General features: G+C 43.7%; 1 protein-coding gene and 1 pseudogene across 5 annotated transcripts; one reads left to right on the top strand and one right to left on the bottom strand.

Moving 5' to 3' along the window:
* Nucleotides 1-20555: 20555 nt before the first annotated feature.
* On the bottom strand, nt 20556-61052 carry HEATR3 (HEAT repeat containing 3). Of its 5 annotated transcripts, none has more exons than XR_008672688.2 (16): nt 60740-61052; nt 60470-60642; nt 58126-58213; nt 56703-56815; nt 54278-54387; nt 51278-51418; nt 47976-48253; nt 42980-43070; nt 42716-42873; nt 42353-42435; nt 40654-40790; nt 32170-32258; nt 26578-26721; nt 24518-24694; nt 21776-22011; nt 20556-21092 (listed from the first exon to the last, which is right to left on the bottom strand). XR_008672688.2 is itself a non-coding variant. In XM_019012840.4 (15 exons), exons 1-15 carry the CDS (start codon nt 60875-60877, stop codon nt 21889-21891), a joined length of 2043 nt encoding a protein of 680 aa, XP_018868385.3. In that variant the 5' UTR covers nt 60878-61043; the 3' UTR covers nt 20556-21888. The 5 variants fall into 5 exon arrangements, 3 of the variants coding, with proteins under 3 accessions (XP_018868385.3, XP_055221980.1, XP_063556259.1); XR_008672687.1 differs by having other exon boundaries at nt 21738-22011; nt 60740-61043; XM_019012840.4 differs by having other exon boundaries at nt 20556-22011; nt 60740-61043.
* A 6699-nt stretch (nt 61053-67751) lies between these two features.
* On the top strand, nt 67752-68828 carry LOC101124937 (actin, cytoplasmic 2-like; annotated as a pseudogene).
* The last annotated feature ends 3094 nt before the right edge of the window (nt 68829-71922 follow it).

Below are 71922 nucleotides of genomic sequence, written 5' to 3'. Positions count from 1 at the left end.
TGATAGCTTTGCCTTTTCTGGATAACTCTATGTTGAGTGGTGTTTCTATAGAACATGACTATGGCAGGCACTAAGGCCCCCAAAAAGAATTGGTAGCTCAGCCTAATGAGAGTGGAAAAAACCCACTCCCAGAATGAGTTCATTTTCTCAAATTTTTGGACTGGTCTTTAACAAATTCAGACATTTTTCAGATTCAGGTTTTCACAAGGCCATGGAGGCAGCTCCTCCCATCCTCCCATCATCTTTCTTGTTACTAGAGGAAGTAGCGCCCTTGGCCAGAGGCACGCAAAGCAAGTGTTGGTCTCTGGGCAGCCACTCTAGTGGAGAGAAAGCCCAGAAACTCAAACAAGATGCAACACCCTAGCAGTGCTGTGCATTTTACCTTTTTTTTTTGAGATGGAGTCTTGCTCTGTCACTCAGGCTGGAGTGCAGTGGAATGATCTCGGCTCACTGCAACCTCTGCCTCCTGGGTTCAAGCGATTCTACTGCCTCAGCCTCCCATATAGCTGGGGTTACAGGTGCCCTCAACCACGCCCAGCTAATTTTTTGTATTTTTAGTAGAGATGGAGTTTCACCATGTTGGTCAGGCTGGTCTTGAACTCTGACCTCAGCCTCCCAAAGTGCTGGGATTACAAGTGTGAGCCACCGTGCCTGGCCCCATGTTACCCTTTCTTTTTAACTCACCCCTGCAATGTAGTCTATGGATAAAGGAGAAGGTGCTCACTGACAATTGCTACCTCTTCTGTCATTAAACAATCCAACCATGCAAATTTCTGTTTTGAAAGACTAAGGCTCTTTTTTTTTTTTTTTTCTTTTTTTGAGACAGAGTCTCGCTCTGTTGCCAGGCTGGATTGCAGTGGCACAATCTCAGCTCACTGCAACCTCCGGCTCCCTGGTTCAAGTGATTCTCTTGCCTCAGCCTCCCAAGTAGCTGGGATTACAGGCACACGCCACCACGCCCAGCCAAGTTTTGTATTTTTAGTAGAGATGGGGTTTTACCATGTTAGCCAGCATGGTCTTGATCTCCTGACCTCGTGATCTGCCCACCGCGGCCTCCCAAAGTGCTGGGATTACAGGTGTGAGCCACCGCATCCGGCGGACAAAGGCTCTTCTGTCAGAATAGCATGAAAAAAAGAAAAGAAATAAAAAGACAAAGGCCCTTACTAAATGTCAACACTGCACTCCAGAATGTTCTCTTAGCAGCGCCTACATAGCTTGAAACACAGTCCAGGCCTTCTCAAAAAAGAGTTACTTGGTCACAAAAGAAGTTTCCAAGGCTCTTTTCTAGAACCCAGTTTTACTATTGTTCCTGTTTTGTTTTGACAGTCACCTTCTGCTTTGTGCCTAGGAGACAAGTATGACCTTCCTGATCCTCCTGCATTCAAAAAACCCCAGACCTTCCCTATTATATCTCCAGGACATGCTGGAAGCCTCTACCCCAACCCTACTTGCCTAGTTCTTGTCTAGGCTACTGCATATCTTTCCAACTGTTGGTCTGGAATCATCCACATCAACGCTTGGAACCTCCTCCGCCTGTAATCCCAACATTTTGCGAGGCCAAGGCCGGGGAATCTCTTGAGCCCAGGAAATCGAGGCTTCAGTGAGCTGTGTTCACACCACTGCACTGCAGTGTGGATGACAGAGCAGAGCAAGACCCTGCCTCCAAAAAAAAAAAAAAAAAAGAATGACAATGTCACTTTGCTTACAGCACATAATAAAATCAAACTCTAAGCAGGATGGTAGGCATGGAAGTCAGAATCTGCTAACAAGTGTAAGTAACAATTTGTCTCCCAGAAAAAATACAAAAAGAAACAAATCAAACTCCAGATTTTTTTTCTGTTAGAACCCATTTCTCTCACTGTCTTCTGCATTTCAATAAATGATGACCCCATCCTTCAAGTGACTCAGGCCAAAATCCTTGGCATCACCCTTAACGTTTTCTTCACTCTCACCACACATCCAACCTACCATTGATGCTGCAGGCTCTTCCTTTAGATGACAGCTGCCTACTTTCCAGGAAATGCACCACTTGGGTCCAAACTACTAGTGTTTCTTGCTGAAATGATTAAGACTGGTTTCTCTCCTTCCAGCCATGCCTCTCTTCCATCTGTTCTTATCCCAGGATCAAAGTGATCCTTTGCAATGGAAAGCCAGTGTTTCTCCTCTGCCCCATGTTTCCTAATGTCTTTGTATCACACTCAGATCCTTAACACGGCTGCAAGGCCCTATCTGGTCCAACCCCATCTCCTCTCTAGCCTTGCATCCTGCTACTGGATCACTGTGCTGCAGCCACACGGGTCTCTGCATTGTTACAGAACCCTCCAGCATGCTCACTTGGCAGGGCCTGTGCACATGCTCATTGGAGGCTGGTGCCTCTTCTCCCAGTAATCTCTGTGCCTTCCTCATTTCCTTCAGGTCTCTGCTCAAATGTTGCTGCCCCAGAGGCCTTCCCTGACTGCTGTCTTCTACAGTAACACTCCTTTACATCTGCTCCATTTACCCAAATTTATTGTTTGGCTTTAGCACTTATTTTTAGCACCCAGCATGCACTTATTTGCCTATTCATTGGTTGTCTGTTTCCCCTACTAGAATGTAAGCTCCATGGGAACAGGAGCTTGTTTTGCAAGGCAGACTGACTTTAAGATAGTCTCCTCTCCCATGATCCCCACTTCCTGCTGCTCAAGTCTTTATGTAATTCCCTCTCCTTCAGTGTGGGTGGGACCTGTGATTTGCATCTAACCAATAGCATGTGACAAAGTGATAGGATATTATTCCCATGATTATGTTGCTTTATAAGACTCAGTCTTGACCAGGCACAGCGGCTCCTTCCTGCAATCCCAACCCTTTGGGATACGGAGGTGGGAGGATCACTTGAGGCCAGGAGTACAAGATCAGCCTGGGCAACACAGTGAGACCCTGTTTCTATAAAAAGTTTATTAAAGATTAGCTGGGCAGGCCAGGTGCGGTGGCTCACGCCTGTAATCCCAGCACGTTGGGAGGCCGAGGCGGGCAGATCATGAGGTCAGGAGTTCAAGACCAGCCTGACCAACATGGTGAAACCCCGTCTCTACTAACAATACAAAAATTAGCCAGGCATGGTGGTGGATACCTGTAATCCCAGCTACTCAGGAGGCTGAGGCAGGAGAATCACTTGAAACCGGAAGGCGGAGGTTGCAGTGAGCTGAGATCGCACCACTGCACTTCAGCCTGGGCAACAAGAGCAAAACTCTGTCTAAAAAAAAAAAAAATTAGCTGGGCATGGTGGTGCATGCCTTTAGTCCCAGCTACTCAGGAGGCTGAGGCAGGAGGATTGCTTGAGCCCAAAAATTCGAGGTTACACAGAGCTACACAAAAATAATTCCTTTTTGTGTGTGTGTGTCTTGCTGTGTCACCCAGGCTGTAGTGTGAACTCATTGCAACCTCTGCCTCCAGGGCTTAAGCGATTCTCCTGCCTCAGCCTCTTGAGTAGCTGGGATTATAGGCACCCACTACCACGCCTGGCTAATTTTTCCATTTTTAGTAGAGATGGGGTTTCGGCAGGTTGGCTAGGCTGGTCTTGAACTCCTGACCTCAGGTGATTCACCCGCCTCAGCCCCGCAAAGTGCTGGGATTACAGGCATGAGCCACTGCACCCAGCCAATAAGACTTTCATCTTGCTAGCAAATATGCTTTCTTCTGCTGGCCTGGCCTGAAGCAAGCTGCTGCTTGTCAACTGCACAGGGGCAGCCTCCAGGAACTGAGGACCTCTGGCCAACAGCTGGTAAAAATCCAAAGCTCTCCATCAAGAAAAGCTTTCCTACAAGAAAATGAAGTCCACTAACCACTGGAGTGGGCTTAGAAGCAAGTTCTTCTCCAGTTGAGTCTCCAGATGAGAACACAGCACTGTTGATAGTTTGATTGCAGCCTGGCAAGAACCTGAAACAGGTAACTCAGGGAAACAGTGCATGGACTCTAGACCCACAAAAACTGAGAGAGAGTAAATGTGTTTCTTTAAACTGCTGCATTTGCAACAATTTGTTACACAGCAATAGAAAACTAATATTGATTGGATTGTTCATTGCTCTATCCTGAGTACATAGGACAGGATTCAGGCGTACATTAGGTACTTAATAAATATTTGTTGAATGAGTGTATTGTTACAGAAAAGCAAAATAGCAAACAAAGTGGGCCAATGTTATAATATGTTACCAGTCATAAGAGTGCCCTGTCTATGTGCATACACATAGTTTATCTCTAGAAGGGTATACAAGGAAGTAACAGAAGACTGGGGGAGGAAAACTAGAGCATAAGAAATCCATGAAAAATTGAGACTTTCACTTTATACTCTTCTGAACTGTTATTTATTTATTTATTTGAGACAGGGTCTCGCTCTGTCACCCAGGCTGGATCTGCAATGGTGTGATCATGGCTCACAGCAGCCTCCAATTCCTGGACTCAGGCAATCCTCCCACCTCAGCCTCTTGAGTAGCTGGGACTACAGGCAAGCACCACCACATCCAGCTACTTTTTTTTGTTGTTTTTTTGAGACAGAGTCTCGCTCTTTCGCCCAGGCTGGAGTGCAGTGGCACCATCTCGGCTCACTGCAAGCTCCACCTCCCGGGTTCACGCCATTCTCCTGCCTCAGCCTCCCAAGTAGCTGGGACTACAGGCCCTGCCACCACGCCTGGCTAATTTTTTTTGTATTTTTAGTAGAGATGGGGTTTCACCATGTTAGCCAGGATGGTCTCGATCTCCTGACCTCGTGATCTGCCCACCTCGGCCTCCCAAAGCTGGGATTACAGGCATGAGCCACCGCGCCCAGCCACTTGTTTCTTTTTTTTCATTTTTTTTTCATTTTTTTGTAGGGACGAGGTCTTGCTCTGTTGCCCAGGCTGGTCTCGAACTCCTAGGCAAGGAGGGAAAAATAAGGGAAAAGCTTGGCCCCCTTGTTTTGCATTTTACCTTGGAAAAGGCCCTCATGGCTTGGCTTGACACATGTCTGGAAAAATAATTCCTAAAACAAAGGAAATTTTTTTAAAAGAGGAAAATAAGAATTTACCTTTCTGCTGCTTTTGTTGTTGTCATTTGTTTGTTTTGGGGTTTTTTTCTGAGATGGAGTCTCACTCTGTCACCCAGGCTGGAGTACAGTGGCACAACCTCAACCCACTGCAACCTCTGTCTCTTGGGTTCGAACTATCCTCCTGTCTCAGCATCCTAAGTATCTGGGACTACAGGTGCATGCCACCATGCCCGATTAATTTTTTTGTATTTTCAGTAGAGACGAGGTTTCACCACGTTGGCCAGGCTGGTCTTGAGCTCCTGAACTCAAAAGATCTGCCTGCCTCAGCCTCCTAAAGTGCTGGGACTACAGGCGTGAGACATGGTGCCTGGCCCTTTTCTGCTTCTTTGTGATGTAGTCAAAACATAACGTGCTATTGACTCTGAAATTCTTTGTTATTTTTTGGGGAGGCCAAGGCAGGAGGGGCTCCGCAGGTACTGGATTACAGGTGTGAGCCACTGCACGTGGCCTGAATTTCGTTTTTACTCTATAAATGTATCACTTAAACATCCACCCCCAAAACCAAATAGCTCCTATGACTTCCAATTTCAAGTAAAATCCCTTCTTCAGCACTTACTCCTTTACTTGGCGCTCTGCTTTCCCCATCCAGGAAACACCATTGTCTGTTGCATCTGCCCCGTAATCCCCCTCCAGGATGTTTTGTGGTGAGCGCCTTCAACAAAAGAATAGCTACAGAATTAAATGTGTTTGGAACCACATGCACATCGTGCTTTGACTACCTCACAAAGGAGCAGAAAGGCAAATTCTGTCTCCAGTAATGTGCAAAGTCAAGCCACGAGGACCTTCTCTGAGGTAAACTGCAAAACCAAAGGGCCAAGCTTTTCCCTTATTGTGATTGTGTAACCAGCCTAACAGACATTTAATTTGAGAAAAAATTTGAATAATAATATGGAGTTACCCCGGAGTTTTGGGATGGTCTAAGAGTAAGCTTTGAAAAATGTGGCCAAAATGATTATAATCAGGGTTGGGGGAGCAATTTCTGTATTTATTTGGCTGACATGAAAAAAAAATCCAGCTGAAAATCTGCAGGCTGACAAATGGACAGAACCCATTACAGAGCAAGAAAAACTGAGTCAGAGAGGACAGGCTTGAGCTCTGGGAGGCCACACACCTTGTGCCAGAAATCGAAGCTGCCAAGCTTATCACTTACAAACCTTGTCATATCATGTTAGTGGGACGATTTCAAATGGATAGCCCCTGATCTGTTTTGAAACTAGCCAATATAGCTGGGTGCGATGACTCACACCTGTAACCCCAGCACTTTGGGAGGCCAAGGCGGGTGGATCACTTGAGGTCAGGAGAACGAGACCAGCCTGGACAACATGGTGAAACCCTGTCTCTACTAAAAATACAAAAGTTAGCCAGGTGTGGTGGTGGGCACCTATAATCTCAGCTACTCAGGAGGCTGAGGCTGGAGAATTGCTTGAACCTGGGAGGAGGAGGTTGCAGTGAGCCAAGATCGTGCTACTGCACTCCAGCCTGGGCGACAGAGCAAGACTCCATCTCCAAAAAAACAGAAAAAAGAAAGAAACTAGCCAATATAACCAACTTAAAATATAACGGAAGTCATTTCTCTTAGGGCTATAGAGAATATGTGAGACACAGTGAGTGGACTGTTTCTTGTGATCACATCTTATTTACCTTCAGTAATTAGCAAGGGACTGTGACCACAGCAATACAAGATTATTGACCTGTTCAAAGTTCTAAAACAGGACCTGAAAAACACAACTATAATCAATGTTGAATGATTAATCAACATCTATGTGTTGATGGCTGAAAAACCTTGAGTTATAAGATATTATCTCTGTCTAGCTTTTTAAATCATAATTAGTTTTTTGTGTGTGTGCGTATGTGTCTGTAAGACATTATAATTTTGCCTAGCACAGTGGTGAGCCCCTATAGTTCCAGCCACTCAGGAGGCTGAGGCGAGAGGATTGCTTGAGTCCAGGAAGTTCAAGACCACCCCGGGCAACATAGTGAAACTCCATCTCAAAAAACAAACAAAGCAGCTATAAAATATTGCAATTTCTCACAGGTGACACTATGGCTACATCTGCTTGATTATTCAATCTGTTCAAGCCAGACAAGTTGTCAACGTGGCTACAAGTTCATGACTTTGGATCCTATGAAGATCAAAAGTTATGCTTAGGCCAGGCATGGTGGCTCACACCTGGTAATCCCAGAGCTTTGGGAGGTCAAGCTGGAAGGATCACTTGAGGCCAGGAATTAGAGGCTGCAGTGAGCTATTATTGCACCACTGCATTCCAGTCTGGGTGACATACATAAATAAATAAGGTGGCACACAGCCTCTTGGCCACAATAACATCCTTTTCAAGAAATATCTGGGTACTTGACTAAATAGCTGTCTTTGCCTTTCATTCATTCATTCATTTATTCATTCTACCAATATTTAACACTGGGGTGCAAGGAGGCATAAGTAAGGGCTGTTACTCACAGTCCGGTGGTCCATGGGTTTGTGGGTGTGTCTTCCAGCCAATGTGTCATTGTAGCCAAATCTTTTCTTAATTGGTTGGAGCGCGAGCTCCTGGAGAAGAGACACAAAGGATGGGTAACTCAAGTGGGGAAATTGGTGTTCCTGGAGCAGAGAATCCTGGTGCCACATCCTCAGATTCCCAAGTGATGAGAAAGAGGAAAGAAGAATGATCAGGAAGGATCTATCTCAACATATTTCCTTCCTTCCTTCCTTCTTTCCTTCCTTCCTTCCCTTTCTCTTTTCTTTCTTTCTTTTTTTTCTTTTTCTTTCTTTCTCTTTCTTTCTCAACATATTTCCTTCCTTCCTTCCTTCCTTCCTCTTTCTTTCTGTCTTTCTTTCTTTCTTTTCTTTCTTTCTTTTTCTTTCTTTCCTTTCTTTCTTAGATGGGTCTCTTTCTGTCACCCAGGTTGGAGTGCAGTGGTATGATTTTGGCTCACTGCAGCCTCTGCCTCCTGGCCTAAAGCAATTCTCCCTCCTCAGGCTCCCGGGTAACTGAGAACACAGGCAGACGCCACCACACCTGGTTAATTTCTTTGGTTATTTTTTTCTTTCACCATGTTGCCCAGGTGGGTCTTGTACTCCTGGGCTCAGGTGGTCCACCTACCTTGGCCTCCCAAAGTGGTGGGGTTACAGACGTGAGCCACCACACCCAGCCCCTATCTCAACACATTTCAAAGAACAAAAATCACACATCCCTCCCATCACTCCTTTGTTTGTTTGTTTGTTTTTTTGAGAGAAAGAATTTCGCTCTGTCACCCAGGCTGGAGTGCGGTGGCATGAAATCAGCTCACTGCAGCCTTGACCTCCCAGGCTCAAGCGATTCTTTCACCTCATTCTCCAAGTAGCTGAGACTACAGGTACATGCCACCATGCCTGGCTAATTTTCTTGATTTTGTTATAGAGACGAGGTCTCACTATATTGCCCAGGCTGGTCTCAAAGTCCTGATCTCAAGCAATCATCCCACCTCAGCTTCCCAACATTCTGGGATTACAGGCATGAGCTACAGCGCCTGGCCCCTTCACTATTTCTTTTTCTTTTCTTTTTTTTTTTGAGACAGAGTCTCACTTTGTCACCCAGGCTGGAGTGCAATAGCGCATCTCAGCTCATTGCAACCTCCGCCTCCTGGGTTCAAGCAATTCTCCTGCCTTGGCCTCCCAAAGTGCTTGGGATTACAGGCATGAACCACTGCGCCTGGCCCTCCTTCTAGCTATTTGAAACTATAGAATATATTATTGTTAACTGTAGTCATCCTATACAGGTGTAGAACATGAGAACTTATTCCTCTTATGTAGCTGAAATTTTATATCCTTGACAAATGTCTCCCTATCCCTCCATTCTCCCTACCCTCCCTAGCTCCTAGTATCCTCTGTTTTACTTTTTACTTTTATGAGATCAACTTTTTTTTAGCTTCCACATATGAATATGGAACATGCAGGCCGGGCGCAGCGGCTCACACCTATAACCACAGCACTTTGGGAGGCCAAGGTGGGTGGGTCATTTGAGGTCAGAAGATTGAGACCAGCCTGACAAACATGGTGAAACCCTGTCTATCTAAAAATACAAAAAAAAAAAAAAAAAAAAAAAAAATTAGCCAGGTATGGTGGCACGCACCTGTAGTCCCAGCTACTTGAGAGGCTGAGACACGAGAATCGCTTGAATCTGAGAGGCGGAGATTGCAGTGAGCCGAGATTGCACCACTGCACTCCAGTCTGGGCAACAAAGTGAGACTCTGTCTCAAGAAAAAAAAAAAAAGAATATGAACATGCAGTGTTTATTTAACTTTCTGTTCCCTGCTTATTTCACTTAAAATAATGTCCTCCAGTTTGATCCCTGTTTCCACAAATGACAACATGGCTGAATAGTATTCCATTGTGTAAATATATCACATTCTTTTTATCCATTCATCTATTGTTTCCAGATGACTGGATAAAGTTGATACAATATCTTGGTTGATTCTATATCCTGGCTATTGAGAATAGTGCTGCAATAAACAAGGGGGTGAGATGTCTTTTTTTTTTTTTTTTTGGGATGGAGTTTCACTCTTGTTTCCCAGGCTGGAGTACAATGGCGCGATCTCGGCTCACTGCAACCTCCGCTTCCTGGCTTGAAGTGATTCTCCTGCCTCAGCCTCCTGAGTAGCTGAGAGTACAGGTGCACACCACCACGCCCGGCTTATTTTTGTATTTTTAGTAGAGACGAGATTTCACCATGTTGGCCAGGCTGGTCTCGAACTCCTGACCTCAGGTGATCCGCTGGCCTCGGCCTCCCAAAGTGGTGGGATTACAGGCATGAGCGACAGTGCCCAGCCAAGATATCTTTTTGATATACTGATTTCCTTTCCTTTTAATAAATATCCAGTAGTGGGATGGCTGGATCATATGGTAGTTGTATTTTTAGTTCTTTCAGGAACCTCCCAACTATTCTCCTTAGTGGCAGTACTGGTTTGCATTCCTACTAACGCTGCATGAGTTCGCTTTTCTCCAGATCCTCACCAGCATTTATTATTTTTTTGTCTTTTTGGTAATAGCCATCCTAGCTGGGGTGAAATGATGCCTCATTATGGTTTTGATTTGCATTTCCCTGACGATTAATGATTTTGAATATTTTTCTCCTATATTTGTTGGCCATTTGAATATCTTCTTTTGAGATCATTTGTCCTTTTTTTTTTTTTTTCTTTCGAGATGGAGTTTTGCTCTTGTCACCCGGGCTGGAGTGCAATGGTGCAATCTCAGCTCACTGCAATCTCCATCTCCTGGGGTCAAGCGATTCTTCTGCCTCAGCTTTCCAAGTAGCTGGGACGACAGGCGCCCACCACCACACCAGGCTACTCGTATTTTTTAGTAGAGACAGGGTTTTACCATGTTGGACAGGCTGGTCGTGAACTCCCGACCTCAGGTGATCTGCCTGCCTCAACCTCCCAAAGTGCTGGGATTACAGGTGTGAGCCACCATGCCTGGCCCTCGTTTGTCCATTTTTTAGATTGGAATTTTTTTTTTTTTTTTTTTTTTTTTTTGCTGTTGAGATGTTTGGGTTTCTTGTATATTCTAGATATTCATCCCCTACTCGATGAGTAGTTTGCAAATATTTTCTCCCAATCTGTTGGTTGTCTCTTCACTCTGTTGATGGTTTCCTTTGCTGTTCAGAGGCTTTTGAGTTTGATATAATCCCATTTACTTATTTTTGCTGCCTATGCTTTTTTTTTCTTTTTTTTTGACAGGGTCTTGCTGTGTTGCCCAGGCGGGAGTGCAGTAATATAAAAGGCTCGCTGCAGCCTCAGTCTCCTGCTGCCTGTGCTTTTGAGGTCTTATTCATAAAATCCTTTCACAGACAATGTCCTGAAGCATTTCCTGTCTATATATTTTCTTCTGGTAGTTTTATAGGTTCCAGTCTTACATTTAGTTCTTTGATCCATTTTGAGTTAATTTTTGTATAGAATAAGAGGTGAGGGTCTAGTTTCATTCTTCTGCATGTGGATCTCCAGTTTTCTTAGCATGACTGATTGAAGAGACTGTTCTTTCCCCAGTGAGTATTCTTGGCACCTTTGCCAAAAATCAGTTGGCTGTAGATACGTGGATTAATTTCTGGGTTCTCTAATCTGTTCCATTGGTCTATGTGTCTATTTTTATATGTCAGTACCATGCTGCTTTGGTTACTACAGTTTTTTTTAATATATATATGTATATATATACACACACATATATGTATACATATATACACACACACACATACATATATACATATATATACACATATATATATTTTAGAGTCTAGATTTTTCTTTCTTTAGACAGTCTAGATTTTTTTTTTTTAAGACAGAGTCTTGCTCTCTTGTTGTTGCCCAGGCTAGAGTGCAGTGATGTGATCTTGGCTCACTGCAACCTCCACGACTGGGTTCAAGCGATTCTCATGCCTCAGCCTCCTGAGTAGCTGGGACGGCAGGTACATGCCATCATGCCCGGCTAATTTTTTTTTTTTTTTTTTTTTGAGATGAAGTCTCACTCTGTTACCCAGGCTGGAGTGCAGTGGTGGGATCTCAGCTCACTGCAACCTCCACCTTCCAGGTTCAAGCAATTCTTCTGCCTCAGCCTCCCTAGAAGCTGGGATTACAGGTGCGCACTCCACACCTGGCTAATTTTTGTATTTTTAGTAGAGATGGGGTTTCACCCTGTTGGCCAGGCTGGTCTCGAACTTCTAACCTCAGGTGATCTGCCTGTCTCAGCCTCCCAAAGTGTTGGGATTACAGGTGTGAGCCACCGCACCTGGCCAGGAGAATTATCTTCTATCCTAAGGCAAGAAATCTAATATAATTGCCCTATACATTGACAAGCACTACTCCACAGGTGTGACTAATGAATAGAACTCTTACACACCCAGAATGTAAATTTATGAACTTGCATATCTTAGACACACACAGAAAGACATTTCCCCTACTTCAAAGAACAACTTGAATACAACTTAAAAGCTGGGCATCGTGGCTTATGCCTGTAATTTCAGCACTTTGGGAGGCCAAAGTGGGCGGATCATTTCAGGCTAGGAGTTCAAGACCAGCCTGGCCAACATGGCGAAACCCCATTTCTACTAAAAATACAAAAATTAGCTGGGAATGGTGGCACATGCCTGTAGTCCCAGCTACTCAGGAGGCTGAGGCAGGAGAATCGCTTGGACCCAGAAGGGGAAGGTTGCAGTGAGCCAAGATTGTGCCACTGCACTCCAGCCTGGTGACAGAGCAAGACTCTGTCTCAAAAAAAAAAAAAAAGTAAAATTAAAAAATTTTAAAACATTGCCAGGAGTGTCTGTAGGCACCCATAGTCCCATCTACTTGGAGGCTGAGGCAGGAGGTTCTCTTGAGCCTGGGAGTTTTTGAGGCTGCAGTGAGCTATGATTGCACCACTGCACTCCAGCCTGGGTGAGAGGGAGACTTCAGCACTAAAAAAAAAAAAAAAAACCAGAACAAAACACACACTCTCTCCCTCTATCTGTCTATCTATATAACTCAAATATGTCTTCGTTGCCTTGAGTTCTCCCAAGGTTTCAAGTGCAACCAGTCGTGTGGGAGGTAGGTAATCCCAAGAAACACCAGTGGGCAGAGGGGAATTCCAGTAGGGAAGGGATGGGAGCAACAGTGGGTGTGTTTTCCAGCAGGGTCCCCTGGGAGCCTCTAAAACCTAATCTGCTAGAGAACTCTGGGAGCCAATGTAGAATGCGTATCTGATCCTCCTGCCTAAGGGGCAGGAGCGTGGGGCCTTTGTGCACCTCCACCTGTCAGTCATCCATGGAGGGATTGGGGCAGGTTAGTCCACTCCCTGCACTTCTGACCTGTCATTCTGTGGCAAAGGAGGACCTGGGGGCTCAAGGGAGTCCTCAAGCAGGGAAATACAGTGGGTGGCAGCTGGAAGTCAGGCTGGTGTCACCAGAATGTCAGGATGAGGGCAGGAAGGCAGGACTCCAACTGCACAGGCCACATTCTCTTCCTCAAGCTTCTACGTAGGCTTTAGTGCCTCTTTTCTCCTGTTTCTTTCAGAATTCATTGGGCGGTGTCATCCCACATACCACAGAGATTTCTCAGGCTTCTCATTCTTGTCAGCAAGTCTTGGAAGGCAGGAAGGGACAGGGACTTTCTCATCTTCCAGCACCTGCAGGGAACCAGCATGGTGAGCGCTGAATCACGTGTGGCCTCCAGATACCCAGTGACCCATTCTTTCTAAAGCCCTCTTTAAAGCAAGGAGAAAATCCAGAACGCAAGAGAGATACTCAGGTTTCTGGTTCTTATTTTTCTTTCCAAATGTAAAGAGAAGAAATCTAGGCCGGGTGCAGTGGCTCGCGCCTGTAATCCCAGCACTTTGGGAGGCTGAGGCAGGTGGATTGCTTGAATTCAGGAGTTTGAGACCAGCCTGGGCAATATAGTGAGACCTTGTCTCTACAAAAAAGTACAAAAATTAGCCCGGCATGGTGGCACGTGCCTGTGGTTCCAGCAACTTGGGAGGCTGAGGTGGGAGGTTGGTTTAAGCCAGAGGTTACAGTGAGCCAAGATCACACCACTGCACTCCAGCCTAGGTGACAGAGCCAGACCCCGTCTCAACAAAACAAAACAAAACTTTTCTTTAAAAAAAAAAAAAAAATAGAAATAGGGTCTTGCTGTGTTGGCCAGGTGGCCTCAAACTTCTAGTCTCAAGCTATCCTCCCACCTTGGCCTCCCAAAGTCCTGGGATTACAGATGTAAGCCACCATGCCCAACCCAAAATACTTTTCAAGAATTATCTTCTAGGCCGGGCATGGTGGCTCATGCCTCTAATCCCAGCACTTTGGGAGGCTGAGGCAGGTGGATTGCCTGAGCCCAGGAGTTTGAGACCAGCCTGGACAACAAAGGGAGACCCTGTCTCTATTTCTTTTTTATTTAAAATTCTTTTAAAAAATGAAAAAAAAAAAAAATGAAGGTGATTATTTGAAATAGCTTTGTGAAAATCACTTGAGCTCCATGTTCTGTACCTGTTCCACTATATGTAATTTAAAATCTGATGGGCCTAAAAGCAAATCCATTATTCCTTTATTTATCTATGTATTTTCACCGCAGCCTCAAACTCCCAGTCTCATGCAATCCTCCTGCCATGGCCTCCTGAGCAGCTGGAATCACAGGTGCAAGCCACCATGCCTGGCCATTATTCCTTTAATGCAAGAACATTCATTCAAAAATATCTTCATTTCAGGCCAGGTGCGGTGGCTTACACCTGTAATCTCAGCACTTTGGGAGGCCGAGGTGGGCAGATCACCTGAGGTCAGGAGTTCGAGACCAGCCTGGCCAAGATGGTGAAACCCTGTCTCTAGTAAAAATACAAAAATTAGCCAGGAGTGGTAGTGGGCACCTGTAATCCCAGCTACTTGGGAGTTTGAGGCATGAGAATCACTTGAACCTGGGAAGCAGAGGTTGCAGTGAGCCGAGATTGTGTCATTGCACACCAGCTTGAGCAACGAGAGTGAAATTCCATCTCAAAACAAAATAAAAAACTTCTTCTTATTTTACTTGAATAATTATCTTTATGTTAAATAAACTCTCGATATTGGTTCCCACAAATGAGAGTAGAAAAGTGTTTTTCCTGGTTTCACTCTCTTTTTTTTTTTTTGAAATGAGGACTCGCTATGTTGCCCAGGCTGGTCTCAAACTCCTGAGCTCAAGGAACCCGTCTGCCTCAGCCTCCCAAAGTGCTGGGATTATAGGCGTGACCACTGCACCTGGCCCTGGTTTTGCTCTTACTAAATGGAAGAAATTGAAGATAGTAGATTCTTTATTCAAAAAGAATGTGTTCTTTTCATGGGCAAGCATACATTGCTGAAAATGTAAAAATTTTAGGGCAACTGTGTTCTCATAATTAGGACTCCTATATAAGAGCAGCAGGGATAAAAATACATTTAAGCGAACTCTCGAAACCACTTGTTTATAATTTCTCACTGCATAGAATAAAATGACTCAAGTTAATTCTGTTCACTAAAAGAAGAAAATGCTCAATTAAGTGGACCAAAATAGTCCCAATTAAAGATATACATTTCTCTGATGAGCAAAAATTGAGAATCTTCCATGATATGAAGATGTAACTTTTTTTGTTCTTAGATAAATTAATATGTACTTTTAATTCACAAAAGGGACAAGATAAAAAGAACTTTAGGCCAGGTGTGGTGGCTCACGCCTGTAATCCCAGCACTTTGGGAGGCTGAGGCGGGTGGATCACTTGAGGTCAGGAGTTCGAGACCAGTCTGGCCAACATGGTGAAACCCCGTCTCTACCAAAAAATACAAAAATTAGCCAGGTGCGGTGGTGCGTGCCTGTATTCCCAGCTGCTCTGGAGGCTGAGGCAGGAGACTCACTTGAACCCCAGAGGAGGAGGGTGTAGTGAGCTGAGATCACGCCATGGCACTCCAATCTGGGTGACAGAGTGAGACTCCATCTCAAAAAAAAAAAAAAATAATAAAAATAAAAAGTGCATTAAAACTAAGACCTTGTTAGACACAGTGGCTCATGCCCGTACTCCCAGCACTTTGGGAGATGGAGGTGGGCGGATCACTTGAGCCCCAGAGTTTGAGACCAGCCTGGGCAACATAGCAAGACACCGTCTCTACAAAAATAAAAAAAAAATGATCTGGGCATGGTGGCATGTGCCTGTGGTCCCGGCTACTTGGGAGGCTGATGTTGGAGGATTGCCTGAGTCCAGGAAGTTGAGGCTGCAGTGGTCCGTGTTCATGCCACTGCACTCTAGCCTGGGCAACAGAACAAGACCATGTAAGATTTTGAAGCTCTTGATTGTGTACGTGTGTGTGTAAACCAACAGAAGCAATAGGCAGGCTTTGAGGTTTGGGAGTAAAGAACCCAAAAACTTCCTTAAAAAGGAAATTAAGATTTCGTAGGAAAAGGCTTTCTCACCTCAAACTACAGGTGTGTTCTACCTACCTTAGGCCTTGTTTTCCATCTCAATAGACCACTATTCAGTCCATTCCCTAAGTGGGAAACCCAAGCGTCATCTTAGCATTTTCCTTTGCTCCCTCTTCCAAATCCTCTGCATCACCAGTTCATCCATTTATGCACGAGGAGGACATTAGCAATTGTGACTCCTTCCTTCAGCTGTGGCTGTCTCTTTGTTTTCTCCTTCATACGTTTCTCTGAAGACTGCTTTGACTTCACCGGCTCCATTTCCTCCCATCTCACACTCCCCCAACTCCCTCCAACCTGACTTCTGACCTGCTCACCATGGAAACATTCCCTGCTAAGATCCCCAGTGATATCCATGCCTCGAGACCAAGAGACATCCCTCATCCCTCCTTGCATCTCTCAACTGCATCCATGCTCATGGCCCCTTCTTCCTTCTGAAGCCGCTCCCTTACTTCTTTTTAAATTTTTTTTTCTTAAGACAGAGTCTCACTCTGTTGCCCAGGCTGGAGTGCAATGGCACAATCTCAGCTCACTGCAACCTCTGCCTCCCATGTTCAAGCAATTTTCGTGCCTCAGCCTCCCAAGTAGCTGGGACTGCAGACATGCGCCACCACACCAGGCTAATTTTTTGTATTTTTGGTAAAGACGGGGTTTCGCCATGTTGGCCAGGCTGGTCTTGAACTTCTAGCCTCAAGTGATCCACCGGCCCTGGCCTCCCAAAGTGCTGGAATTATAGGCATGAGCCACTGTGCCTGGCCACTCCCTTACTTCTTGACTGCACTCTTCTGTTTTTTTTTTTTTTTTCTTTAAGAATGTATAAAATGAGGCCAGGATCTGTGGCTGTGGGACACCTGTAATCCCAGCACCTTGGGAAGCAGAGGCAGGTGGATCACTTGAGGTCGGGAGTTCGAGACCAGCCTGGCAAACATGGTGAAACCCCATCTCCACTAAAAATACAAAAATGAGCCAGGCATGGTGGCACATGCCTATAGTACCAGCTACTCAGGTGGCTGAGGCAGGAGAATCGCTTGAACCTGGGAGGCGGAGTTTGCAGTGAGCCAAGATCGTGCCATTGTACTCCAGCCTGGGGAACAAGAGATAAACTCTGTCTCAATCAATCAATCAATAAAATGTATAAAATGTAGAGGCGGGGTCTTGCTTTGTTGCCCAGGCTGATCTCAAACTCCTGGCTTCAAGTGGTCCTCCTACTTAGGCCTCCCAAAGTGCTAGGGCTACTGGTGTGAGCCACTGCACTCAGCCTTCTGGTTTCTTCTACAACTCAGGGGACTCCTTCTGTGTTTCTTTTCAGGTTCATTCTCCAACCAGGCCAGCACTTACTAGATTTCTTCACAACTTCGTCTCAGTCCTCCTTATTTTCTCTTTCTAGCTCTTTCTAGACCAGTAGTTCTCAGAGTGTGTTCCACAGATCCTTTTCGGGGGGGCTCATGAGGTCAATACTGTTTTCACAATACTAAATGTGACTTGCCTTTTTTTGCTGTGGTGGCACATTGGGGCTGTGGACACTAAAGTGATGGGATGAAACTGCTGGTGTCTAGTATGAATCAGGGCATGGGCACCAAACTACTAATTATCACTGCATTCTCCCCAATCACGCACTTACAGGAAAAACAAAGCAAGCTGCACCCAAGACTGTAGTTGATGAATTAGTAAAAAACAAATAATAATTTATCAAACTTTGACTGAGTATGTCTTTTTCCATATAGATACTCGTTATTCTAGCACCATTTACTGAAAAGACTATTGTTTCTCCATCGACCTAACTTGGCACCTTAGTGGAAAATCAATTGATTATATAATTATGGGTCTGTTTCTGGACTCAATTTTGTTCCATTGATCTGTATGTCTTTACTTATGCTAAAACCATACTGATTTGATTGCTTTAGCTTTATACACAGTAAGTTTAAAATCAGGTCGCATGACGCATATGCACAGCCAAACACACCCAGGTCAGCTCCCCACCTTTTGTTTTTTGAGACGGAGTCTCGCTCTGTCGCCCAGGCTGGAGTGCAGTGGCACAGTCTAGGCTCACTGCAAGGTCCGCCCCTCAGGCTCATGCCATTCTCCTGCCTCAGCCTCCCAAGTAGCTGGGACTACAGGTGCCTGCCACCACACCTGGCTATTTTTTTTTTTTTTTGTATTTTTAGTAGAGACAGGGTTTCACTGTGTTAGCCAGGATGGTCTTGATCTCCTGACCTCATGAGCCACCCACCTCGCCCTCCCAAAGTGCTGGGATTACAGGTGTGAGCCATAGCGCCCGGCCAGCTCCCCTTTTTTTTTTGAGACACAGTGTTACCACCCAGACTGGAGTGCAGTGGCGTGATCTGGGTTCACTGCAACTTCCGCCTCCCATGTTCAAGCGATTGTCCTGCCTCAGCTTCCCAGTAGCTGGGACTACAGGGGCACGCCACCACATCCGGCTAATTTTTGTATTTTTAGTAGAGACAGGGTTTTGCCATGTTGGCCAGGCTGGTCTCGAACTCCTGGGCTCTAGTGATCTGCCCATCTTGGCCTTCTAAAGTGCTGGGATTACAAGTGTGAGCTACTGCACCCAGCCCCAACCTTTTTTTTTTTTTTTTTTTAAGAAAGGTTTTGCACTGTTGCTTAGGATGGAATCATGATTCACTACAGCCTCAATCTCCTAGGCTCAAGCCATCCTCCTGCCTTAGCCTCCCAAGTAGCTGAGACTACAGGTGTGTGCCACCAAGCTCAGCTAATTTTTTTTATGTTTAGCAGAGACAAAGCTTCCCTGTGTTGCCCAGGCTGGTCTCAAACTCGAGCTCAAATGATTCACCCGTCTTGGACTCCCGAAGTGCTGGGATTACAGGTGTGAGCCACTATGCCTGAACAGTGTATATTCCTTTCTTTTTTTTTTTTTTTTTAACACAGCTCACTCCATTGCCCAGGCTAAAGTGCACTGGTGCAATCTTGGCTTATTGCAACCTTCACCTCCTGGGTTCAAGTGATTCTCGTGCCTCAGCCTCCTGAGTAGCTGGGATTACAGGCATAGGCCACCACATCCGGCTAATTTTTTTTTTTTTTTTGAGGTGGAGTCTTGCTCTGTTGCCCAGGCTGGAGTGCAGTGGTGGAATCTTGGCTCACTGCAACCTCGACCTCCCAGGTTTGAGTTTCTCCTGCCTCAGCCTCCCAAGTAGCTGGGATTACAGGTGCATGCTACCACACCCAGCTAGTTTTTGCATTTTTGTAGAGATGGGATTTCACTATGTTGGCCAGGCTGGTCTCAAATTCCTCACCTTAAGTGAGGCCCACCCACCTCGACCTCCCAAAATGCTTGGCCTCCAGTGTGTATTTCTAACGGGCTATTCTGGGTGATTTTCAAATAAGTATATTTTAAAGCGGACTTATTTTCCCCTATGGTCATACAGAAAAAGCTCTCCATTATCCTGTGCCATGAATAATACTTGCATGCTCTATTGAGTTATTATGTAAATAGTTAAAACTGTATGCTGTATTTATGAGTTGCTTTCCCTTCTTTTGTGTTGTTAAGAGTGGTAAAGTTGAATGGGAGAAATCCAGACCCAATTATCCATGCCTCAGAATCTAAGAGATTTTTAGGATGGCACATCTTCAGTGTCATCTCATCTTCTACCGTGTTTAAGGATGATTCTGCATTCAACAGCTGCTTTAGAGCTTGCTTAGTAAAACAGAAAATCACACACAAAACGAGAAAATCACCAGCATTTATTTACTCAACAAATATCTATCAAGAGTCGACTATATACTAGGTCCTGTGCTAAATATCCTGGATATTGTTTATAGGTCAGAAACTGTGGGGAAGAATAAACAGAATGAGGAACTTTCTTCTCCTTGAAAATAATTATATTTTATAAATAATTGAGGCAGAGAGAACTCTAATACTTTCTTTTTTGGAAGAATCGTTCTCCAAGGAGACATGCTTGGGCCAATCATTTAGCTGAAATGATCACTAAACATACATATATACCTTAAAATTCATGAGCAAGGACCATAATAAAGCGAGGTGTTGTATATGGTATACGTTTCTGTTTTCCCACCATATACACAATTTGGGTTATTTTACTTGGTGCAATGGGCTAGGAACTCTTAGGGCTGGGAAACAATCTTGGTTTCCCAACAGTCTATATCATATAGGTGAAAACTGTAAAATACATCACAGTGCAGATGAAATCTAACACTACTAGCTCATTTTGTGCTGCTGTGGAAGCAGTGAATTAAAATTAAGTCCTGTACCGGGGATTGGGCCTTTTGTCAGGGCAACTGAGATCAACTGTACAGAAATTTTCAAATTTCCCTTCTCATCAGGCAAACGGATGGACAATGAAGCCGGTTCAGAGGCCCAGCCGAGACAATGATGCACAGGGAAACTCCCTCGAGCCCCAGCTGTCACCTAGTACTTCGAAGACACTGAGAGGTAATGCTGCAAAGTCGTGCTGTCATTTTTTTAATGTCTCGCATATATTCCAAGCAATATCCATTAGCAAACAAATATCCACGAATAGTATCATCTCATTTTCTACTAATAACCCTTTATTTAGTATCTTAAAAAAGATTTTGTAAGACACAAAACTTTCCATTAAAAAGTTGTTTATTTAAAAATACCTTCTCCCAATTCTGATTCCATATCAAATTAAATCAAGAAGTGATGTTACAGCAATAACTCATCAAAGTCATGAGTAGGGAGGATGGCAATGACCCCATTAGCTCATTAGTATAATCTAGTAAGTGAAATACAAATTCAACTCATTTACTTCTTCACAAAAGGCAAACATAATTGATATACTTCATATCAAAAAACTAGTTTATAAAGCTTGTCTTCATATTTCAGTTTAAGGTTCAACTGATATAAAATGCCTTAAAAGAACATCCAAGCAATGCTTTGGATTTTCTTTCTTTGCAAAATTCAAGGAAAACATGATTGGTTGAAGTTTCTTCACTGCTGGCGAATTAGTTAAGAGCTACCTGAGATTCCTCTGCACTTCCACTCTTCCACTCTGAGTTTCCAGTGATTAAAATATGCCAGAGACATAATTTAGAGAGTGCTAGAAATGCCACACAGATCTCATCACTTAAACAAGAGTTTCTGGCCAGGCACGGTGGCTCATGCCTGTAATCCCAGCACTTTGGGAGGCCAGGGCAGGCGGATCACTTGAGGTCAGGAATTCGAGACCAGCCTGGCCAACACAGTGAAATCCGTCTCTACTGAAAAAACAAAAAACAAAAAACAAAAAACAAAAAACAAAAACCAGGTGTGGTGGTGGGTGCCTGTAATTCCAGCTACTCAAGAGGCTGAGGCATGAGAATCGCTTGAACCTGGAATGGCAGAGGTTGCAGTAAGCCAAGATCGCAGCACTGTAATACAGCCTGGGCAGCAGTGAGACTCCATCTCAAAAAAGAAAAAAACAACAAAACAAAACAAACAAACAAACAAACAAAAAACACACAAAAAAAACCAGCAACAGAGTTTCTCACAGGTTTTGAAGTGTTTTTTTTTTTTTTTTTTGGAGACAGGGTCTCCCTCTGTCGCCCAGGCTGGAGTGCAGTAGCGTGATCTCAGCTCACTGCAACCTCTGCCTCCCAGGTTCAACCGATTCTCCTCCCTCAGCCTCCCGAGTAGCTGGGATTACAGGCATGTGCCACCATGCTCATGCATGCGGTTTCACCATGTTGGCCAGGCTGGTCTCAAACTCCTGACCTCAAGTGATCCACCCACCTTGTCTCCCAAGGTGCTGGGATTACAGGCGTGAGCCACCATGCCTGGCCAGGTTTTGAAGTTTTTACAGAATGTACAGAATGTAATCATTAAAAAATGACTTTCAGAAACATATACATTCAAAGAAAACCTTTTAGTATTCTAAGCATTGAATACTTTGGGGGAAGAACTGGTTTCTTTTTTGGATTGTTTAAGAAGTCAGTCTTTTCTCAACAGTTTCTTGATAAGCAATAAATCTTCTCAAATTCATTTTCACATTGTCAAGAACACACAGCTGATCTGTGCTATAGTTACCTCTCCCTTCTTTACGTATCTGCAAACAAAAAACAAAAAATCATATGTGACTTGGTAGATATTATTAATTCATTTAAATAAAGTATTTAATTTAGGGTGTATTTAACCATTTGCTGAAGCAGACAGCTGTAAGAATTTGGAAAAAACGTTTTTACTTCCAAGGTAAATGGAACTCGGTAAGTAAAGAATAAACTGAGAATGTGCATTATTAAAAATGATAGTTACAAAGGTGACTGAATGGCAGGTGGTAGGAGTTATATAAACTATAGAAAGGAATTATGTAAACCATGAATTGGGAAAATAACCCCTAACCTCTGAAAGGTCTGCTGTTCAGATTGATTTTCCTAGTTAGTATGCATTGCTATGGTAATAATACTTAATTGTTTTTCTTCTCTCAAAGGTATAAAGCCTTAATGAAATTCCTTTGTTAGGCTGGGTGCATACTCATGCCTGTAATCCCAGCAGTTTGGGAGGCCGAGGCAGGAGGTTTGCTTGAGTCCAGGAGTTTGAGACTAGCCTGGGCAACACAGTGAGACCCCACCTTAAAAAAAAAAAATTCCTTTGTTAGCCAGAGGTTAGTCTGTAGTGTTGTGGTTTTTTTGTTTTTGGAACAGGGTCTCTCTCTGTTGCCCAGGCCAGAGAGCCGTGCTGCAGTCATGGGTCACTGCAGCCTCGACCTCCCGGACACAAGTGATCCTCCTGCCTCTGCCACCACAGTAGCTACGACTACAAGCAGCACACTACCATGCTGGAGTAATTTTTTTAAATTTTTAGTAGAGGTGGGGTCTCACTATGTTGCCCAGGCTGGTCTTGAACTCGTGGGCTCAAGCGATCCTACCACCTTGGCCTTCCATAGTGCTGGGATTACTGGTGTGAGCCACCATGCCCAGTGCTGGTTTTGTTTGCTTGTTTTTTGTTTTTAATAGAGATGGGTCTTGCTTCATCGCCTAGGCTGGAGTGCAGTGCTGCAATCCACTGAGCGCACTGTAGCCTCCAACTCCTGCACTCACACGATCCTCCTGCTCAGCTTCCTGAGTAGCTGGGATGACAGGCATGAGCCACCACTTAATGGCTAACTTAAAAAATTTTTTTGTAGAGACAAGTTCTTGCTATGTTTCCCAGGCTGGTCTTGAAATCCTGGACTCGAGTGATCCTCCCACCTGGGGCTCCGAAAGTGCTGGGATTACAGGTGTGAGCCATTGCGCCTGGCCTGTGGTTTTTTTATATCAATTGTATGGAATCTGAGTTTGATCTCACCTCTAGTCTAGAGCAGTGGCTCTCAGGTTTTAGTGTGCAACGGTATCATCTGGAAGGCTTGTTGAAAAACAGACTGGTGGGCCCACCCACAGAGTCTATGACTCAGTAGGTCAGGAGTTGGGGCCGAGGACCTGCATTTTGAATAAGTTATCAGGCAAGGGCTGATGCTGCTGATACAAGGAGGGCACTTTTGAGAAACACTGCTCAAGAGAAGTTCTTGATTGTACATAAATGCATTTTGTAGCTAAATATACACTGAATAGCCTTTAACACAAATTGTGGCTTCATTTAGCAAAAAAAAGTGTTTCACATAAATAACTACAGGCTAGCCTCTGGCTAGGAAGAAATCTCATTAGAGCTTTATACCTTTGATAAAAGAAAAACAAATGTTATTACCACAGCAATACATACTGAGTAGGAAAATCAATCAGAACAAAGACCTTTCAGAAGTCAGGGGTTATTTTCCCAGTTCACTGTTTAACCTTTTTTAAGCACCTGCTTCTGCAGAGTTTGATGACTCTAAAAACTATTAATATATCTGCTTTCCTTGAAGCTGCAGGGAAATAGGGGATTTTTTTTTCTTATCTTGCAAGCTCTTTATCCAGAAATTTAAAGGACTGTAACCTTTAAGAACAATATGGCTGGGCACAGTGGTTCACACCTGTAATCCCAGCACTTTGGGAGGCCAAGGCGGGCGGACCACCTGAGGTTGGGAGTTTGAGACCAGCCTGGATGACAAGGCGAATCCCCGTTTCTACTAAAAATACAAAAATTATTTGGATGATGTGGTGGACACCTGTAATCCCAGCTACTTGGGAGGCTGAGGCACAAGAATCACTTGAACTGGGGAAGGGGAGGTCGCAGTGAGCCAAGATCGCACCACTGCACTCCAGCATGGGCGACAGAGTGAGATTCTGTCTCAAAAAAACAAAAAAAAGTAAAATTAAATAAATGCAAAATGTGTATGAAAGTGCTTTGCAAAATACAGAGTATAATACTGACATATATGAAGCACTGTCAAAATTACTAAACTGTTAAAAAAAGAAGAACTTGTCAGATACCATTTTAGCTTCAGTTCCAATGATTCAATAGTCACACTGTTGAGCTATGACTCAGTCAACAAACATTTTACAAAGTACTGGGGATGCTGTGCTACATATGGGGATTCGTCATGCACATGCTTCTGAGTTGCACAGCGGTAGCTACACACACCCTTGTCCCCACAGAATGTTCAGACTTATGTATTTATAAGTTAAATGGCTACAAACCTTCATTTTAAAGACCGGCTGGAATTCTTTCAGAGCAGATAATAATTTAATTTGAATCGAGGCTCTTTCGGCTTCTTTACCATCTGCAAAAACATCAAAGAGGGCATCCAAAGCTTCTCCTGCTACCACAAGGGAAGGATCTTTGGTGGTAACTTCAAGCAGAAAGCACCCAATGTTCTGGAAACAACAAAACACATTTAGTATGACTAACACCAGTCTCCAAAACAAGTACCAACTTTGAATGTGGCAATAACTCATGCATACTATTTTATATACAAATGCCAGGGAAAAATTAAAACTTCAAGAGATTAGACTTAAATACTTATAAACATACCAAGTATAAGCAAGATAAATTAAACATATTATAGTTTATATTCATAAATAAAGTGAATTAAAATCCATAAATGATGTATGATTTTGGAAATCACTAGATTTTCCCCTCTACCTCTCTCAAAAAGGATTTCTCCATGATGTCAAGATGCATAGAAATATTATCTGCAACAATGACAACAAAAAATCTGCTTTTAAAAGCATAAGAAAAACACTTTAGGCCAGTCGCAAGTGGCTCACACCTGTAAGTTCAGAACTTTGTGAGGCTAAGGCGGGAGGGTCGCTCGAGCCCAGGAGTTCAAGACCAGCCTCAGCAATGAAGCAAGACCTCATCTCTAAAAAACGTAAAATAGGACTGATCTGAATCGAATCTAGTCTGTAGATCTAACTGTCAGTTTGCAGGAAATACAAGGATAAAAAAACAAATTTAACACCACAAGGTAGCAATCAGACAAATCCAGAAGGTTTTGGACACTATATTGGACAACTGATCCAGGAGGTGAGAATAACCACGTGGTGCCGGGGAGGAACTGTTCAAGATTAAGAGAGAAAGAGAAGACCCCACAGGAAACATAACATGTGGACTTCAGCAGTGTAAACAAGCTCTCTGTAAACAGATAATTTTGAGGCAACTGTAAAATTATGAATATGGACCAGGAATTAGACACACTAAGAAATAACTGTTGCCGGGTGCAGTGGCTCATGCCTGTAATCCCAGCACTCTGGGATGCTGAAGTAGGCAGATCGCTTGAGCCCAGGAGTTCAAGACCAGCTTGGCCAACATGGCGAAACCCCATCTCTATTAAAAATACAAAAATTAGCCAGGTGTGGTAGTGGGCACCTGTAATCCCAGCTACTCGGGAGGCTGAGGCAGAAGAATTGCTTGAACCCAGAGGCGGAGGTTGCAGTGAGCCGAGATCACACTACTGCACTACTGTACTCCAGCCTGGGTGGCTGATACTCCATCTCAGAAAAAAAAAGAAAAAAAAAAAAAGCTTTGCAAGTATCATTTTTCAAAAATAGATTCTTAAAAACATCAGTCATCATTGTAAAGTTCTTAGCAGGTTAAGAGGTACTTTATAATAATGAGTTTATTATCCATTAGTCTCACACTTCAGCAATTATTAGCACACCAAAGTGTAATTTTACTATGACTGTCCTTTTAATTACTAGTGACGCTGTACTCCTAACAGTGCAGTTTGTGAGCAACTGTGCTAAGTGGTAAGAGCAAATATGCTGAGGGAATTGCTAGTATATTGGCACTACCAGGGTTGCTGCTTAAAATTTATGGAGTGGTATTAGAATTAATGAACTGTGTGGTATTTTTCAGAAGGCATGTTGCCTGGTGTGCAAGGAAAATGGTGTGGATTGTTCATTTATCAGCAGGAGAATGTAACATGCATACATTGGATGCAACAGCAAAGGCAGAAGGCATCTTTAAAAATTCTGAATTTGCCCTTTCACTAAAGACAGATTTATTTTTTTAAAAAAGTACCTCTGGAATAACGTTAAATTGTAAAATGTGGCTCAACTTTTCAAATACTTACCTAATTAATACACCTAGTTAGATCAAGCCAAAGGGTATATTCTAATAATATGACTCAATAAAGCAACTTGATATGAGTTCTTCTCTTCAAGTCCACACAAGTTTTAAGAAATCCTACACCAACAGTTCTTCTTCTCCCATTTCTAATTATTTAACATGTTAGGTCAGAAGCAAATTGTTTTACCTTAAGAGTTTCAAGTGTACCATCTTCTTTGGCAAGGACGCTGCCAGTGATTCCTAAAATGCTAACGACATTCACTCTAACCCCGACATTACTACTATGAATGCCTGCTTTGCATAATGTCATCAGCTGATCAGGAGTCATGCACTGTTGAAAGAGAAGAGGACAGTATTTATAATGTTAAACTCAATTAATTCTATCAGCATGCGAAAACCAGACTGACAGGAATCTCCTTTATAGGCTACAGGATTTTAAGAGTGACATAAACTCCTGGCAGGTAAGTTACTATTAATATGTATTCCAGTTCTCCCAGACAGAGCTGGTAATTCTGAACTAAGGTGAACCACCTGCTCATGTCGGCACTGTTATCTAATATCAAAGGGGCTCCATTTAATTTGATGAAGACTTTCATTCCAGATGTACACACACTAAAGAGAGTCCAATTCCTTTTTAATATTAATGGTAAGAAAAAGGCTTTGAAAGTATAAATAGGATTGTGTAGTTTTAAAAAAATTGGCTGAGTCTATACAAGGTAAGAACTTATTTTGAGATGTTTGTATTATCATAATTAAAGACTGTAAAAACCATTACATTATATGGTGCTTCTACCATGTAGTGGATAATTTTCAGTTTAAGGCTGGGCGCGGTGGCTCACGCCTGCAATCTCAGCTACTCAGGAGGCTGAGGCACAAGAAACGCTTGAACCTGGGAGACAGAGGTTGCAGTGAGCTGAGATTGTGCCACTGAACTCTAGCCTGGGCAACAGAGTGAGACTATCTCCTATAAGCAGCAGCACAGTGTGGTGATGAAAGGCTTGGAATCTGGAGCCAGACACAAAGGCTTGGAATCTGGAGATTGAACCCTGGGTTCAAATCCTAGCTTCACTACTTACCACTCGTGTGCGCCCCTACACTAGACTAATTTATGTTTATTTTTTGTAGACATGAAGTCTCACAAAGTTGCCCAGGCTGTTCTCGAACTCTCGGGCTCAAGCAATCCTCCTGCCTCAGGCTCCCAAAGTGTTAGGATTATTAGCATGAGCCACTGCACCTGGTCCTGAACATGGGCTTTGAGTAATTTTCCTTAACCATCACACTGATCCCATAAGCTGCTGCTTACATACCAGGGGAAATCAATAAAAATACTTGATATTCCTATAGGCCCTAGAGTATAAGGTTTTCTGGTCCATCCAACAGCCACATGGCAGGCTATGCATCCCATTACCATTCCTACTTCTTAGAAACTGAGGGTCAAATTATGCTCTTCAAAAAAATTCTTAGCTTTGGAAAGCTGAGGCAAGAGGATCACTCGAGAGCAGGAGTTTAAGACCAGGCTGGGCAACATAGCAAGACCTCATCTCTATTAAAAAATTAAAAAATAAAAATAAAGTATAAAAAAATTTTAAAAGCATTAAGAAAAAAATTATATAAAGAAGCAAAAAAATAGTGTTATTGTTAGCAATAACAAGAGCATTGTTATTTTGATACTATTACGTACATTCCATAGGATAAAGCAAATAATAGTTTTAATGTTACTACAATTTTAATGTTACTACAGCAAACAATTTTAATATCACCGTATAGCAAATAATTTTAATGTCTTTTAATGTCACTACTACAAAGTACATTCTGTAGGAGAAAGCAAATAATAAAATTTTTGAAAAATATTTTTCTTTCTTTTCTCTAATTTTAATTTTTAAATTGTTTATTATTATTATTATTTTTGAAATGGAGTATCGCTCTGTCGCCCAGGCTGGATTACAGTGGCACGATCTTGGCTCACTGCAAGCTCCGCCTCCTGGGTTCACACCATTCTTCTGCCTCAGTCTCCTGAGTAGCCAGAACTACAGGCACCCGCCACCATGCCCGGCTGATTTTTTTGTATTTTTTAATAGAGACGGGGTTTCACTGTGTTAGCCAGGATGGTCTTGATCTCCTGACCTTGTGATCCGCCCACCTCGGCCTCCAAAAGTGCTGGGATTACAGGCGTGAGCCACCGTGCCCGACCTATTTTTTATTATTTTTAAAGCCAGACAAACTTAGCGTGGGGGGTTGTATACCAACTTCAGTGACACTAATGTTAATAAGTTCTGATAACCCACTACCATCAGACCAGCTGCAAATAAGAATTTTAATGTCACTAATGTATCTTTTTGGGTACAATGTACCTTTTTGGGTACAAATGTATCTTTTTGGGGGATACAAAAAGATACAAATATAAAATCGAAAATTAAGTAAAAACATTGTACCATTTTTTATTTAAACTGGAAATTATCAGGATAAACTTATTATTTTTGTCTCCTAAAAAAATGCCTATTTCCTAGCTATTTCCACTAAAAAGACCTAGAAACAATGGCAACATGATAGCAATAAGCACTCCACAATTCACTTTCCCCACTAAAGAAATCAGAGCTTCTTGGAGAAGTAACTAATTCCAGGATTTTTTTTTTTTTTTTTGAGACGGATTTTCACTCTTGTCACACTCTTGTCACCCAGGCTGGAGTGCAGCGCAATCTTGGCTCACTGCAACCTCCACCTCCTGGCTTCAAGCGATTCTCCTGCCTCAGCCTCCCAAGTAGCTGGGATTACAGGTGCGTGCCACCATGCCCAGCTAATTTTTGAATTTTCAGTAGAGACGGAGTTTCGCCATGTGGGTCAGGCTGGTCTCAAACTCCTGACCTCAAGTGATCCGCCCACCTCAGCCTCCTAAAGTGTTGGGATTACAGGCATGAGCCACTGTGCCTGGCCAGATTCCAGGTTTTAAGCAAGAAAATTACAAATTGAACCTGGGACATCCTATGCCTGGAAGCAAAAGTGATCAAAAACCCAAAATTCTTGTAAAAGAGGCACAGGAGCCAATTTGAAGGGACTCCTACTATCCAAAGATGGGATGAATTTGGCAGCAAAAAGCATGACTATAATGGAATGAAATACAAATATATAAAAAACCCTGAGTTCAAAATGATACTAAAAAGAAAAAAAAAATCACTGGTCACTTATAGAGATTTCTAGGATAGCTATTCTGAAAAAAAAAAAAAAGAATCATAGCTAATAAATGTAAAAAAAAAAAAAAAGACAAGACAAAATTAGGGTATCTCTATTCTGCAACCCACTAATGACATAATGGAGCCAGGCAACCACAATCACTGGTTATAAAACCATTATGTGAACCCACTAATTAATCTCAGCATCACTATTTTATATCATATGATTTGTGATATAAATATAGAAAATATATACGGCACTATAAATTATTCTTGCCAAAAAATCTGGACCTGTCTAGATTATTTATTATAAATACAAAAAAAATAAATAAATAATCTGGACCTGGATCTAATTAAGGCTCTAGACCTAGCTCCCGGCTCACAGGAAACATGGGGGACAGAGGAATGCTGAACGATGCCATCATGATGAGTTGGCCAAATCTGCCAGTGCAGAAAACGCTACGGAACAAAATGAGAGTTTCTTCAATGGGTAAGTGTATGGGGAAAGGAGGGGAGTGAGGGAAATGCTATAGATTAAGAGATTTAAGAATGTGAGAATACACTAAAACCACTGAATTGTACACTTTAGTTACTTATTTTTGAGACAGAGTCTCCCTCTGTCACCCAGGCTGGAGTGCAGTGGTGCAATCTCAGCTCACTGCAACCTCCACCTCCCGGTTCAAGCAATTCTCCCTGCCTCAGCCTTCCAAGTAGCTGGGATTACAGGCGCCTGCCACCATGCCCGGCTGATTTTTGTATTTTTTGTAGAGATAGGGTTTCGCCACGTTGGCCAGGCTGGTCTTGAACTCCTGACCTTACGTGGTCCACCGGCCTTGGCCTCCCAAAGTGCTGGGATTACAGGCGTGAGCCACTGCAGCTGGCCTGAATTGTATACTTTAAATGGATAAACTGCATGGTATGTGAATCAAATCTCAGTAAAACATTTTTTAAGAGATAATAAGAGACCAAAATATCAACCAAAAGCAACATGTGAACCTTGCTTAGATCCTGATTTGAACAAGCCAACTGTTAAAAGACTTTTTTTTCTTTTTCTGTTTTTTTTTTTTTTTTTTTTTTTTTTGAGACGGAGTCTTGCTCTATCGCCCAAGCTGGAGTGCAGTGGCATGATCTTGGCTCACTGCAACTTCTGCCTCCCAGGTTCAAGTGATTCTCCTGCCACAGCCTCCCAAGTAGCTGGGATTATAGGAGTGCGCCACCATGCCCAGCTAACTTTTGTATTTTTAGTAGAGATGGGGTTTCACCATGCTGGCCAGGCTGGTCTTGACTTCCTGACCTCAGGTGATCTGCCCGCCTCAGCCTCCCAAAGTGCTGGGATTACAGGTGTGAGCCACCGCGCCCGGCCATGTTAAAATACATTTTTAAGGCAATCTGGGAAAACTGAACTTAGACTGCAGCTGGGAAAACTGAACTCAGAGTGCAAACCAAAGGATAATAAGAAATATCCGTTAATTTGGAGCCTTGGGGTAATGGTACTGGGGTTAAGATTTTTAAAAATTTATTTTTCTGTCAGACATGCATACTGAACTACATAATAAAATATTGATGGGTCTAATATGATTTGCTTTAAAATACTCCAGGAAACAAAAATAAGGACCCAATGAGATGAATGAAACCATGTCACAAGAATGACAGGACGCTAATAACCTGCTGAGGCTTGGCGACGGTGCATGCAGGCTCATAGGGTTATCTCTGCTTTGGACATGGTAGTGCACACCTGTAATCCCAGCTACTTGGGAGGCTGAGGTGGGAGGATTGAATCCAGGAGACTAGCCTGGGCAACACAGTAAGACCCCGTCTCAAAAAACAAAGCAACATTATTATCTCTGCTTTTAGGAATGTTTGAAAATCTCCTCAGTAAAAAGTAGCAAAAGTGGTAAGGCACCTATGGGAGATGAAGTGCACATGGATTGCTGTGAAGGGTCAGGAGGGCATGCTTGCAAAGTCTGTAATGAAATGTTAAAAAAAAAAAAAAAAAAAAGCTGGGTATAGTGGTTCACGCCTGTCATCCCAGCACTTTAGGAGGCCAAGGTGGGTGGATCACTTGAAGTCAGGCATTTAAGACCAGCCTGGCCACACGGCAAAACCCCGTCTCTACTAAAAATACAAAAATTTTGTGGTGACGCATCCCTGTAATCCCATTTACTTGGGTGGCTGAGGTACGAGAATCACTTGAACCCAGGAGGCAGAGGTTGCAGTGAGCTGAGATCATGCCACTGCACTCCAGCGTGGGCAACAGAGGAAGACTCTGTCTCAAAAAAAAAAAGATTTAAAAAAAAGACCAATGATAGAGAAATTATTTACAACATATCTATCAATTAAGTTGTATTGATTAAAAAGCACTTGTTTTGCTAGTAAGCCTACATATTAAAAAATTTAAAAAATTAAATTAAAAGCACCTGTGTGTGTTGCTGATGGTAGGGAGCAGAAAGATATTACTTTTTATTTTAATCACTTTTGTTTTCTTTTTTACAAAGATCACGTATTATTCTTGTAACAGAAATATGTATTTTTTAAAATAGTGAAGTAATGAATTTTGCCTCCATAATACACAATCTTTACAAGTTTCATACAAAAAATTTTAAAACTCTTACCTGGGAAATGTTCTTGGAGGCCATTGTTTGCAAAAGGGCCCTCAAAGCACTACTTATGGCTTCTAGAAAGTCAACATGTTTAGCAAAATCTAAAACACAAAAATGAAATATAAAATTTGCATTTCTCCAAGATAGGCTATTTTGTAGAAGCAACAAACAAAACAAAGCATGCTAAAGGTTAATAAATGCTATTCTTAATAAAACAAACAAAAAAAACCCCTCGATATTTAAGCCAAAATATTTAGTTAACAGCCCCCTGTACACTCTATACCTAAGTCTGAAAGATGATCGTGGTTAAAATAATCACAGCAAGGAGGTGTTCTACAGACAGTCCTTGACTTCCAGACACTGGGTTTTCATTTGACTCACACTTCAGCACATAATAAACCTAAGCTAGCTTTTGCAGACTGAATTCTGTCATTCATAGATCTCCATCAGGGTGCTGGGTAGACCTACCTTTGGTGGAGTCAGAATGCTTCCTTGCCAACCCAAGCCCACTGCTTAGCCACACACTGTTGCTTGTGCAGAGCCAGGACATGACGGCACCATCACTTTAACTGACCCAGCATCCCCTTCCCCTTCCCACTCCTACTCCTTATTCGCACACTTTTCTTATTGTCCCTTCTTCCCACACAGGACAAACAGAACACCAGCAGTAAGCCATTATGCTGGCACAGGCACGTGCAAGGGACAGTGAGGGTCACCTAGGGGAGTTGGCTCCTTAACCCCTTTGATGGGAAGAGATTTGCTTGGTGTGGTAGACTGTATTTTCTAAAAATGGCCACAGCAATATTTCAAGTCCTGTGTGATCTTCAAGAACCTTGCCACTTCCCATAAAGATGTGAAATCTACTTCTCCTTTCCTTAAATTAGGGTGGGACTTTGTGACTTCTTCAACCAACAGAATACAAAGTGACGGGCTAGGTCACAAAAGGCAGTATGACTTCCAGCCCTGACGCATGTGTGCATGCTCTTTTTTCTCTCGACTTCCGCCCTGGGAACCCAGCCATACTGTTATGAGGAAGCCTGCGTCACATGAAGAGGTCACTGTGGGTGTTCTTCCTGACAACCCCTGCACCAACTGCCAGACACGTGAGTGAACAAGACTTCGGATGATTCCAGCCCACACTCTGCGAGTCTTCCAGCAGAAGCCCTAGACTAGTATTTCTCAGCCTCTGCACTACTGACATTTTGGACCAGATAATTCTTCATTTTGTGTGTGCGCAGGGGTCTCCTGGGCACTGTAGGATGTGAAGGAACATTCCTGGCCTCAACCCTCTAGATACCAGTTGCAATTTCCAAGTTGTAAAACCAAAAATACCTCCAGACGTTGCCAAATGTCCCCAGGTGGGAGGTGGGAGGGGATAAGTGGCCATGGTTGAGAACCACTGGCCTAGACATTGTGGAATAGGAAAAAGCCATCTCCACTGTGCCCTGTCTAAATTCTTGACCAAAGGAAACTTTGAGAAATAATAAATGATTGTTGTTGTCGTTAAGTCACAGAGTTTTGGAATAACCTGTTACGTAGCAATAGATACACTCACTTCCTGCCCCACAGTTCCTGGGACTTATACCATTCTGATCCCCCACTTTTAGGTTACCCAGGTAGAAGAGAGGCAGCTTCTGTTCAAATTCTAATCCCGGCTGATTCTATTTTTTGGCTCTTTCATTTTCAGATATATATTATGTACCAAAATAGGGGATTTCCCGTAATGATCACAGAATAATAGGAGAGCTTTACACACTCAGCCCTAGGATAAAGAGCTGCCTTTGACATAATTATGTGACTCCTCCTGTCTTCATTTTAGTCTTGGCTCAAACGTTACCTCCTCACAGAGGCCTTTCCACACTAACTGGCCTAGTGTAACGCCTCATATCATTCTGCTTTTACTTTTTTCTTCATAGCTAATATCACATAAAACATTTATTTATACTAGAATGCAAACTCCACGAACATAGTGACCTGGCCTATCTTGTTCACGCCTGCATCCCTACCATCTAGAACAGTGTATGACATAAAGCATTCAATAAATACAAGCTAAAAGAATGAATGACCTCGGGCTGGGTGCGGTGGCTCACGCCTGTAATCCCAGCACTTTGGGAGGCCAAGGTGGGCCGATCATGAGGTCAGGAGATCAAGACCATCCCTGGCTAACACGGTGAAACCCCGTCTCTACTAAAAATGCAAAAAAAAAAATTAGCCAGGCGTGGTGGCGGGCGACTGTAGTCCCAGCTACTAAGGAGGCTGAGGCAGGAGAATGGCATGAACCTGGGAGGCGGAGCTTGCAGTGAGCCGAGATCGCGCCACTGCACTCCAGCCTGGGCGACAGAGCCAGACTCATCTCAGGAAAAAAAAAAGAAAAAAGAAAAAAGAAAAAAAAAGAATGACCTGGAAGAGGTTCCTTAACCTCTCAGCTAAGGTTCCTAAATCTTAGCTTCCTCAGCAGGACAATGAAGTAACAAGGCCTGTCTCATAAAATGTGGTACCTAACAGGCACTCAAAAATCAGAGTGAAGTTGTTAATAGCCTGGACCTCCCGGGCTCAAGCAATCAGCTCCTGCCTCAGCCTCCCGAGTAGCTGGGACCACAGGCACGTGCCATCACGTCCAGCTAATTTTTCTTGTATTTGTAGAGACGGGGTATCATATGTACAGGCTGGTCTCAAACTCTTGAGCTCAAGGAATCCACCCGCCTCAGCCTCCCAAAGTGCTGGGATTACAGGTGTGCACCACTCCGTCCAGCCAATTTGTTGCTATTAAACTTCAAAAAGTCACCATATTGACTGTGAAGTGTATATATGATTAAAACTCTAGGTATAGCCCTATAAAATTATGAATTTATAGATTTATGAATTGCACACAGAGAGGTGATTCAATGTCTTTACTCTCAACAACTTTGAACGATATTTTTTTTTTTTTTTTTGAGACAGAGTCTCGCTCTGTTGCCCAGGCTGGAGTGCAGTGGTGCGATCTTGGCTCACTGCAAGCTCCACCTCCCAGGTTCATGCCATTCTCCTGCCTCAGCCTCCCGAGTAGCTGGGACTACAGGTGCCCGCCACCATGCTTGGCTAATTTTTTTTTGCATTTTTAGTAGAGACGGGGTTTCACCATGTTAGCCAGGGTCTCGATCTCCTGACCTCATGATCTGCCCGCCTCGGCCCTCCAGAATGCTGGGATTACAGGCGTGAGCCACCGCGCCCAGCCAACTTTGAACAATATTTAAGAATTTGTAGCATGTCTAAATGTAGGTACATCATCAACCCACAAGTAATTATACTCAGGTGAATTTTTCAGACTGATTTAAAATTTTTTTATTATTATTATTTTTTTTAGACGGAGTCTCACTCTGTCGCTCAGGCTGGAGTGCAGTGGCAAGATCTGGGCTCACTGCAACCTCCGCCTCCCGGGTTCAAGTGATTCTCCTGCCTCAGCCTCCCAAGTAGCTGGGATTACAGGCGTGCACCATCACGCCCGGCTAATTTTTGTATTTTTAGTAGATATGGGGTTTCACCATGTTTGCTAGGCTGGTCTTGAACTCCTGACCTCAGGTGATCTGCCCACCTTGGCCTCCCAAAGTGCTGGGATTACAGGTGTGAACCACCACTCCCAGCCTGAATTTTTTTTCTTATTTTTAATTAATTAATTTGTTTTTTGAGACAGAGTCTTGCTCTGTCACCCAGGCTGGAGTGCAGTGGTGCGATCTTGGCTCACTGCAATCTTCACCGCCCGGGTTCAAGGAGTTCTCCTGTCTCAGCCTCCCAAGTAGCTGGACTACAGGCACACACCACCATGCCCAGCTAATTTTCGTATTTTTAGTGGAGACGGGATTTCACCATATTGGTCAGGCTGGTCTCAAACTCCTGACCTCAGGTGATCCAACTGCCTTGGCCTATCAAAGTGCTGGGATTACAGGCGTGAGCCACCGCGCCCGGCCACCCAGCCTGAATTTTCAATATTCTGATATGGAATGGAAAATATATCCCAGAATGGGATACTACCATTTTAATTATAACTAAAAAAGAACGTTCTGATTCTCAAAATCTGGAAAAACAGAGAATCCTAAACGATTTCGGAACTCATGTAATAGAGCCGAATGACAGACTGACCCAATATGAAATACAACATTGCTAAAAAACGCATTGATGTTTTGAAAACCAATAGCTTTTAATGAAGGAGACAAAGAAATTAGTGCTTTTGAATGTAAGGACCAGATTGTACTAAAAATGTGCTCCTTTTATCTCTGATATCAGACACAAACATAAATGTAGGTATATACAGAGTATCACAAATGTTATAACTACTGTATTCAGAACTGTACTTAGCATTAAAATTAAAACAAGTTAGAGCAGTAGAACAATCATACCTTTAACTCTCAACCATAACACAAAACAGCAGAGATCTTTAGCCCCATTCTCCACACTAAATTCTCCTTTTTTTTTTTTTTTTTTTAATTGAGATAAGAGTCTCACTCTGTTGCCCAGGCTGGAGTACAGTAGCACAATCATAGCCCATTGCAGCCTTGACCTCCTGGGCTCAAGCAATCCTCCCACTTCAGCTTCCTTGGGACCACAGGCGCAAGCAAGCTACCACTCCTGGCTAATTAAAAAACCTTTTTGGTGGAGACAGGGTATCACTATGTTGCCCAGGCTGGTCTTAAACTCTTGGGCTCATGTGATCCTCCCAATTCAGCTCCCAAAGTGCTGGGACTTCAGGTGTGAGCCACCGTGGCCAGCCCCCACTAAACTATCTTGTAACAATTCCCACTATCCATATAGAACCCATAGGATTACATTATTAATAAATCCCAAATGCTTAGAAGGACTGTATTAGAATATCATCTCTAGGACGGGCGCGGTGGCTCATGCCTGTAATCCCAGCACTTTGGGAGGTCGAGGCGGGTGGATCACAAGGTCAGGAGTTCAAGACCAGCCTGACCAACATGGTGAAACCCATCTCTACAAAAATACAAAAATCAGCCGGGCGCATTGGCAGGCACCTGTAATCCCAGCTACTTGGGAGGCTGAGACAGGAGAATTGCTTGAACTTGGGGGGCAGAAATTGCAGTGAGCCAAGATCGTGCTACTGTACTCCAGCCTGGGCAACAGAGTAAGACTCCATCTCAAATAAAAGAAAAAAAAAGAATATAATCTCCAAATATAAGCGATTATCCTTTATCAAATTCATTCTGATAAGAAAATATTCTGTTACTCCAAAATAAATAACAATGACATTACTTTTCAAGTCATTTTGATTCTCCATTTCTCCGAATGCCAATATTAGGTGATACGAAGGCCACAGATGGGATACGAGTATGGGCCCCAAGCAAGCTGGACAGCCCAGAGGTATTGTAATGGCCCTCTTCCCCCAGCAGTAACCATCCAAACCCATTACATAGGCAAGGCCAATTCAGACTACCAATCCCTGGAAGTAACTGAGCACATGTCATTAGGTGAATACATTTTCAAAATTACTGTTGTGACAGTAACGTGTGGTAGGCGATTTCTACAAATAACATCAAGACCCTCAGGATACACAAAAGCATTCTTAACCTAGCAGCATGTCACATTCCTGAACCTTAAAAAAAAAAAGATGATGTCAAGAATAGACATGAAATGGGAATTTATTTAAAATCAAAGTGCTTAGTTATATTTTCCCACAATTCAGAAACTTTCCATTATTTCTCCAGGACTCAGCTTGGGGCGGTTTTCCTGTGATCTTTGCAGTTAATAAATGTGCTGGCCTCAGTGACCACAAATAACCAGCAGAACCAGGAGAAACATACCTGAGTGCTTTCACTATAGCACAGGCACATAGGGAGTTTGTGTCAAGTGAAATAACCTCTGTGTGCTGCCTGGGGATGGGACCGGGGGTACCTGGACAAGACTCTCAGTGAGAAATGGCCCAGAGCTGAGAGATGGCAGCTTGTGGAACCAGGGCTGCCAGGGTTACCTAGAGCTTAGGTAGGGCTTGGAAGCAGTGAAAGACTTGGGGTCCTGCTCACCTGGGACCCTGGCTGTGGACTCCCTGCCTGGCTCTGCCCCCTGCCTCTACCCAGGGGAATGGGTGGGGGTGGGCATGAGCAACAGCAGCCCTCTCACTCCCACCCTACAGGACATCTTGCTGGGCTGATGGGAGCCAGAATGCTTGCAAAAGTTGGGGAAAGTCCCCTCCCCATTTACCATCCAGATCTCTTCCAGGTTTAGGAGGAGGCTGGGAGACAAATACAAAGCTACAGCCATCATCTGGTCTGCTCACACTGATGAGCCGCCTCTGTACTCCAGTGCTTGTCCCGTCTTGCCCTGGAATGGAAATGGGACTAGCACTGCCCATATCCTGACTATATCCTGTCCTGGGCATGGCTGGGCACAGCTTTCATGGGATCATTCCAGCCAATGTATGCACAGCCAGGGAGTACTTGAAAGGTACACCTGTTAACTGATCAATGTTGAGAGGGTGGCAGAGACAGCTCAGTAACCACATATGGGTTTCTGAATATTTAATTACTTAATTTTTAAAGATTAATTTAGAACTTGAAAAACATGTACCATTAAACACACAGCACCTCTTAGGAACTTGACGGAATGTAAAACAGATGTCTAAAGAACTGGGGACCAACATTTGAATGGATGTTGACACAAAAACTCGTATTTAGTTAAAAGTGACTCTCTTTTGATTTTTTTTGAAACGGAGTTTCACTCTTGTTGCCCAGGCTGGAGTCCAATGGCGCGATCTTGGCTCACCACAACCTCTGCCTCCTGGGTTCAAGTGATTCTCCTGCCTCAGCCTCCCGAGTAGCTGGGATTACAGGTGCCCGCCACCACGCCTGGCTAATTTTTGTATTTTTAGTAGAGACAGGGTTTCACCATGTTGGCCAGGCTGGTCTCGAACTCCCAACCTCAGGTGATCCACCCGCCTCGGCCTCCCAAAGTGCTGGGATTACAGGCGTGAGCCACCGCACCTGGCCTGATCTTTTAAGAGTGCAATTCTTGGACTTAATGTTGTGTCTGAAAAGGAGGATAAAATATATGAAGAATACACTGAATATAACACAATGGAATTATCTTATTTGCCAGTGTAGAAAGCAAATATCTTCACGTTTACCCTTAAGTTGGTATAGAAGCAAATATCTTCACGTTTACCCTCAAAAAATCCTGAAAGACACCTGGAACCTCAGCAGCTGAGAGAGAGGGGCAGATTCCCACCTCCCAGGCTACCCTCGCTCCAGCAATGGATACTGGGTGGAGTAATGTGGAGAGTTTTCCTTCAGTATAGAAAACACCACTTGTTCTTCTCTCTCAGTCTCTACTGTTTTTGTTTGGTTTGAGCTCCTATAGTTTAATGTGGTCAAGTTAAATAAGATTTTACTATGAGGAACTATGAAAATCTGTTAGAAGAACATGCATTGGACTTTGTACAGCTAGTTGTTTTTTTTTTTTTCCCTTCAAGTGAAACCTACAGCTAGGTCATTTAAAAGAATATTTAACTCTTGTATCTCTATAGATCTTTGTGTGCATATGAAATTAATCCGTATCAGAGACCTGTAACTTAGAGAATTAGCTCCTACCATGCAAAGGTGTTTGAAGAAAGATACATGTTAGATGATGGCAAGGTGCAGAATTGTGTGGATGGTATTCTACCATTTGCCTTACACACACGCACGCATGCCCGCATACACACACTCTCTTATACATGGAGAATCTCTCTGGAAGGATACACAAGTAACTGGTGCAACAGTAACTTGACTCTGGGAGAGGAACTGGGTGTGGGAGAAAGGAGGGAGGCTTTCCAGTTTCTGTCCTCTAATAACTTTTGAATTCTGTACTACATACATATATTAATCAAACTTAAATGCTTATAACTGGGAAGAAAATAATAGAAAATTACTCAATTATTATTATTATTATTATTTTGAGATGGAGTTTTGCTCTTGTTGCCCAGGCTGGAGTGCAATGGCACAACCTCAGATCACTGCAATCCCCACCTCCTGGGTTCAAGCGATTCTCCTGCCTCAGCCTCCCGAGTAGCTGGGATTACAGGCATCCACCACCACGCCCTGTTAAAGTTTTGTATTTTAGTAGAGGGGTTTCATCATGTTGGCCAGGCTGGTCTCCAACTCCTGACCTGAGGTGATCCTCCCGCCTCGGCCTCCCAAAGTGCCGGGACTACAGGCATGAGCCACCGTGCTTGGCTGAGAATTATCCAAATACCTTAATGAGGCCTTTATGATATTTATGATACAGCCTTGACTGGCCTGATATAACTGGATGCAAACAATTTTAACAAAAAAGGAAATTATAAGCCCAGGAGCTGCTTGCATACCTCGTTTTGACTCTATACCCCCTGGCAACTATAAATACATGATTCCTGTGTCTGGGAAAGGTTTCTGCACATTGGATGACAAACAATATACATTTACAAAATCCAAATTCCTGCCCCTTCGAAATTCTGTTCCGTCTGCGTAGTCTTTCGCAATAAAGTCTAAATACCTGGTTGAGAAAAAAGCAGCTGTGACAGATGCTGTGCAAGCGTCTGAAGGGCTGCGGCTCCTCCCAGATGCTCCACATCCAGGAGGGACACAAGACTCTGGAGACAGAAGAGGGCTCTGCACTGAATAGTGTTCATTCTGGAAAGGAAGTGAAACAATGCCATCTGATTCTCCAGAAGTTGCCCATCAGAATTCAGTATTAACTTTTAGCCTAAGCTTCACGTTCTGACTGGAAATATCTGTAAATACAAGGGATCTATGGCAGTTAGCAAAGAATCACAAGGTGAACTGTTTTTTGCGTTTTCTAAAATTTATCATCATTTTTTAGACAGGGTCTTGCTTTGTTGCCCAGGCTGGAGTGCAGTGGTGTGATCACAGCTCGCTGTAGCCTCAACCTCCTGAGCACAAGTGATCCTCCTGCCTCAGCCTCCTAAGGAGCAGGATTACATGTGCATGCAACCACACCTGGCTAAGTTTTTTATTTTTTGTAGACAGGGGTCTTGCTATGTTGCCCAGGCTGCTCTGGAACTCTTGGCCTCAAACAATCCTCCTGCCTGTACCTTCCAAAGTGCTAGAATTATAAGGTGAACTGTTAATCTGCCAAATCAAACTGCTTGAATATTCACGGCCTCTGATACACAACTCATTCATGAGTCACGAGGAATATGTTTTAGAAAAATTTCTATGTAGGGTAGCATCCTTAAAATTATAATTTTCTTCAGACAGGGTCTCATTCTGTTTCCCAGGCTGGAGTACAGTGTCACCATCATAGCTCACTACAGCCTTAGACTGCTGAGCTCAAGCAATCCTCCCACGTCAGCCTCCTGAGTAGCTAGGACTACAGCTGAGTGCCACTATGCCAGGCTAGTTTTTGTATTTTTTTTTTCTTTGTAGAGACGGGGTCTTGCTATGCTGCCCAGGCTGGTTTCAAACTCCTGGCCTCAAGTGATCCTCCTACCTTGGCCTCCCAGAGTCCTGGGATTATAGGTGTGAGCCACCATGCCCAGCCTAAAATTATTTTTAATTGTGAAATGTGACATATATACGGTTAAGTACACAACATACATAGAGAGTTTAACAAACAGTCTATGAAGCCAAAACCCATGCACCTGGGAAAGAAATTAACACTGCTGGACCCTGAAAGCCCCTGTATCTCTTCCATATAATATCCCACCTCCCTGACACCTACAGGTAAGCACCATACAGACTTCTATGGTAAACATTTCCTTGCCTCTTTTTTTTTTAATAGGTTTATCACCAAGGTATGCATCCCTGAACAAAATAGTTCAATGTTGCCTGTTTCTCAACTTTGTAAAAACTGAATCACAGTGTGTGTATTCTTTTATGTCTTGCTTTTTTGGTTCAACAATGTAAGTTCCATCCGAGTTGTGAGTAGCTCTAATTCAGATCCCTTTTACTGCTGCATGTATTGTACTGCGTGATTTTGTCAAAATTTACTTACCATTCTAACTGTGATGGACAACATGTTTGTTTATGGGTTGGGGCAACTGTGACACACACTGCTATGAACACTCTCATATACATGTATTCTAGGGCATGTGGGCACATATTTTTCTGGTATATATACCCAGGAACAAAACTTCTGGGTCCTAGGGGGAGTCAGCACCTTCTATTTAATAGCCCATCATTTCATAAAATAAAATAATGACAAATGTTTTTGAAAGCAGAAGAGTTCTTACTTTCTAATCAAAGGTTTCCAAGTAGGGTTGCTAGAACATAGGTCAACTGCAATGCTGTTTGGAAAGGCAGTTTTCTCAAAAATCTAGATTTAAAAGAGGCAGTAAAGCAAAGGTTAAAGAGTAGTCATTTAACACATGATTCCCTTACATAATTCCAATATATTACTCCTAAGTGAAATGGTTAGGCTTCATATAGAATGACCTTTTCGCCTATTTCCAGTACTGTTAGGCTCAGCTTTGTCTCAGATCTTACCACCATCTACAACCTGGAAGTGTGAGCTTGCTTCTTTTGTACACAAAATGAATACCTTGCTTTAAGCCTTTCCCATGCTCCACGGTAAGCCTAGAATGAAAATGGATTACCTTCTTTGGGATGAGGTAGTTGGTGAGAGCCGTGTGAACCTCATGGGAGAGGCAGAGGGGAGAAAACAGCTGTCCCCCGCACTCACTGAAGGAATTCTCCATAAATGCATCACTTTCATCACTGCTAGAAAGCTCTTCCCATTCGTCATCAGAGGGATCTGGGAAGCGGGCAAACCACGCAGAACTGGAATAGTTAAGAAAATCTCCACGGGAGTTTCCCTCTCGGCTCAGGGGGAAAATGTCTAAATGTAAATGTTAACAAACCTTCATTGCAGCACATGTTGACAATAATTTCCAGAGCAGTCTGTTGGGCTGTCAGCAATGCTATAGTCTCTCTCAGTTCCTTGTCAGTGGGCTTAAAAAAAAAAAAAAAGTAAATGACCAACTCTCAATGGTTGGGAAAATGTTTTCGGGGAATTTCCTTAGTGAAAGCCTACTAGAAGATTTTTGCACTTGGAATAGAGCACACGGGGAATGGGGTAGGTAAAAGAAAAGTCATGAAGTGCCAGAAGTACAAACGAGCATTATAATTCCTCTTGGTACAGTGGAGCATGCCCCCGTTAACTGGGTTTCCATCTATCTGCATGGCTATTCCCCAAGCGTCACTTAGTTAGCTGGAGAGAACAGACAAATATTCAGGAATTCTGAACAGAATTCACCCTGAAACTTATCTACTGTGTCAAGAAGTGGCTGGGCATACTAAGATTTAAACAAGAGTTCATTTCAGACACCAGGCACTTAGAAACACCAAACCTGCTTTTAGATGCTTAGCTTAGATGTCTTTCTTGGAATGGCTGCGCTAACACACACTACTAATGAGCCCTTATGTGACCTGCAGAACTTGCTATGGAGCAGACAGACTTGCTTCCTGCCTTTCTTTAAAGACTATAATAAAGCATTTCTCTAAGACTAAAGAAAGAAGGAAGCTTTTTTTTTCTCTGAAAATATATAACGCCAACTTAAACTTAACATTATCAACCAACATTTCTTAAAATGGGTAATATAAATTTATATAACCTTAATTATCAAATTGTCTATGAAAAGTGAAATAACCATACTGATATTCCAAAACAGTACATGAGCTAAAAATAATGTATATTTTACTATTTGAATATTTCCAAACTTCAGTTTTCAATTGTCTTTTTTTTTCCCCCTTAGAGACAGAGTCTCACTCTGTTGCCTAGGCTGGAGTGCAGTGGCACATTCATAGCTCACTGCAGCCTCAAATTCCTGGACTCAAGCAATCCTCTTGCCGCAGCCTCTGAGTAGCTAGGGCTACAGGTGCATGCCACCATGCCTGGCTAATTTTTTTAATTTTTGTAGAGACAAGGTCTTAGCCAGGCATGGCGGTGCATGCCTGTAATCCCAGCTACTTGGGAGGCTAAGGCAGGAGAATCCCTTGAACCCAGGAGGCAGAGGTTGCAGTGAGCCGAGATTGTACCATTGCGCAACAGAGTGAGACTCCATCTCAAAAAAAAAAAAGAAAAAGAAAAAAAATTTACCTTTTTTTTTTTTTTTTTTTTTTTGAGAGATGGGGTCTCAGTATATTGCCCAAGCTGGTCTTGAAATCCTGACCTCAAGTAATCCTCCCACCTCAGCCTCCCAAAGTGTTGAGATTACAGGCATGAGCACCATGTCCAGCCCCAGTGGCTTCTTTGTGCAACAATTTAACTGTAACTTCTAAGCATATTCTTAAAAAAAAAAAAGCAAATTGCTAATTCAATAGATGTAGCTCAGGGATCCCTAAATTTGAATTCTACTTATTGGTAGCAAGAACCTATATAAAAATCATTTCTATTTGCTTTGTGTGTGTGCTAATTCAACTAAATATACATTTATTAGAGGAGATTCAAAGCTAAACAAGACATGTTGCTGCTGGGCTCTCATCCACTTAAAATATATGAAGGTCTGGCTTATTCTTTTTTATTCTTTTTTTTGGAGACAGAGTCTTGCTCTGTCACTCAGGCTGGAGTGCAGTGGCATGATCTCGGCTCACTGCAATCTCCACCTCCTGGGTTCAAGCGATTCTCATGTCTCAGCCTCCCGAGTAGCTGGAACTACAAGCATGCACCACCATTCTCGGCTAATTTTTTGCCTTTTTAGTAGAGACAGGGTTTCACCATATTGGCCAGGCAGGTCTTGAACTCCTGGCCTCAAGTGATCCACCCACCCTGGCCTCCCCAAGTGCTGGGATTACAGGCGTGAGCCACCATGCCCAGCCGAAGATCTGGCTTAAAAGGAACTCTGAAATTAAGCTCCACCTCTTTATGTAACTCTCTTGCTCAGAACTTTTCTCTGCTTCTTACTGCTATCAAGCTGACATAAAGAACCAATTTAGATGAAATGTTATGACATCTGAGATTTGCTTCAAGATAATCAGTACAGAAAAGACAGCGTGACGGGAACCAGATGAAATCAAATAGACCAGACTTTGAAAACTGGTAACTGTAGAAGCTGGGCAGAGAGTACTCTACTTTTGCATGTGCCCCCACAAAAAAACCAACTTGGGTTGAACTGCTCTTCCTTTATATCTTTGTGGTTATACCTTCTTAAGTTAAATGATGCAGTTTTGATTCTAAAGGAGTGCTGCAGAAGACACTGGATAGTGTGGAAGACCACAGCTGAATATAATTTGTGTTCCTGGCATCCTACTGGCACTTAAACACTGGCTGGCTGACCGACTAGCATGTTAATCATCCAGTCTAGTCAGTTATGTTAAGAACACTTTATTCTCCTTTTCTTCTTTTTTTTCTCCTCTACCCCCCGCCCCACCACCACCCACCACTACAATCTTAAGGAAGACTTTATTTCTATTTGTATTTAGTTTTATTTTTCTGAAACAGAGTCTCACTCAGTTGCCCAGGCTGGAGTGCAGGGGCGCGATCTTGACTCACTGCAAACTCCACCTCCCAGATTCAAGTGATTCTTGTGCCTCAGCCTTCCAAGTTGAGTGGCTGGGACTACAGGCACATGCCACCACACCTAGCTAATTTTTGTATTTTTAGTAGAGATGGGGTTTCACCATGTTGGTCAAGCTGGTCTTGAACTCCTGGACTCAGGCAATTTGCCCACCTCAGCCTCCCAAGGTGCTAGGATTATAGGCGTGAGCCACCACACCTGGCCAGAAGACTTTAAAAAGCCAGTTTTTACTATAAGAAAACACTGCATTTTTATAAGCACCAAAATAAAAGTAATTAGAAAATAAATTTCTACATATCAGTTAAATATCAATCATTTTTCAACAGTGGCACTTCTATCTAAACCTTGTTAGACTTGGGTCTCACCCCCAACCTTACTCCCTGTAGAAGGTCCTTGGAAGCAAGGCTGGAGGTGGGGACAATCACACAAGAATGCCATTCTCTCATTCCCAGCAAGGGATTTCAGATCCTTCAAACACAGTATATCAGATAGGATCAACAGAAACCTGAGTAGGATGGTGCCCACAGCTGAAAATGACCCCATAAGCCCTGATTTATCACATCCCCTCTTTCCATGCACAGGTATGAAACAGGTTGGGTACCATGGTGCACGCCTATAATCCCAGCACTTTGAGAGGCCGAGGTGGGAAGATCGCTTGAGACCAGGCAGCATAGTGAGATCTCGTCTCAAAATAAACCAATAGTAATAAAATAAAAAGATCTAGGCTGGGTGCAGTGGCTTACCCCTGTAATCCCAGCACTTTGGGAGGCCAAGGTGGGCAGACACCTGAGGTCGGGAGTTTGAGACCAGCCTGACCAACATGGAGAAACCCCATCTCTACTAAAAATGCCAAGTTGGCCAGGTGTGGTGACACATGCCTGTAATCCCAGCTACTTGGGAGGCTAAGGCAGGAGAATTGCTCGAACCTGGGAGGAGGAGGTTGCAGCGAGCCGAGATCACGCCATTGCACTGCAGTTTGGGCAACAAAAGCAAAACTGTCTCAAAAAAAAAAAAAAAAATCTGTGAGCAACTCAAGTTCAGGGTGGCCTTCCCATTTCTGTTATTTGTCCCAGCACTTAACACAGTGGTTTGCACCCACAGTTTGCTCATATGAGGGGAAAAGTGGTTCTATCCACATTTTGATTTCTTTGAAACACCATCAATTTACGCTTCCCGAGACATCACGAACACAGGTAAGCATGAGAGGACATGACTGCCTCCTTCCAACTCAGCCTTCATCGTCCTTCGGCAGCCTCCTGACTGGTCCTCCTGCTGCCAGGCCCCTGTGCTCTCCCTTCCTCCAGCTGCCTGAGTGATCTCTCCAAACACCAACCTGCTTTTTCTCACCCCCTCCTTTATGACGCCCCAGGTGTTCTGTCTAAACGGCTCTCTCTGGCAGCCTCTTCCTTAGCTCTCCCACAGGGGCTGAGTCACAAGGGCTTACTCCACAGATACTATTTTCTTAGAAATCTGTGCATGGCCACGGCACTGTTCTCAACATAGGCCTTAAAGCCATGGTTTTATGTGTCTGTCTTCCCAACATGGAGGAAGTTCCTGAAGGCTGGAAATTACATCTTAATCATCTTTTTATCACCAGCGTCTAGCACAGTGCCTGGCATACATTAGGAGCACAGTAAATGTGAACCTGAATGAATAAAGCCTCACTCACTGTGCCCCTGTCTTCCTATTTGCTCTCCTCCTTAACAAAGTGTTCTCCCAAAACACTTTGGGAGAACTTTCTCTCTCTGCAGACTGTGTCAGCTGAAATGCTTCCTGCACCCAAGATTGTTCCCCTTTACTGCAATATCACACCACCAGCACAAGAATGCCACCATCACCGACTCCAAGAAAACTACAAACCATCATTCATCTCACAGGCACCCAACCTCTTTGGATCAGTAGTGGATAAATGAAGGTTTGGTTTGCCACCTTGATAAGGCTACATACTAAAATAAGAGGCAAGAATGCAAGGGACAATTCAGGCAAAGTACAAATTCCTATAGTTTGAAGACAGTCTGGCAGACAGTATGTAACAGAAGTGGGGAGATGCAAGAGTTACGAAGATGATCATCTATTTCTAAAGTGTTCCAAAAGGATAGGTCTATCCCATCTCTGAAACCTTCTCCTGCATATAAAACATTCACTTTAGACAAGAGATTTTTTTCCCCCTTTAGGAGATTTTTAATGACATAAAGAGAATCAACAGGAAAATACGACTCATTTTTACCAAAACGCACTTTATAGCTAATTTTGCTATAACATTTTTCTGCAAAGCCAAGGATAACTGCTGGAAAAAAAACAGCTGTATTAATCCATATTTGAGAACAGCAACCTGACTTACCGGAAGTAAATCTGAAATGAAAGTTTTCCTTCTGACTCTTCTTTTATGAGAAATTCCTTCCATTTCATCATCTTCAATCAAATCATCCCCATTAGTGTTCTCTAATATTTCCTCAGCCTCTGCAGCAGTTTTTAACCTTTGCGTTTCAGCCTCTTTCATTTGAATAACCATTTCACCAGCATCCATTCCCAAAACTTCAGATAAGATCTTTAGTAAGGCATTTATGATTTCTGCTTGACTCTTGCATGGAATAATGTCCTTTAGATTCCAAATTGTGCCTGGGAAAAAACAAGCATGAGGATAAGAAACGCCTGTGAAATATTTTACTAAGTTTAAGTTTTCACAAGACTGGAGCTTTTAAGGCCAGTGTAATTTCAAAAAATCTCAGCCCTACTGCCTTTGTTCATTATTTATTAAATATCAATGAGTTCTGCACTGAGGCAGTGCCCTTAGTTATAACCCTGCACAATCATCTCCCTTCCTTGGCACACAATGCCTTTCTCTGATACACTGCATTATCAGCAGACCCAGAGAACACTGATCAAGTTTCTTTTAAAATGACAAAGTGAGTGGCATCACTTTCTTTCATTGTAACCTAAGCTGCTCTCCTCAGCAGCTTCTTATATTCCAAGAGTGAAATGGAATGTACTAAAATTCCAAGGTCGGTCTGACATATAAACATGAGAGTAGGTTCTTAATTTTTTGATTATCAAAAAAGAACAGGAGCTATCATTAAGTAGTCAGAGTAATTTTTTTTTAAGTTACTACAAAAATAAAAACACCTCCTGACTATAAACCCAAAAGAACTGAAAGCAGGGACTTGAACAGATTACATTCATTTTTGCCAGGTGCGGCGGCTCACCCTGTAATCCCAACACTTTGGGAGGCCAAGGTGGGAGGATCACTTGAGGTCAGGAGTTCGAGACAAGCCTGGGCAACATGGTGAAACCTCATCTCTACTAAAAATACAAAAATCAGCCAGGTGTGGTGGTGGGCGCTTGTAATCCCAGCTACTTGGGAGGCTGAGGCATGAGAATCACTTGAACCCAGGAGGCAGAGGTTGCAGTGAGCCGAGATCTTGCCACTGCACTCCAGCCTGGGTGACAGAGCAAGACTCTGTTTCAAAAAAAAAAAAAAAAAAAAATACATCCATTTTCACAGCAGCCATATTCACAATATCCAAGTTGTAGAAGTAACCCAAGTGTCCATCAACAGATGAAGAGATCAACAAAATGTGGTATAATACCTATAAGGCAATATTGTTCAGCATTAAAAAGGAAGGAATTTCTGACACATGCTACAAAATGGATGAACCTTGAGGCCACGGTGCAAAAAGAAATAAGCCAGTCACGGAAAGACAAATTCTGTATGATTCCACTTCTATGAGGTGTTTAGAGGAGTCAAGGAATGGTGGCTGACAGCAGCTGGGGGAAGGGGAAATGGGAAAAATTGTGTTTAAAGGGTACAGTTTCAGTTTTGCAAGATGAAAAAGAGTTCTGGATTTTTACTGCGCAACAATCTGAATGTACTTTACACCACTAAAGTATACATTTAAAAACAATTAAAGGCTGGGTGCTGTGGCTCACGCCTGTAATTCCAGCACTTTGGGAGGCCAAGGTGGGCAGATTACAAGAGCTCAGGAGTTTGACACCAGCCTAGGGAACATGGTGAGATGCCATCTCTACAAAAAAAAATACAAAAAATAAACTGCGGCTGGGGACTGTGGCTCACGCCTGTAATCCCAGCACAGGGAGGTCGAGATGGGCCAATCACTTTAGGTCAGGAGTTTGAGACCAGCCTGGTCAACATGGTGAAACCTCGTCTCTATTAAAAAAATAAAAAAATTAGGCCAGGCGTGGTGGCTCACGCCTGTGATCCCAGCACTTTGGGAGGCCAAGGCGGGCAGATCACGAGGTCAGGAGATCAAGACCATCCTGGCTAACACAGTGAAACCCCGTCTTTACTAAAAAAAAAAATACAAAAAATTAGCTGGGCGTGGTGGCAGGCACCTGTAGTCCCAGCTACTCGTGAGGCTGAGGCAGGAGAATGGCGTGAACCTGGGAAGCGGAGCTTGCAGTGAGTGGAGATCGCACCACTGCATTCCAGCCTGGGCGGCAGAGCGAGACTCAGTCTCCAAAAAAAAAAAAAAAAAAAAATTAGCCAGGTGTGGTGGTGGGTGCCTGTAATGCCAGCTATTCAGGAGACTGAGGCAGGAGGATCACTTGAACTCAGGAGGCAGAGATTGCAGTAAGCTGAGCTCGCACCACTGCGTTCCAGCCTGGGTGACAGAGCAAGAGTCCGTCTCAAAAAAAAAAAAAATTAACTGGTCCTGGTGGCATGCACCTGTAGTCCCAGCTACTTGGAAGGCTGAGATGGGAAGATCACTTGAGCCCAGGAGGTGGAGGCTGCAGTGAGCCAAGATCGCACCACAGCACTCCTGCCTGGGCAACAGAGGAGGACTCTGTCTCAAAAAAACCCAAAACGATTAAGACGGTAAATTTCATGTGTATTTTACCACTATTAAAATAAACACGCCAGGCGCAGTGGCTCATACCTGTAATCCCAGCACTTTAGGAGGTCAAGGTGGGCAAATCACCTGAGGTCCCGAGCTCAAGACCAGCCTGGCCAACATGATAAAACCCCGTCTCTACCAAAAATACAGAAATTAGCTGAGCGTGGTGGCGCACGCTTGTAATTCCAGCTACTTGGGAGGCTGAGGCATGAGAATCACTTGAACCTGGGAGGTGAGGTTGCAGAGCCAGCCACCGCACTCCAGCCTGGGTGAGAGAGCCAGACTCCATCTCAAAACAATAAAAAATAAAAAAAGTAAAAAAAAAAATCTCTCAACATAAATTATCTCTGCAAGACCAAAGGGCAAGAAGAAAATAAATACATAAACTAAATAAAGTACATACTAAACAGACCTTCAGATAATTTCTTACTTCTGTATTCAGACATTCTGCAGAGAAAAGAGTTGGTGGTTAAAAAAAAAAAAACTTACGGAAAACTAAGTGGTCAATTTCTGAAATCACTGGTTCATAAATAAGTGGGGATCCTGACAACAGCATCTCTTTATCAGGTTAACAGTAGTTTGTTAAATTCGAAACAAATCTATTCTACAAGGATTTACAACTATAGACAACTGCTTGAAGTAAGGGTCTCTTCTCAGATATTAAAATTTTCAGAACAGATAAAAGCACAGAAGACCTAATGTGTTGAAATGAATGACTAAATTTTGCCCCCACCGCATCCATACCAAAAGCTACTAAAACAATACACTATGCCGTAAGGCTAAATTTTACCTGCTACCAATGTCTTCAATAGAAGGGATTCCATGGAACTGACAGGAGAAAGCAGTGCTGATTCCAGCATGTTCAATGCTGTAGCACTGAAAGACTTCAGCAGCTCTGGGTTATCCTCAGTCACTGTCTGCAAACAATATGCTAGGAGGCAAAAAATAAATATTTAGAAACAAATGAATTCTGCTTTGGATAATTTACACCAGTATAACTCATCAGTAAAACATTGTATCATTACCACTTCATTAGACACATGTAGGTTTTGCAAAATATATATGCTTTATCTCAGGGTGATATGCGCAAATGAGGCTTCCCAAACTATCAGTGCTGGAAAAGATCATGTTTCTTTTCTTTTTAAATTTCTAATCCTGTACAGATCTATACTTTTTTTTTTTTTTTTTTTGAGACAGTCTTGCTCTGTCACCCAGGCTGGAGTGCAGTGGCGCATCTCAGCTCACTACAACCTCTGCCTCCCAGGTTCAAACGATTCCTGTGCCTCAGTCTCTCAGGTAACTGGAATTAAAGGTGTGCACCACGATGCCTGGCTAATTTCTACATTTTTAGTGGAGACAGGGTTTCACCATGAAAGCCAGGCTGGTCTGGAACTCCTGGTCTCAAGTGATCTGTCCGTTTCGGCCCTTCAAAGTGCTGGGATGACAGGCATGAGCCACCATGCCCAGCCAGATCTACACTTTTTACAAAATACAATTAAAAAGACTCTTTTTTTTTTTTTTTTTTTTTTGAGATGGAGTCTCGCTCTGTCGCCCAGGCTGGAGTGCAGCGGCACAATCTTGGCTCACTGCAAGCTCCGCCTCCTGGGTTCACACCCTGCCTCAGCCTCCCGAGTAGCTGGGACTACAGGCACCCGCCACCATGCTTGGCTAATTTTTTGTATTTGTAGTAGAGATGGGGTTTCACCTTGTCAGCCAGGATGGTCTCGATCTCCTGACCTCGTGATCCGCCCGCCTCAGCCTCCCAAAGTGCTGGGATTACAGGTGTGAGCTACCACGCCCGGCCTAAAAAGACTCTTAAATGCGGCAATGTCGTTACTATAAATGTTTATAAAAGTTTATCCTCAGGCTGGGTGCGGTGGCTCATGCCCGTAATCCCAGCACTTTGGGAGCTGAGGCAGGAGGATCACTTGAGGTCAGGAGTTGCAGACCAGCCTGGCCAGCATGGCAAAACCCCATCTCTACTAAAAACACAAAAATTAGCTAGGCATGGTGATGCACGCCTGTAATCCCAGCTACTTGGGAGGCTGAGGCAAGAGGATAGCTTGAACCTGGGAGGCGGAGGTTGTAGTAAGTCGAGATTGCGCCACTGCACTCCAGCCTGGGTGACAGAGCTGAGACTCCATCTCAAAAAAAAAAAAAAAAATTTTACCCTCAATTTATGTACTTATCAAGGACCAGTAGCAAACAGCCCTAGGTTTTGGGACGTCTGGCTTCCTTTAAATTTATCATGACCTTCAAAGTTAGGGTTATTTCTGGCGGAGCAATAGCTCTTTAAGAAAAAAAGTAGTTTATATAAAAGTATGAGCAAATTAAGAGATGTGTAAAATATTAAATCATGCCCATCAAAATTACTCAAAATGCATGCTACTGCTGTGGTTGACAATACATTTATATAGAAATCCACATATATGCGTTTCTGTACATATATCCAAATGTAGTATCTTTGTCATTAAGAAACTAATTAAATTTACTTTAGCCAACAGCCATGATTGCTACCATACAGGTTCAAAAAAAGTTATATGAATACATGGGATGGAATCTTATAAGTTCATTTTACTATATGTAAGCATTGCTTGACTTTAGAAGCAAAAGTAATAATGTATTTAAAAAAATCATTAATCTAGCTACATGGAGAAGGAAAACACTATTATACAATGCAAAATGACTATTCTAATCCATTTCAAAAATGCTTATTAAGGGGAAGAAAAACTAAAAACAGAAATAAATCTGTAAGACTAAAGGCACAAAAATAGAAGTGATTTTTCTTGTAAAAGGTATGAACTAACTTTCCTGAAGTTCTCTTATTGTAACAAAAACTGTCCTCTGAGATTAAGTCACCTATCAATTTCCTAAAAATGGCTGAATCATTTTTAAAATCCCCATTTACTCATAACTCTCCAGCCCCACCAAGATTCCATTTGGAGAAATGATTTTTAAAATTTTCTCAGTAGTATTTATTCTACTATTTTCCCTCAATTCTGTTCTCTTAAAAATATCCATTAGAGTCAAGAGAAACAGTAGTCAGGGGAATACACTTCTTCCTCCCCAGGAGAAATGCAGTTCCACAAAGGGACAGCTGGATGCCCGCCGTAATGATCGGTAGAAAAGAAATGCTCTCCCTCAATTGTTTCTCCACTCCCACCCAGAATTCTGCTGAGTTGCCTATGCTCTGACTTCTGCCTCCTGCCACTGAGCTGAGGGTCCCCAGTGGTTCCCCAGCCCAATAAAGAGAAGGCGAGGCAGCCAAGGCCACTGAAGTTGCTGGACTTTGCCTTCCCTGTCTCATGGAAGGCACGAAGGCCTAAGTGGAATTTCAATCATTTCTTTTCCTCTTTTTCTCTCAACAAAACTCAGGCCGTCAGTTTTCTGCTGGAAGTATGAGATAGTAGCACAATACATTTAAGTAAGTTTAGATTCCAATTAACTGGCTTAAAGGCCTGGTAGTTGTGCGTTACTGTTTCTTAGTAAATGGAGAGGAAAACTTCAAGAATTAATAAAGGCTGCTAAGAATGGAAACAGGCTAGAAACCACATATCCTCACATAATTACCTTTCTCCCTTTCAGAGTCAAAAGCAGAAAAACTGAATGAGTAGGTAAAGAATTAATATTAATCACAGATTTAAGACCCAGAAAAAACAGGTGCTGAGCTACACATTCACATACAACGAGACAAAAAATCACTCCAGTGGAATAAACACGCCAAAGCTGCATAAAAATTTTTGAATAAGGCTACACATTCTTAATAAGTCATCACCTTTTCTTCACTTACCTACTGAAATAGCCAGGTCAACATTGGTAGGAAACCTACTTAAATACTTTAACACAATCTCCAAACACCCTTCTTTGTTGAATATAGACACTGCTCTACTACTGCATTCACTAAATTGAAGGGGGAAAAAAAAGTTTTACTATTCACATTTTAACAGTAGGAAATCAACCATAGCAATCCATAAAAAAACAAACGAGGCTTTATAAACCAACGAGTTGGAATCAAACACCCACCATTTTTATCGATGAAGGAACTAACACGCATTCACATTCACTGTACATGAGAACTGGCTATCTATATTTTATTTCTATCACAATGGGACCTTTTCATCAATCTCTTTGCCATGATGCCAGTTTCCTTATAGAAAGTGAGAGCTGGAAGAGATCTTGTAAATCGTTTAATTCAACTCCCCATTTTATAAATGTGAAGACCCAGGCCCCAAGTGGTAAAGTGGCCCATCAAAGAGCACACATTTTGTTAGTGGTAGAGCCAGGCCCAGTACCTAGGTTCCCTGGGTCCAGGCTACTGTTTTTTCTTTCCTCTATACCACAATGATAACAAGTTAAAGGAGGATAAAAGGCCTCTATATTTATCACACAAAAACACAAATTTATTTTTTATTTTTTTAACCTACTATATTTTAGAACATTAACAAAAACACACATTTAAAGGAAAATAAAATTATATTTTATTCAAGTCTTTGAGTGCAATTATAATTTCATCAAGCAGAATTTGCAGTCTACAATAGAGAAATTACAATAAGTATTTTTTAAATTACACTACCTTTTAATAAAAGACTCAGCTTTCAGTGTTATGAATAAGCAAACACATCATTAAATACGAGTTAACAAGGCTAATTGTAATAATTGTATCCATGTTTCCAGAGGAAATATCCATGTTGTACATGTTTCCTCCATACATATAACATACACACATGACATGCTAACAGAGCTGACTAAATTATTAAACTAAATCTGTTATGTAATGAAAAATATTTCATATCGTCTATCTACCTACCTACCTACCTATCTAGTTATGGCAGCACGAAGGAGCCCACAGTCTAGTCAGGAAGACAAGGCATACGTGTGTAAATATAATTTGAAATATAAATGATGAAACAAAAATGTTAAAAGTTATAGTAACTCAGTGATACAGACAGGGCTCATAGGTATTCAGAAAAGAGAAATCACCTTGGAGATATATTCAGATTCTTTTCAAGGAAATTTTTTAAAAACTTCCAAATGCAACAATTTCTATGACTTAAAGTTATCTGGTGCACAGAAAAACAGCACCCATCAGTTTTTGCTCAAATGCCATTTCCTCAGATCTGATCTCTCTAATATTTCTGGTGGAATGCATTCATTAAAATGAAATCACAGGCAAGGTCAGATTGCTACGTAGGCATTTCAGGATCCAACTTAATCTTGTATTCTAAGAAACATCTGCGCTTTTAGGTCAGCCACTGTAATTGCTGCTGACTGAAGATAAGAAACTGTGACAGAGTCTTGCTAGAAATGTGGGACATAAAATGGGGCAGAAAAAAGTAAATCCAGGTTGTGTTTCTAGCCATTTCCATTCCTAGCGGCAAGTCCACTCCACCCTCACCACTACTACAATCACAGAATGGAGAGTGGCCTTCTTCCTCCTGGGGCCAAGGGAGCTCTTCTTAGGCATCTACTTCCCACTCAGACAGTAAGTGCCAGGAAAGAGAAAGAAAAGCACCAGCCAAGGTCTGTGGTCCCCATCTCAGTCTAGAGGCCAAACCAAAGCTGCACCTGCATCTGGGACTGACCAGCTTAAAGACAAATTCTGCTCAGGGTGTACAAGAAGTCGGGGGAAAGGAGGAGCCACAGGTGCTAATGGTCATGATTCTTCCTATCTTTTGTCAGATGCAATGACTGGAGAGGAAAGCCGTAAAACAAAAGATGTAGTGATGCAGTAAGAAAACGGACTGGGAAGGAGGGTTGATCTTAGGTCACTTGATCCTGCCTCCTACCAAGTCTTTTTTTTTTTTGAGATGGGAATTTTGCCCTGTCCCCCAGGCTGGAGTGCAGTGGCACGATCTTGGCTCACTGCAAGCTCTGCCTCCAGGGTTCAAGCGATTCTCCTGCCTCAGCCTCCCGGGTAGCTGGGATTATGGGCATGTACCACCACACTCAGCTAATTTTTTAATATTTTTGGTAGAGACGGGTTTCACAGTGTTGGCCAGGCTGGTCTCAAACTCCCGACCTCAAGTGATCCACCCGCCTCGGCCTCCCAAAGTGCTGGGATTACAGGCATGAGCCACCATGTCTGGCCCCTACCATGTCTTAACATCCCAGATTAACAGGCCTACCAAGGGGAACAGAGATTCCTACACAGTATAACAGAGAATAGCAGCCTGGGTACTGCTATAGCAGGAGACTGTGTTTGGTAGGCATCTTACCATATATTCCACAGCACGTTCACAGTCTCATTGGCTATGTTCTCAATAGAATTTCTGTTCTGATCTTTTTTCTCCTGCAGAGACATCTCATTTGAATCCAGTCCAGCACTACACTGTAACCAAATATCATGATTAGCACCCTGGTTCCTAAGAAGAATTAAACAAATAGGGTAATGACGGTGATGAAACACAAAGGCTAGACATCAGAAATTACCGTGGTTAACAAGCCAGTCGAATCCTTACAAACAGTAGAACAAAATCAATACAAAGTATTTTACCTAATAAATGTAATAAAAGACAGTAGGAAGGCAACAAAAGATGAAATAAGAGCTTCTACCTAGCACCTTCTGTTTATTACATAGCGCCTTCTAAAGTACTATTCTAAGCATTTTACATGTATCAAGTCATTTAATCCTCACAATAAACCTATGAGGTAGGTGAACTATTATTATCCCCAATCTCCAGCTGCAAATGGGAAAGTGAGGTACAGGGAGGCTGCTGAAGGTGTTAGATTAGCATGTGGTGAAGCTGGGATTCAGGCCCTAGCATTTGACTCCAAAGCTGGTGCTCTTAAGCCCCTCTAGTACAGCCCAGGAGACCCTCTAAAGCAGGGCTTCTCAATCCAGGTACTACTGAAATTCTCCACCAGAAAATTCTTTGTTGGGGAAGGAAGGGCTATCGTGTGCATCTGGGGATATTTAGCAGCATCCCTGGCCTCTACCCACTGGATGCCAGTGGCAAACCCCACAAGCTCTGTAACAACCAATGTCTCCAGACATTGCCAGTTATGCCCTGTGAAGCAAGATCATACCCAGTTGAGAATCACTGCTCTAAAATGACTGATGCCTCTCATCAAAACTGGATATCCTTTATGTAGCCTTAAGTGAAAATTACCCATCGGTACAGAATAGCAGACCAGAGGCACTCCAGAGAGAGAGCTCCTTAACCTCTTGACTATGTCATGCAATAAGACTGGAATGAGATCAAACATGAGAACTTACTGTAATCTTCACAAGTTCCTAATGTCTGTGCCTCGGCTTTGTCATCTGTAAAATGGGAATAATACCTGCCTCATAGAATACTGTGAGGATTAAATTATATAATATCGAAAACATGAAAATAATACCTGGCACATAAATAAGCAATGACTAAATACTAATTATTTTTATTGTAAGAAGTTTAACATCTAAAGGAGTGAGTCTGTACAGTTTCAGGAAAGTCTTTTCCAACTATCATAAAAATAAAGCTACAAAATAATAGAGATTAGTATCAATAATGAGAGCAGATTGGTGTTTCCAGGAAAAGGAATGAAATTTCCATAAGATGTTTAGATAGAAGACAAAGTCACCAACACCAAAGTACTAAAAAAAGTCTAAGTTTGCATCCCAAAAGCTACCATCAAGATATCGTAAAAACTGCATACCTCTTTTAGCAGCGCAACCAGAGGGGTCATGATATCCTTAGTCACCATGTCATCACAAACTTCAAAACCTCCACAAGCACTGAGATTTCTGCACAAGAAGTTTAAAACATGTTTTACTTTCACATCACATGTCACAGAACACTTCTACCCTCTCACATTTATTTCTATTTTTAGCCATATTTAAGGTTTCCCAGAGGAAATAGCTTATTGTTTCTGTCATAAGCTGCAGAACCAATCCAGAGATTTCCATCTGTTCTGATCCATGTTCTACAAGATATAAACAGATGATGCTGTCATATAACTTAGTTCTGAGGTCTGAGACAGTATACAGGTGCATGGCTACAAGAAGGGGAGAGGGGAGACTTTTCTCATGTGAATAAATCACATCATGTATGAAGGGATCTTTTCTTGGAATCAAGACTACAAGGGCAGGGCTAGGTGCTGTGGCTCACACCTGTAATCCCAGCACTTTGAGAGGCCTAGGTGGGAGGATCACTTGAGCTCAGGAATTCAAGACCAGCCTGGGCAACAGCGGGAGACCCCGTTTCTAAAAAAATAAAATAAAATAAAAAGAGAACTGCAAGGGCAGCAAGGTGGGGCTACTGAGAATGACACCCCCTAAAGCAGCCCTGGGTAAATTTTAATTGGAAAGACATGATTTCCGAGTGCACAGCACTGTGCTAGTCCCTAAGGATATGGAGATAGTCAGAAGATGCCCTCACAATGTGCCAGGATCCCCCAGCCTGTGTATGCTGTGGGAGGAAGGGAAGGGCTTTCCACATGCTGTTTCCTCCCTAAAGGAAGAAGAGCGTCTATCCCCCCTCCATCAACTGGTGAATGCCCATTCATCCCTCCGAGCTCACCTCAAGCACCACTCACTCAGTCTTCTTCCCTGAACCCTTTGTTTGTACCCTCTTTTAGCACCCTTTGTCATTACCATTCATTGTAATCATACACTTATGTAACTGGTTAATGCTTGTCTCCCTCAATACACTTTAAGATTTCTTAAGGAGGGACATTGCCTTGCTCACTACCCCATGCCCACAGCCTTGCTCAGTGTCTGGCACACAGTTGGCACTTTATACATATTTGCTATATCAGTGAATGAAATATAAATAACAAGCAGAGACAGAGCTGTAAGAACTACAAATACTAACCTCTATTCTTGCCCCCTCTGCAGTCCATTCTCTGAACAACCAGCAGAGTGGCCTTCACAAAATGTGTTGCAGCATGTCACTTCCCTGCTTAGAGTTAAGTCCTCAGCCCTACACCATCGTACAGCTCATCCCTCTCTCCAGCCTCACTTCCTGTAATTACCCACCCCTGCTCTTCTCAGCCACCTACCTACCCTCTCTGCTCTTTAACCACGTCAAGCCGCCTGCTGCTTCGCTTCTTTGCTGTTGCTGCTCCCTTTGTGGGGAATACTCTTCCCCCTATTTTCCCATGCCTCCTGGCTCTCTCACCCTGCAGATCTCCGTTCACAAGTCATCTAAAGAGCACCTTTTTTTTTTTTTTTTTTTGAGACACGGTCTTGTTCTATCACCCAGGCTGGAGTCCAGTGGTGTGATCATAGCTCACTGCAGCCTCGAACTCCTGGGCTCAAGCGATTCTCCCACCTCAGCCTTCTGAGTAGCTGGGATTACAGGCACCCACCACCATGCCCGACTAATTGTTTAAAATTTTTCTAGAGACGGGATCTTGCTATGTTGCCCCGGTTGGCCTTGGACTCCTGGCCTTCAGTGATCCTCCTTCCTTGGCCTCCCAAAGCAATGGGATTACAGGTGTATGCCACCGCGCCCGGCCCAAGAGCACCCAATTCAAACTTCCCACCCCCAACTCATCATCATCTCGTTTTCCCACAGCAATTCTCACTATTTAATATTATGTTTTACCTTTTTACTAGCTTCCTGTCTGTCTCCCCATCAACATGACTTGTGCCAAGACAGGGATCTTGGCTGTCAACAGATCTTGCTCAACAGTCTTGGCTGTTCAAAATCCCCTGCATCTAGAACGATTCCTGACACATGAACTGAAGAGTTCATCCAAGCAAAGGACCCTAAGGAGGGCTTTTGGAGAGTGTAAAACGTGCGCAAGGCGTGAGGGCAGGACGCCTGAGCAGGTGGACGCTGCAGGTGAAGCAGCCAGGTGGACAGATGAGATGCGTGTGGTTCGGGGATACTGGGCTTCTCCGGAGCCTGGAGACTGGCTTCAAATCTCTGCAAACGGGAGACCGGGCCAGTGCCTGACGGCACACAGAAGGCGCTGGCTGACCGCTGCGACCGCCCGCAGCCCAGACGCGGGGGAGGCCAGCGGTGGGCACCGCCCCGCACCCTTCCTGGCTCACCTCAGCGCGCCGGCTGCAGTCTCCCTGACGGCCAGGCTGGGGTCTAGCAGCAGCGGCCCGAGGCGGCGCACGGCGTCTCGTCGCGCCAGGCCCGGGAGTGCCGGCCGCTGCTGCACCAGCCGGGCCAGCCCTGCGCAGGCGCACTCGCGGACCTCGGCGCTCGGGTGCTGGAGCTGCGGATGAGAGCGAAAAGGGTCAGAAGGAGCGCAATGCGCACGCGCGCGGGGCAACCTCGTCTCGCCTCCGGGCCCGACGGAGCCCTCGCCTCACCTTTTCCAGCAGCTCCGCCGCCGGCCCGTCGTCCTCCTCGCCTCCGGTCCCATTCGCCGCCGCAGCCGCCTCGGCTTGACAGTCGCCCGTAGGGGAGAACTGAGGTCGCTTGAAGCGCTTCGTCCGGCTCTTGCCCATGGTGACGTGCGCTGTGCGTACAGACCACCGAGAGAGGAGGGCAACAGCAGGCGGTGGAGGCTACCGCCCCGCTAACAAGATCCGTTGCTGCTGCTCAGCTGGGCTGGCTGACGGCTGGAGCACACATGGGCAATCCGTGCGCAGGCGCACGGCGCGTCGTCTGCCGGGTCTGGGGTGGGGGGTGGGGGGGCCGGTCTGGCACGCGGAGCGCGCAGGCGTGGAAGAGGGCATAGGCGGGGCCAGCTTCGGCAAAGGGGCGGAGCCTTGTGGGTTTACCGGGGAAGTAGGAGGCTGGACTAGAATAGTAACGGCGGCCCGGGCGAGAGGATCACTTGAGGCCAGAAGTTCGAGACCATCTTGGGCAACATAGGAAAACACTCCACTCCCTGCCCTCCCCACCAAAAAAATTAAAAATTATCTGGGCATAGTGGCGTGTGTGTGTAGTCCCAGCTACTTGGGACGTTGAAGCCGGAGGATCACTTGACCCCAGGAGTTTGAGGCTGAGGTGAGCCGTGATCCTGCTACTGCACTCCATCCTGGGCGACAGAGCGAGACCCTGTCTCAATCAATCAATCAAGCAACCAATAAGTAACACCGACTACAAATAATCAAATGTGATTAAGAATACCTAACTTGCAAGGTTATTGTAAGTTCTGTAAAGTGCCTAACACCAAGCCTGATATATAGCAGGTACTCAAAAAGCATTAACCACGATTTTATTTTGTGTCCCCAGCACCTCCCATAGCTCCTGTCATAGACAGAGACTAGTTAATGTTTTGGAACGAATGTGTGTCTATATTTGATAAAACAGAATCGCTTAAGAACCTAATCTCCCTGCCTTAGTTTCCTCATCAGTGAAGTGGGGACATCAATAGTATATACCTCATGGAGTTGTTATGAAGACTAAATGTGTTCATATGTTTAAGGTGCTAAGAACAGAGACTGGCAGATACTAAGCACTATGTAAATGTTTGGAAACTTATTTAACAAAGAGATTCTTTTGCAGATATTTGTTGAGTACTAGGTACAGTGCTGGGCATTGGAATAAAACAGTAATCAAGACAGTTTGGTTCCTGTCCTCTCTCCCTGTCCTTATGGAATTTACAGTCCAGGGAGAGATCTGTTGAATATATAATTATATGAATAACTTTGGTTATAATTGTGGTAAATACTAAGCAGAGGGAAAAGTACAGGAGAATCTTAGGTGGTCTTTATAATTAGACATGTAACGAGTGAGTACTCAATATATGCATAGCTTTGGGTCAATTTTCTTTTTTTCTTTTTGTTTTTGAAACAGAGTCTCACTCTGTTGTCCAGGCTGGAGTGCAATGGTGCGATCTCAGCTTATCGTAACCTCTGCCTTGGAGTTCAAGCAATCCTCCTGCCTTAGCCTCCTAAGTAGCTGAGATTACAGGCATGTGCCACCATGCCCAGCTATTTTTTTTAATTATTATTTTTAGGAGAGACGGGGTTTTACCACGTTGGTCAGGCTGGTCTCGAACTCTTGATCTCAAATGATCTGCCTGCCTCAGCCTCCCAAAGTGCTAGTATTACAGGTATGAGCCACCACGCCCAGGCTCAGGTCAACATTCTACTGGAGAAAAGTTCCATTCCATGGTAATCCTACTGTCAAAGAGTTGACTGTCCAGTAAGGGAAATTAATTACTATGGCAAATTTTAGAGAGTAACAGAAGTGTAGCTCATGTTGCATTTGGGCCTATCAAAGATCAATCTTGGGCTGGGCACTGTGGCTCACACCTGTAATCCCACCACTTTGGGAAGCCAAGGTGAGCAGATCACCTGAGGTCTGGAGTTCAAGACCAGCCTGGCCAACATAGCGAAACCCCATCTCTACTAAAAATACAAAAATTAGCCAGGCATGGTGGCATGTGCCTGTAGTCCCAGCTCCTTGGAGGCTGAGCCAGGAGAATCTCTTGAACCTGGGAGGCAAAGTTGCAGTGAACCGAGATCACGCCACTGCACTCCAGCTTGGGTGACGGAGCGAGACTCCGTCTCAAAAAAAAAAAAAAAAAAAAAAAAAAACAACCTTGGAGCCACTAAATATATGTTGGTGGGTTTTACTTCCTGTATATCTTATCAGGCCATCGATCTGCCAGCCACTCACCTAGTCCAGGCAACAGTCTTTTTGGTTTTTTTTTTTGAGATGGAGTCTCTTTCTCGTTGCTCAGGCTGGAGTGCAATGGCATGATCTCGGCTCACTGAAACCTCTGCCTCTTGGGTTCAAGTGATTTTCCTGCCTCAGCTTCCTGAGTAGCTGGGATTACAGGTGCATGCCACCACGCCCAGCTAAATTGTATTTTTAGTAGAGATGGGGTTTCACCATGTTGGTCAGGCTAGTCTCGAACTCCTAACCTCAGGTGATCCACCAGTCTCGGCTTCCCAAAGTGCTGGGATTACAGGCGTTATCTACCACGCCTGGCCTAGGCTACTGTCTTGTATCTTGAGCACGTGGCTCTCTGGTCTCTCCATTTCCACCCTGCCTGTCCCCCATCCATTGAGCAGCTAGAGTGATCTCAAAATATCCCTCCACCTTTCTCCTTATATTGTATTCACTTCCTCGCTTAAAACTTTTCAGTGGCTGCCGGGCATGGTGACTCACGCCTGTAATCCCAGCACTTTGGGAGGCCGAGGCGGGTAGATCACTGAGGTCATGAGTTCAAGACCGGCCTGGCCAACATGGTGAAACCATGTATGTACTAAAAATACAAAAATTAGCTGGGTGTGGTGGCGCGGGCCTGTAATCCCAGCTACTCAGGAGGCTGAGGCAGGAGAATCACTTGAACCCAGGAGGCAGAGGTTTCAGTGAGCCCAGATCACACCACTGGTCTCCAGCCTGGGTGACAAAGCAAGACTCCGTCTCAAAAGAAAAAACCAAAGAAAACAAAAAACTTTTCAGTGGCTTCCCTTTCTCTTTGGATAAAGATCAAAATCTTACCAGGGCTGCAGGGTTTCACCCCGGCCCCCAGCCTCACCTCTTCATTTTGCTCTTTTAGCCAACATCTATGGGGCCTCAGGGGTTTGCACAAACCCCAGCCCCTACCCTATGAACTAGTGAACACAGTCTTCATAGGCAGAGACAGGGACTTCGTAGTGAGAGACAGGTCTCCCTTGAGACAGCATGTACCTCGTTTCTTTGCTTCAAAGCACATATCAAAATTACAGTCATAATTTTCAATTTCTTTGTGAACAGTTATACAATTGCCTTTCTCCCCAGCTGAACACTAGCACCTATAAAGACAAGACAGTGCCCATTTTCACACATCACGGTATCCCCAACACTAGCCCAGAGCCTGGCACAAGATAGTCATGCAATTTCTTGAATGAATGGAGTGACCACGTAGGAAAGAATAGGGCATTAAATCTAGATGGAATAAGATGACGAGAATTTAGATGAGATAGAAACAGATTCCTCCTGTTTCTCTCACTGTGAGGATGAGCAAGAAAAAAGTGGTTCAAAACTCAGGCTGGGTGCGGGGGCTCATGCCTGTAATCCCAGCACTTTGGGAGGCTGAGGCGGGCAGATCACCTGAGGTCAGGAGTTCCAGACCAGCCTGGCCAGCATGGTGAAACCCCGTCTCTACAAAAAATACAAAAATTAGCCAAGCATGGTGGTACATGCCTGTAGTCCCAGCTACTCAGGAGGCTGAGGCAAGAGAACCACTTGAACCTGGGAGGTGAAGGTTGCAGTGAGCCGAGATCATGCCACTGCACTGCAACCTGGACGACAGAACGAGACTCTGTCTCAAAAACAAACAAACAAAAAAAACCTTAACTAGATGAGCACAGAGGACTTTTAGGGCAGTGAAAATACTTTAGCTGATATAATGGTGGATATATGTCATTGTACATTTTTCCAAACGTCTAGAATGTATAACACCTAGAGCAAACCCTAATGTAAACTACGGATTTGGTGATAATGGCATGTCAATGTAGGTTCATGGTTGTAACAAATGCATCATGGTGGAAGATGTTATCATTGGGGAGGCTGTGCATATGTGGGGGCTGGGAGTATGTAGGAAATCTCTGTACTTTCCTCTTTTTGCCGTGAACCTGAAACTGCTTTAAAAAATAAAGTCTTCGGCCAGGTTCAGTGGCTCAAACCTGTAATCCCAGCACTTTGGGAGGCCATGGCGGCTGGATCGCTTGAGCCCAGGATTTCAAGACCAGCGTGGGCAACATAATGCGACCCCATCTCTACAAAAAACTAAAAAATTAGCTGGGTGCGGTGGTGTGTGCCTGTAGTCCCAGCTACTTGGGAGGCTGAGGTGGGAGAATCACTTGAGCGTGAGAGGTGGAGGCTTCAGTGAGCCAAGATCACACCACTGCGCTCCAGCCTGGGTGACAGAGTGAGACCCTGTCTCAAAAAATAAAACTAAATTCTTAAAAAATATAAATACGTATAAATACGATAGCTAGAGCAGAACTTTGTGGTCTGTTATCATTAGTTACTCTTTCCAGTGATAAATTACCATTGCTGCTAAAATGAATAATTAGCTTTATTTAATGAGCTTAAGAGCCCTTCTGGGAGCCGCCCTCAGTCAATTGTCAGTCTTGGAAAGAGCCCAGTGATTTTTAACCAGTCTAATCTTCCTTCACTAGTCATTTTTTAAAATGCAGTGAAGTAATGATTATCTAACCATCCCTTTTTCCTGCAAATTATCTTTGTCAAGAGGGAATTTTTGAATTAGACTGCTTAGAAGCCTCTTCCCTTGAGACAAGTTGGAAATAAGCTTGTCATCAATTATTGGTCTGACAAATTAAAAAAAAAAGGAGTTAGGCTGGGTGCAGTGGCTCACCTGTATTCTCAGAACTTTGGGAGGCCAAGGTGGGAGGATCACCTGACTTCAGGAGTTTGAAACCAGCCTGGGCAACATCAAGAGACCATATCTCTACAGAAAGTTTAGAAATTAGCCAAGCACAGTGGTGTTTGCCTGTAGTCCCAGCTACTTAGGAGACTAAGGTGGGAAGATCGCTTGAGCCCAGGAGTTCGAGACTGCAGTGAGCTATGATTACACTACTACACTCCAGCCTGGGCCATAAAGTGAGACCCTATCTGAAAGGAAAAGAAAAAAGAAAAAAAAAAAAGAGCTGCTCTGCCGGACTCCTGTTCCTCCCATTTTGAATTTTTATAATGTAATCTTCCTACAACACACTCAGATCAGTATTTTCTAGAACATTTAGACAGTCCCATGGTCTTATACAGTCAGGTTCAGCCTTTTACATAATGTACACAATGTGGCCGCAGCACTCTGCCATGTCCCTCCAACACCACATCTCCAGCCCTGGGAGCCTCCTCAGTCTTCCCAGAAACTCTGTGGGACTTTGCTTTCCTTAGGCCTGGACTACCGTAGAGCTGGGCAAGCTTCCATAACTCACACTGGCGTTAATCATCGCCATTCTAGTACACAGTCTCTGATCCACTTACAGTTCCTGTGAGCTTTAGGGACTCATTGTGGGAAGAATGAGAAATATAAACCCAAAAGATGGTCAACCCCTGGGGCCTGGCCTACTGTCCTCCATTTCCTGCTGCCCCAGCAGATGCTGCACCCTTGGGCCAGCCGCGTACTTTATGTGCCCTGCACCTCTCTCAGAATTGTTCATGAAGCCAAGTGTGGTGGTGCACACCTGTAGTCCCAGCTACTCAGCAGGCTGAGGCAGGAAGATCGCTTGAGCCCAGAAGTTGGAGGCTACAGCGAGCTAGGATCATACCACTGCACTGCAGCCTGGGTGACAGAGTGAGACCCTGTCCCAAACAAAAAAAAAAGTAATTGTCCATGAGTTGTCATCAAAGGTATACGTGTGAGGCCAGGCACGGTGGCTCATGCCTGTATTCCCAGCACTTTGGGAAGCCAAGGTGGGCGGATCACTTGAGCCCAGGAGTTCAAGACCAGCCCGGACATTGTGGCAAATCCTGTCTCTACAAAAAATACAACAAATTAGCCAGGCATTGTGGCACAAGCCTGTGGTCCCAGCTACTCCAGAGGCTGAAGTGGGAGGATCACTTGAGCCCAGGAGTTTAAGGCTGCAGAGAGCTGTGATTGTACCACTGCACTCCAGCCTGGGTGATGGAGTGAGACCCTGTTTCAAAAAACAAAAAATGTATACATGTGAGCTGCCCACACTAGCCTCTGAATTAGCAGTGCCTGGCACTTCGCTGAATTAATGTCCCTGGCGTGTCCACTCCCTCCTCATGGTTACTGTCCTCTGTCTCAGCTGGCCCTACATAGAGTGACTCAGTATTCACCAACAAGGAATGTCACTGCTGGTAAAGTCATCTGCAAGATGATTAGACACTGGGTCTCTAGTTCCAGTTCTGCCACTAACAAGCTGTCTGAACAAGGGAAGTTTTCTTTATTTACATAGACTTGGTAAGGGTTTTTGAACTTTTAGAGGCCTGGGAACCATTTTGATGATTTCAAGAAAGGAAGGAAAATCGCCGGTTGAGTGCCTCCTGAGCAGGTGTCAGAACCTGGGATAGGCACTGTTGCTGGTCATCCCCCACTTGGTCCTCAGAACTTGCTGAGATAGGTGTGACAATTGCATAACTGCTGACAGCCAACCCAAGGAAGTCACTGCAAAGGGACCTGCTACCCACTGAATTTCACACCATTCATTCATTCACTTAGCAGATATTTATAATTGAGTGCTTGCCAGATATCAGTCCCTGCAGCAGGTGCTAGGGATAATGAGAGAACCAAGCTCCAGTCCATGATGTCATGGTGTTTACAGTCTACCTAGCCTTGCAGCTCTATGCTGCCTTTAACAAAGGTCTTGTAGAAGAAATTATTACTCACTCGCTGCCACTAGCCCACACACCACATCCTCCTGCTGCTCAGCCACCCAATTCTCCACGATGGCGATGGAAGAAGAGATCATCGTGCTCATCATTGACAATGGCTCTGGCAGGTGCAAAGCTGGCTTTGCTAGGGACGATGCCCCCTGAACCATGTTCCCCTCCACTGTTGGGTGCCCTGGGCACCAGCTAATGATGGTGGGCATGGATGGGCCAGAAGGACTCCTATGTGGGCGACGAGGCCCAGAGCAAGTACGGCATCCTGACCCTGAAATATCCCATCGAGCAGGGCATGGTCACCAACCGGGATGACATGGAGAAGATCTGGCACCACACCTTCTACAACGAACTGCGTGTGGCCCAGAGGAGCACCCAGTGCTGCTGACTGAGGCACCCCTGAACCCCAAGACCAGCAGAGAGAAGATAACTTGGATCATGTCTAAGACCTTCAACACCCTGGCCATGTGTGTGGCCATCCACGCCGTGCTGTCCCTCTAGTGCTCTGGGCACACCAGTGGCATTGTCACAGACTCTGGAGATGGGGTCGCCCACACGGTGCCCATCTCCCCTAACCAACTACCTCATGAAGATCCTCACCAAGTGTGGCTACAGCTTCACCCCCACGGCCGAGTGGGAGATCGTGCGTGACATCAAGGAGAAGCTGTGCTACGTTACCCCGGACATCAAGCAGGAGCTGGCCACCGCCGTGTTCTCGTTCCTGGAGAAGAGCTATGAGCCACCTGACGGCCAGGTCATCACCATCTGCAGCGAGTGGGTCTGGTGTCCAGAGGCAACTTTCCAGCTTTCTTTCCTGGGCATGGAACCCACGGCATCCACAAGACCACCTTCAGTTCCATCGTGAAGTGTGACGTGGACATCCACAAATACCTGTAGGCCAAGATGATGCTGTCCTGCGGCACCACCGTGTACCTGGACATCACGGGCAGGATGCAGGAGATCACCACTCTGGCGCCCAGCACCATGAAGATCACAATCATCGAGTCCCCTGAGCACAAGTACATGGTGTGGATTGGTGGCTCCATCCTGGCCTCCCTGTCTACCTTCCAGCGGATGTGGATTAGCAAGCAGGAGTACGAGGAGTCAGGCCCCTCCATCATCCACCGCAAATGCTTCTAAATGGACTGAGAGCAGATGTCTAGCATTTGCGGCGTGGATTAATTCAGAAGAATAAATTTGCCCCTGGCAAATGCATACACCCCATGCTAGCCTCATGAAACTGGAATAAGCCTTCGAAAAGAAATTCGTCCTTGAAGCTTGTATCTGTTATCAGCACTGGATTGTAGAACTTGTTGCTGATTTTGACCTCATATGCAAGTTAACTGTTCCCTTGGTATTTGTTAAGTATTCTGTACATATCTTGGATCTCAACCCTTAGTACATGTGGCTTGGTCACTTTGTGGCTGAGGTAAGAACGTGCTTGTGGAAGACAAGTCCATGGCTTGGTGGGTCTGCGTGGCCAGCAGTCTCCCACCAGTGCAGGGTGTTAATGTGTTAGGGCTGAGTGTTCTGGGATTTCTCTAGAGGCTGGCAAGGGCTCCTGAACCAGTTGTTTCTGTCCTGCTGGTCTGTCAGGGTTGGAAAGTCCAAGCCATAGGACCCAGTTTCCTTTCTTAGCTGATGTTTTCTTGCCAGAATACCATGGCTGTTACTTGCCTTGAGTTGGAAATGGTTTGCATTTACACCTGTAAATGTATTCATCCCTTTAATTTACGTAAGGTTTGTGTGTGTGTGTGTGTGTGTGTGTGTGTATGCAATTCTCAATTCTTTAAGAGATGACAACAAATTTCGGTTTCTGACGGTTATGTGAAAACATTAGGCCCCAACAACACATGAGTGCGTAAGGAAAAATAAAAGTGCTGATGAAAAAGAAAAAAAGAAAAATTATCCAAAACTTGGAAATAAGCAAAAAGGATAGCTGCACATTTTTTCTGTTTCTTTTCTTTATATATATTTTTTAAATCTTTTTTTGAGACAGGGTCTTGCTCTCTTGCCCAGGCTGGAATGCAGTGGTGTGGTCTTGGCTCACTGCAACTCTCACCTCCTGGGCTCTAGCCATCCTCCCACCTCAGCCTTCCGAGTAGCTAGGACTACAGGTGCCCACCACCATGCCCGGCTGATATATTTTTTTTTTTTGTAGAGATGGGGTTTCACCATGTTGCCTAGACTGGTCTCGAACTCCTGAGTTCAACTGATCTGCATGCCTCAGCCTCCCAAAGTCCTGGGATTAAAGGCATGAGCCACTGCACCTGACCTGCATATTTTTTTCAATATTACATTGTCCCAATGTCTAACAGACCCATGAAATGATTATTTCTCTAAGGCAGTACCATCAAGCAGAGTTTTCCACAAAGAGGAAAATGTTCTCTGCCTGCCCTGCCCAGTAGAGTAGCTACTAGCCAGACATGGCTATTTTGTTGTTGTTGTTTTATTTTTTTATTTTCTTTTTTTTTGTAGAGATGAGGTCTCTCACCCTGTTGCCCAAGCTGGTCTTAAACTTTTGCCCTCATGCAATCCTCCTGACTTGACCTACCAAAGTGCTGAGATTACAGGAGTGAGCCACTGCACTTGGCCCACAATTGGCTACTGAACATTTGAAGTAAGGCTACTGCTAGGAACTAAATTTTCAATTTTGGTTAATTAAAAACATTTTTTGTTGTTGTTGCCTGCCCAATTTTCCAACAAGCCAGATGTCCATAGAACTGAAGCTTGAGAAACGTACGTTTCTTCTGTGGGATGCCCCTGCTGCCTGTTGACCAACTCCTCTTCCTTGCTGCTCCTGTTATCCTCCCATGATGTGTAAACACCTAACTTTAGTCAGGGAGGAGGAATGGATTTGAGGTTTATTTCCAGTCTCTCCCAGTGATGTCACCTGAAGAAAGCTTTCTTCCCTGCAATACTTGTTGTCTCAGTGATAGGCTTTCTGTATATCAAGCAACAGGACCTAGACTGAACCCCTGGTGTTCATTAACATTATGACATTAAAAAGTAAATAAAAATAAAATAAAAATAAAAATAAATAGCTACACGTGACTAGATGCGATGCATTTGTAAAGTGCAACTCTAAAGCAGTGCGTCTGACCTGGGGGCAATTTTGCCTCCCTGTGGGACATTTGGCAATGTCTGGAGACATTTTGGTTGTCACAACCGTGGGGGTGCTACTAGCATCTAATAGGTAGAGGTGGGTACCACTGACAGTGTGGGCTGGATAATTCTCTGTTGTGGAGGTTGCCGGTCTGGGCTGGATAATTCTTTGTTGTGGAGGCTGTCCTGTGCATTGTACAATGTTTTAACAGCACCCCTGGCCTCTACCCACCAGATGCCACTAACACTCCCCAGTGGTGACAACCAAACATGTCTTTGGCCATTGCCAAATGTCCTCTGGGAGGCAAAATCACCTTTAGTTGAGAATCACTGCTCTAGAGAAATATATGTTTTTGTTTGACTGATCATTTACTTAGGGGCCTAGATTGTATGAAATTAGATGTGAATTTATATATGAATAAATTGCAAATGATTTTGATTTTGTCCAGTTGAGATGCAAATTATTTCTGTCCAGCAGAAAAGGTAACCCCAAAGGATAGAATTTCATTGCCTTGTAGAATATTAACCAGTTTCATATCTAACTTAGAAATCCCATTTAAATACATTTTTCCACACTGACTATATAAATTTCTGTTTCTCTATTGAACCAGTTTTACCATCCTCCCAGTTACTTCATTAAAGAACATGTACATGCTCACCCTATGTGTATACGAAGGTCAAAATTTTAACTTGAAAACTATCCTTTGATACTGTTTATCCATAAGGAAAGAAAGGTGTTCACCAGGCACTATGAAGTAAAAAGGCAAGTTACAAAGCAGCATAAATAGCATAATCACACTTTTGGAAACACACAACACAGAGAAAAACTCATGGAAGTATATATACCTGGACCTTTCACATTTGTAAAAATGGAAAAAAAAAAAACCGAAACAAAGCGTATGTACCAAAATGTTTCCTGTGTTTGCCTCTGGGCAGAATTAAAGGAGATAGATAGATAGATAGATAGATAGATAGATAGATAGATAGATAGATAATCTATACAGAAATCTATATATCTATATATATCTATATCTATATCCATATATCTATATCTATATCTATATATCTATATATAGATATAGATATTTTTTTTTTCAGATGGAGTTTCACTCTTGTTTCCCAGGCTGGA

Source organism: Gorilla gorilla, chromosome 18 (genome assembly GCF_029281585.2).
Source record: "Gorilla gorilla gorilla isolate KB3781 chromosome 18, NHGRI_mGorGor1-v2.1_pri, whole genome shotgun sequence".
Taxonomy (NCBI): Eukaryota; Metazoa; Chordata; class Mammalia; order Primates; family Hominidae; genus Gorilla; species Gorilla gorilla.
The sequence above is the reverse complement of the archived record's forward strand: the minus strand, read 5'-3'. Positions and strand labels throughout refer to the sequence as shown.

Excerpts from the sequence above, each read along its gene's own strand:
- HEATR3 (XM_019012840.4), bottom strand. The coding sequence starts at position 60,877 with ATGGGCAAGAGCCGGACGAAGCGCTTCAAGCGACCTCAGTTCTCCCCT. Across the intron at positions 58,214-60,469 it reads ACTGCAGCCGGCGCGCTGAG|AAATCTCAGTGCTTGTGGAG; the intron begins GTGAGCCAGGAA and ends CTTCTTGTGCAG. Across the intron at positions 26,722-32,169 it reads CCTCCAAGAACATTTCCCAG|TGCATGACTCCTGATCAGCT; the intron begins GTAAGAGTTTTA and ends CTCTTTCAACAG.